We start from the raw sequence: 72,089 nt of genomic DNA on the forward strand, positions 1-72,089 counted from the left end.
TACTATTAATAAAAACTTAATTAAACCGAACAGGGCTACATTTGGAAAAATGAAAGTTATTTTGTGCATTCACTGTCGAACAACACTTTACTGAAAAGGGGTACCACTGATCATGAATCCAAGAGTTACACTAATGAACGAAAAGGAAATAATTACGGTCCCCAGCCCATTAGGGCGATTTACCTCCTAAATCTTGTACAAGATGATGAGAAAGAAAAAGACTTATTATTAAACACTGACGTGGCAACTGAAGGTTGTCACGTTTTTGACACTAATTTTAAGTGAGTATGTAATGACAAAGAAAACTGAGAAGTCACTTTTACATTAAGTTTGTCATTAAATATTGAAAAAGGCAATCGAGTAATGATTTGAAAATATCAACTGAAACTGTATGTTAGTATTGAACTTCGTTACGTGAAAAATGACTTTCAGAGACCTCAACATAACATCATCAAAAAAATTTAGAGAAATGCAAGCACTTTTTACTTTGCAGTTACTTAATTTTCAAATTGGATTTCATATTATTGTCTGAACAACTGAGCCTTTTTACTGACTCGAACAGAATTAAATACTAGAATACGCACCAAACCAAACAGCCATGTGCTCCACGCTATATGTAAAATAAATAAAACTTCCGCACTCTTAATTTGTGCATTTTCTTTAGATTTGGATTTTTCCCAGTGATAGATTCTCAAACTTCGTTTAGCATACAAGGAAAAAAGAGAACAAGGACCCTTCTTGGTAACAACGTCTGAGGCCATTTGGGACACAATCGCCCTGAATTTAACTGGTTATTATTTAAATAAAGTTCATTAATCAAATCATATTCAGTTGTGCTGCTGGGTTAGCCATTAATACTTTCTACCAATGAACAGTCTTACTTCAATGCTGTGCGTGCGACAAACTCGGAGCCGACGATGAATCTTTGTTGCTGGAACTATTGCTATTGTTGAAGACGGTAGCATCTTGGGGGCCACAGCTAACTGCAGGAACGGGCAATCGTAATTAATACAGCCTCTTCCGCCCGTCCACTGTCCTTCCTCCTGCTACTAGTCATCTGGCCGGCGCGCGTAAATGATGCCGCCGAAATGGTACTCTCTACTGCGAGAGCGTTAACACCACACTTCCGCACACTACAAGCGCTGGAACCCGTCTCCAGCTCTCTCCGCGCGCTCTACCCAAAGATTTTACAACGCACAAGCACTGCTGTTATCGTTGCTAGTCGATGTAAATAACAATTCCTTTGGCTTTTCCCAGAGCTTATATGTTTCACAGCAAAACACAGATAAACACAATTAAACGTCAACAGACTTCTACCTGAATGTATACACGCAGTGAAGCAATGTTCTTACTTATTAAAAGAAAGCATTTAAATTACAAATATTTACATACAATTAAAAAAAATTATACATCGGTAGCAGGTGTATCCTGCATTTTCGGTGTTACAAATGTTAGAAGACCATTAATTTTCACTATCACATATAATTTGGTGGATAACGTCCGAAGTTCCATGATGCTCCTTGCACAAGATGCTGTTTTATGCACAAAAGCCTCAACGCTACAAAAATGGAGCGAAATGTAGGAAGATCTGCAGAGGATCGATACTTGGCGTAGGGTTTGGCATTTGAGCCTCAGCATATACAGGTGTAAAGTACTGTGCATAAATATGCAGAAAGACTGATTATTGTGTGATTGGAAGGTTACAGAACAGTCAGTGAAAGAAGCCACATCCATTAAATACTTACTATTATGCAAACAGAGTGCTATAAGTGAAAAGTTCACATAAAACTGATTGCAACTGAGGCAGATGCCAGAATGAAATTTGTTGAAAGAGTTTTCAGGAAATGTAAACCATATACTAAGGAGGTAGCCTAAAACCCCGTCTGGGATCCTTTCAGGATATGATTGATAGAGAAAATAAAGATCCCAGGATGAGCAGCTCTTTTAGTTACAGGTTCATTTAGTCAGCGCGAAAGTGTCACGTAGATAATCAGATTACTCCAGTGATAGACTCTGCAAGACAGGCGTTCTGCATCAAGGTGTGGTTTACAACTCAAATTCCGAGAGCCTCAGTTCCTCGATGAGGCATCGAAACTGTATACGAGAAATGGAATCATCTACTTGTCCATGAATCTATCAAGCTGAGCAAATATTTAAAATTGTAATTCTACTTTTAATGTCGTGCTCGAGATTTTCAAAGCAGCAATCAATAAAAATTTTTGATACCCGTGCTGCGAAATTGTGTCTGGAGCCAAATAAGCGCAATAAAAAAGGATTTAAAATTTGGCTCAAAACTGCAGAAGATCATGGACAAATATGTATGCCATGGTTCCGTTATATTGAGTAAATATTTGAAATTACAGCTCTAGTTCAAGATTTTCACAACAGTTACAATACAAATTCTTGGTAATAGAGCCCTGAAATTTTTCTACAGCAAAACAAACAAGATGAGGATGGTTCTTACATTAGGCTCGAAATGCCGCCAGAAGAGCGTGGACAAATAAGACTAAAGGCTCAGAAATTTGGTTCGAGACTTTGCAGAACGTCACAGAAAAATGAAAATGAGCGTACGGCAGTCGGGGAAGTGCGGCCACGAAGTGCAAGTTTTATTTCGGTCAACACCACAGTGGACGACTGGCGTGCTGGTGATGAAAATCAAATGATGATGAGGACAACACAACACCCCCCTCCACGAGCGGAGAAAATCTCCAACCCGGCCGGGAACCGAACCCCGGCCCGCTATACAGGAGGCAAGCACGTTACCACCAAGCTAAGATGGCGGACACCTCGCAGATCACTACATGTAATGGAACGAATCCTCAAAAATTTTTATTGCCGCCATGATTCCCCTAAGAGAGAACACATAAGGTTCAGAATCACGAATATGCAAAGACGTCGTACAAACACGATGTGTACTTAACCTAGGCCATTGCACTCAGCATTACTGAATTATAGATCCGAAAAATGCATTTGATTTATAGACAGAGTTGTGAACGAGAAGGCTTTTAGTTTGCCTTTGAACTCAAACGGATTATTAATTTCCTGTTTTCTATGGGAGAGGGGTGAATTAAAAATTCCGTTTGACTCTTTTGCCAGGGATTTGAAAGCTTAGGGCCGTGCACATAGCTATCTGTTTCAGCTGCATAACGTCACGAGGAGTTGGAGTTAATGCTCACTACAGTTAAAGTGATCACGTTCTTACAAGAAATGCACAGCTGTAAGCCGATCTCTGGCTCCATTCGCTTCTGGCTCGGCAGAAATGAGACACAGAATTTAGGAATTTGGCTATAGACATTGTAACTTTTTGGTTCACTCCGCGCCTCTAGTGTTGCGCGTTTGCTAAGGTACGTAAAGTTTAGGTACCAGTGGATTGAAAAGTATTATTTGCTTCTCCGAAAAATACGATTACAGAAAGTCATAGTTAAATAGGAACAGGTTAAACGATTGATTACGTATCGATCAGTTTTCTTTAATCCGCGTCTTGCAACTGAAATACCTGTGTTCTTATGGTGTCATTTCTTTCTCACGTGATTGCTTTCACAGAAAAAGTTTCTTTGAAGAGTTTGCTCGAAATTCATGTAATTTATGAAGTTCAGTAGCCCATTAAGTACCAATTTTTTTTTTTCGATCTACATTTATTTCTGTGTTCCCTGATTGACATAGAGATGAGAAAAGGAAATAAAAAATAAAAAATGCAATAACTTTGAAATAAATGATTTATCTTAATCGATCCTCAAATGGGGATCATGGCACATCCACCCTCTTTTTACATTTTCTTTTATTCTTTTTCCAGATAGCAAAACAGTCAATATGGAGTCCCACATTGCACACAGAACACAGCTTCCTCACATTTTTATTGCAAATTGCACATTTTCTTTGTTTTCCCAGTGCCGTGCGTTCAATCACATGTCCGTTTTCAGAAGTTGTGAGTTAAGTTGTACACATGAAAGGGATGATTTTGGGTATGATGGACGTCTTGCCCTTTTCGGATCAGAAGCAGCAGAAGGTTTAACAAGATATGCCCTTGCCGCCATCCTCCGGGATGGAAACAATGAAATATTTTCATTCGAGAGGCAGTAGATGACGTGCGCGTTGACTAACGCTACATCTAATGCATTGGTGAACAATGGGAAGTATCATTTCTTACCTCGAATTCTCACACGATATTTCTGCACATTCCAGTGCAGGTTTTCCTCATCTTCCATATGATTGTTATATTCCGAAATCATTCTAGGCTATGGAACTTGCGTTTCTTTGTTCTCAGCTTTGCTCCATCCCCTTACTTCGCTTACTGTATACATTGCCTCATGGATTGACGAGACTTTTACGCAACTTCTATCCTTCCATATTACTGCCATTATCTCCGTATTCTTGTGAAATCTATAGTCATACGTTCCTCTTCGTTTCTTCTTCATGCTGTTCTCGGATTCTATTGAACAGTTATTCACTCGGTTCATACGGGCAGTTCCAGTTCCCGTTACTCCCATTTTTGAGAGCTCTTTCATCAAAGGGCCCTCGTGAAAAAGTTATCAAAATATATTTTGAGAAGTACAGGACTCTGCAGAAAATAAATCACATTCAACACAATTGATCCGCCAAGTCCCAGAACTGAAATATCACTTGTATCCTTCGATTTACCTTCAAAGACTGACATGTGGCAACAGAAACCTCTTTGGGAACAGCACATGGCCCACTGTTCGAAACCAGATCTCACTGGTTTCCCGAGAATAAACTGTTTTAGGAAACTTTCACTGACAATCAAGTTCAATACCTGTTCATCAAAAAATTCTTCAAAGCATTCAACAGCAGATTTTACTTTTAGTGCTTCTAACAAATTGGATTTTCGCTGTTCAATTTCTGCTGTATCAGGATAGGTTTTAGAGTAGGTTGTTCAGTTAGAAATGATAATAGCTTGCACCTTTTTCTTCGTTGGCCTACATGTTCCTCATTTTCCTTTTCTCCATTGACATGAATGTCCAAGGAACCTGGCACATCAGAGAGAACAGTATTTTCAAATATATTTTCGACGATATCTTCACAGTCAGACGCCTCATCTACACGATCTGGAGCGAACTGGACAATGTAAATGGCCTCATTCGCTTCATCATCATCACCAAAAAGCCATGAAGTTCGGGTAATTTAAAATTTCTTTAATTTCCCGCATAGAAAGTGCTTCGTAGCAGCTCATTGTGCTTGAGCAGCAAATAAAAGCAAAATAAAGTTTTACGTGGAAACTGCCTTGAGCCGCAAATGGGGATCCAAGAACAGACGCGTGTCATACAGAAATGAAATAGGTCTTTGAAATAAGGGATCGATAAACACCTTCTCAAACTATTACAGAACATGCCTGTACACAGATATTGGAAGTTACAGACATAATAATATACCTTAAGCTGTTTTGAAAATGTGCATCTCTTGTAACGCTGAAAAATGTAGCTTCTTCGCAGAAATAAAAGTGTGCAACTAATTCGTTTACCAACAGCTGATAAAACTTCAATGTAAACGCTCGACAAAGATCTGGACAACAATGGGAAATTGTGGCATTCGTTGCCAGCATTATTAGAGTTACAAAATCTCCGTTTCAAAGACAAATCCACAGATGGGTATCAAGGCACTTAGTGACTTTAATGCTTTGTAGTACAAAAAATGGTCTTTAAATACGAAGGCGCAAATCAATTCACTTTGTTATCAAATTTGTTTAAAGAACTTGCCCACAGTTGATTTAAATTTGGAAAGAACAAGTAAGCAGCCACGCTTTTGTTGTTCGAGAATGACTTCATGGCAACAGGAGCAACGACTCTCCCCTTTGGAGTTCCTGTGAGCTATGTGAACAAGCTAAACGCCGAGAAAAGCTTATAGCTGCAATCGTAAGTTGAATTCTCTGAAAAATTTATAAAAATAGCGAACTTTGACACTATGTGTTTTGACACTTTAGGATGTCATGAAAATTTTGTGAATCTGTATGAATGTTCTGTGGGTTGTTGTTGTTGTGGTCTCCAGTACAAAGATTGGTTTGATGCAAGTCTCCCTGCTACTCCATTCTGTGCAGCCCTCTTCACCTCTGAATCTGCTGCAATCTACATCCATTGAACCTGCTTACTCTGTTCCCTACCTTCCCTCAAATACTAAACTGATATTTCTTTGATGTCTGAGAAAGTATCCTTTCAACTTATTCCTTTCTTTAGTGAAGTTACATCACAAATTACTTTTTTCTCCAGTTCTGATCAGTACTTCCTCATTAGTTACGAGATCTACCCATATAATCTTCAGAATTCTTCTGTAGCACCATATTTCAATGGTTTCTATTCTTTTGTTGTTTGAACTGCTTGTCGTTCACGTTTCACTTCTGTACATGGCTGCACTCAAGACAAATACCTTCAAGAAAGACTTCCTCACCTCAGTTTATATTAACAAATTGCTCTTCTTCGGAAACAAATTTCTTGCCATTGCTCGTCTACATTTTATATCGTATCTACTTCCGCCATCATCACTTATTTTACTGCACAAAAAGAAAAGCTTTTAGTGTATCATTTCTTAATCTAATTCGACTACATTGCATTATCCTTGTTTTCAAACTCCCGTCAGTTTCGTTCATCTGCTCTTCCAAGAACTTTGCTGTCTCTTACAGAATTACTGTGTCATCAGAAACCTCAAAGATTTTATTAAGTCTCTCTAAACTTCACTTCTTTTTCCAGATTTGGGATTTGTTTCCATTATTACTTCCTCGTTAATATAAAATTACATGAGATTCGGGATGGGCTATAGCACTGTCTCTCTCGCTTCTCAACCACTTCTTCCTTTTCATGACGTCAGTAAGACAGAGTGGATACAGAGAGAAAAGTTATTGACATCAGCACTGTTTGGTGTCAGCATGCCACAGATTTGCACTGTTGCACTGTTGGTGTCAACATTCCAGGAGTTGCACCATTAGCACATTCCAATGTCAGCATTTACGGTGCTGAGGCAATTTTGTTTGTCATATTCAACGTCAGTGATCTCCACTCCCGATCCCCGCTTTGTTCTATAACGAAGTTATCACGCTGTCAGCCAATTGCAGGGGAGCCTCACTGCTTTCAGACAATTTTCTCTCCATTATAGCTCTGTGCTCTGTAGTGAGAGTATCAGGGTGTGGATATTTGTTATAACAAATTAATTTTTTGACCCATAACTTGAATACACAGAATTAACGTTCCACAATAATATTTGTTTACTAGTTACTTATGACCTGACTTTCAGCTTTTTAGGCCATCTTCAGGTAACTTAATCCTGAAGAGATAGTCTACACAACTTCAGCGAGAATTCATTGCTGTACAAAGATATATGAAATTTCATGACTATATCGATACTAAATTACACCAGTTATGTGAGCTTTGTCATATGCTGCAGTGAGAAGATCATTAGCAGCATTGTCAAAAATGCCTGCAAATATTAATACACTTTGACAATATAAATTAATGACATCATGGAACTTTCCGCAAAGTAGAGACAAATATTAACGTAAGACGCTTTGACATTACAGTGTTTGATATCGTGGTAAAATCTCTAAAAGTGTTAGACCCATAGGTGAATTGTGTGTGTGTGTGTGTGTGTGTGTGTGTGTGTGTGTGTGTGTGTGTGTGTGTGTGCGTGTGTGCGCGCGCGTGCGCTTGCACGGGTGCGTGTGTGGGCGTGCGTGTAAGGCTGGGGGTCCATTCCACCTAAAAATACTTGCCAATAGTACCATAATTAATGCCTGCCTTTACGTTTCATACCAGCGAAATGCTGGGTATTTTCTGTAATTTTCTATACCTGCAGCTGATATTTTACGCAAATACCTGCTCTAAATACACCAAATAAACCACTGCCATGACGAGCAGCGTCATCTGAATTCTTGTGCTGTGTGCATTTATATCACATATACAGGTGCTGTGAATATGTTTTAGCGATCCACTGGCGTCCGTATGTTAAAGAGTATTACCAAATTATGATTGAGTCGCACATGCAGTGTTATTTTATAGGTTTTAAGAAAAAGTACCAGTGCATCTAATACAAAGTATCAGTTTCCCCAGTAGTTTTCATTATTTCAAGAGGAAATCGAGACACTGCTGTACAGTCTGTGGTATCATGTCTTGCATCATTTGGCTAAACTGTGGCACTATTTTGCATGTGTATGTGCCTTAAGCTTCGATTTATGATTACGGTGTTGCCCTGCAGAAATGAGGAAAATTTTTATTGGGTAATGTTATTCTTGTTCCTATTTTGATATAGTACTACTGCAGTGCAGGTACACCGAAAATGACCAGCCAGAGAATCAGTACCTCCAGTGGTAATGCCAGAGCTGGCAGCAAGCAGCTTTCGCGACACGTCTGCTGCCACTTCCGAGACGCCGTCCCTTTCGCAGTTCAGAGACGCTGCTGGCCGGCGCAACGCAGCCTCCTCTCGTTCGCACACAGCTTCGACGCTACCTCCTTTCTCGGCTTCCACTTTTCCTGCAACTCACAAACGTCAGCATCGGCATCGAAACCTCTGGAACAGCGCTCTTCTTACGTAGTTAGCCGTAGTTGCCGTAGAAACGCCAATTCACGTCCCTGCTTTACCCATTGTTTGCTATGAATTACTTACTGGATTCCGTTATCACACTTCCATTCGCAGACAGGCATAGGTGGCTTAGTGTCTTGCACTGGATTTATTGTAGCAATTTAAGGTCGATTCCCATTTGACGGAAAGGAACGGAACGACAAAACATTCTACAACGCACTACAAATGGCGGCATTCAGACAGGTGCCAATGGAATGGAATAGAGCACAGCGGAACGGAACGTCAACGTCAGGGTTTCTCGGCAAGAAAGTTTTGACGTTGCCTTTGTTGGGGCACGGTGGCTTTGTATACTAGTATCGGTAGTTAACCGATGATCGCTGCCCTCACTCATGTCATAGTAGTGGGCTTTGTGCTTTTGCTTTTTCTTAGACTGTAATATTTATTATTTCTCAACAGTGTAGTTCTTTATCGGTACGTCATATCATTATTGATCCAGACGTCATATTCAAGATTTCCTTCTCCGCTAATGACGAAAAATATACGAACAGATAAAAGTTTTGGTCAAAAAACTTTATTGTGAAAACATTTTTTATAAAAACAATACAGAAGGTGCCATCTATTGACAACCTGTTTAACTACCGTGCGGGACAACTGTTGCAGTTGTCTAGATGCTTTACGCAAACGTAGTCTATCATGCAGTTTCTGTCATACATGTGAATGTAAGGAATTCTGAAGGCGCCATCTGTTTACAACCAAATTTAACTATTAACAACGTAGGATAAGAGAGGTAGTTACTTACTAAAAGATTATACATTAAGTTGCAGGCAGGCACAATTAAAAAGACACTTACAAATAAGCTTTTGTCCTCAGCCTTCTCCAGAAAAAGACTCATTTCATTCACACAAGCAAGCACGCCTTATGTACTCATGACCACTAACTCTGGCAGCTCAGGTCAGATTGCAATGGAAGGAACAATCTGGGGGGTAGGCGAGGGAAAGGGATAGCAGTGGAGGGTGGGGGGAGAGCAACGCTGTCTGACAGACCGTACAGGGACTAGAATGCCAACAGGTGCCATGTCAGGATGTTGTGGGACAGGCAGGTGGGGAAAATGGAGCGAAAATAGAGAGGGGCAGGGAAAGGGGGGGGGGGTGCATTGGCAGAGGGCAGTAAACAATGAGGGTGGGAGACGAAAATGGTGAAGAGATTATAGGACACAGAGAGTGGGAACTGTTGGTTGGAGGGTGTTACCGCAGGTTGAGGCTGGGATAGTTACCAAGTTGGAGAACATGTGTTAAGGATGACTCTTCTGTGCAGTTTAGAAAAGCCGATGTTGGATGAGAGGATCCAGTTGGCTCAGGTAGTGAAACAACCATTGATATCAAGCATGTTATGTTCAGCTGCATGTTTTACTACAAGGTGGTCGACTTCGCTCTTGGTCACAGTTTGGCTGTGGCAATTCAACCTGGTGGACAGCTGGTTGGTAGTCATACCAATATAAAAAGCTGTGCAATGATTGCAGCAGAGCTGGCAAATGATGTGGCTACTTTCACAACTGGCCTGGCTCCTGGTGGGATAGGATAAACCTGCGACAGGACTGGACTAGGAAGTGTTGGGTGGGTGGACTGGGTGGGTCTTGCACATGGGTCTTCCACAGGGATATTTTCATTGTGGCAAGGGGTTGGAATTGGGAGTGGAATAGGGATGGACTACGATGTTGTGGAGATTTGGTGGGATGTCCTTCATTTTAGGGCATTATAATAGGTAATCAAAATTCTGGCGAAGAATGTGGTTCGGTTGTTCCACTCTAAGTGATATTTAGAATAACTTTCACCTTTTCAGATTCTGCCTGTCCCTCGCTGTCATAAACGTGGTACTGCAAAAACACATCTTCATGGCATGGACATTCCAGAACCACCTCTGCTCCCTCTATAAGAACTGCTACTATGCAATCCCTGATTCATGTGTCACATCGCAGAAATTGAATCCCTTGCTCTCAGTTCCTGGAGAAGCATTCCACACACCACCTCCATAAGTTATTCAGTCAACTGAAATCCTACTGCCACCTCAGGGCATGACTATACAACCCATACCCTACTCACAGTGTTCCTACTCGTCCATCCCTCATAGCACCTGCACCCTGCCTAGCTGAAGTTGAAAATGGCTCAAATGGCTCTGGGCACTATGGGACTTAACATCTGAGGTCATCAGTCCCCTAGAACTTAGAACTACTTAAACCTAACTAACCTAAGGACACCACACACATCCATGCCCGAGGCAGATTCGAACCTGCGACCGTAGCAGCAGCGTGGTTCCGGACTGAAGCACCTAGAACCGTATGGCCACTGCGGCCGGCTCTAGCTGAAGTGCCCAACTTGCCATTTCCCCCAAACCTCTCTACTAACAGTCCACAAAAACAAGAGCTAGAACATTCCCATAACACTGTTGTTAGTCCTCCCACTCTCTCAGGTCCACAGAAGTCTCAGTCCAATCCAAAGTCCTCACCTTTAGCCATACACCCAAATTTAACCATGCTGGACGTGTCAAAGATCTAGTCTCCTTCCCCTGATCGCTGCAATGGAAACAATTCTTTGCTGCCAATTCCTCCAACCTAAACCAGCATTATTCTAACACTGAACCTGCCTTTCCCAGTTTCTACCACCATCCATCTCCTTCAACCAATTTGCTGGTCACCTTCCAGGAATTACTTACCTCCAATTTAATCTCACCATCCTTCCTCAGGTCCTTCCTCACAACATCAACCTTTTGGCAGAAGAAAGAATATCCATGTACAATCTCGAAGTTAATCCTGACCATAATTGTACCTGCAGACAAAGATTCCACCACTGTTGTTATGAATCAAAGTGACTACCTGGCAAAGGGCCTCTGCCAATTATCTGACTTGTACACCTATAAACTTTGCCAGAGTGATCCCATCCCAGAAGTTCCAGCACAACGTCCAGTCCCTGCTTAAAGCATTAGGCCCTTCCCAGAACCCATCCCCTGGATCCATTTCCCTTTCCAACCTTATGATACCCTGCACACCCACAATCTATATGCTCCCCTTAAGTCACAAACCCAAAAATCCTGTAGCTGTTTATTGTGCCCCCCACAAAAGAATTTTGACCATCATTGAAAAACACTTCCAAACAATTCTAAGTAACCTAGCCCCCCCCACATCAAAGATACCAGCCTCTTCCTTCACCAACTCTCTACGATCCCTCCTCATCACTGTTGATGCCACCTTCCTATATGCAAACATCCATCTTGGCCGTGGCCTTGCCGCTATCGAACACTATCTTTCCCAAAGTCCTTCAGACTCCAAACTCACTACCTCATTGCTCATATACCTTACTGGCTTTATCCTGACCCACAACTACTTCTCCTTTGAAGAGAAGGTATACAAACAAATCCATAGCACAACCATGGGCTCCTTCATGGCACCCTCCTTTGGGATCCCTTTTATGGGCCATCTAGAGGAGACCTTTTGGCCTCACAGGACGCCAGACTGCTAGTATGGTTCAGGTTCACTGATAATATCTTCATTATTTTGGATCAGGGCCAAGGCATTGAAAGGAGTCTATTGGGGCGCACTTGTATGTGGCACCCGCATAAGATAGTAATACTAATGTAAACTAAAACGAAACTATTATATTATAAACCAAGTATGTTTACAATGTGAATCGCTGACTGGGCACGACCACAGAGTCAAAGATACTGCTTCTGGTCTGAGATTGTAGTGTTGGAGTAAGAGAGTGCTTGGCGCACAGTAGTGGGTAGTTGTCGGTAAGCGAAAGAGAATGGAGTAGGCAGTTTTTTTGGTGTGCCCTGCGAAGCCACCAAGTGGTAGAATAATATAGGAATTACAAAGAACATGTAAGCAGATGCCTTCTCACAAGCAAGGTAAAGATGTTAAATAACAATGACTTTTGTTTTGCTAGCACGTTAGTATACATGAGCTGGCTGATAAATTTATAATTGTTGAGTAGCCCTAGAATGTACTAAACTGATTTCATCTAAAGGTTATGTAGATATTTCCCTTTTGTAATGTTTCTAAGATTTGTTAACACTGGTATATGTAACTGGATGATTTGTATTTATTCCTATTTAGAGACGTTAGATAGTACTTGCTTTATAAATCTCAGTGTTTGTGAATCAATTAGTAAAAAGGATGTTACTTTTCCGAGTAATGTAATTTCAATTGTCAAATGTTTTTGAAACGCTAAACTTAACTTGGAATTAATTTCGAAAAAAAAAAATCTATGTTAGTAATTCCCTGCAGTCAGTACTGCCTCCCTGTCCAGATCATATGTTTTTCAAAGATGTTGGATTTTTCTTAAATGTTTTAATTTATCAGCCAAAAGAAATTCATGTTCATTTCAAATTGTTATGGCCATCATTGGACACAACGGGGCCTGTAGCTAGTATGTTCCATTTTTTTCATGAGAGACCAGAATATACTGCGTTCCACCATTGCTGCTTTAGACATAAGATAATTTCATTTATTTGTTATGTGCACAGGGACCCAAGTTATCAGTTTTGAAAAGGGCCAGAGGATTCAGTATCCACGGAGCTGAATGTATTTAATTGGGAATGTATTTCTTTTTTGGTACTGGGAGTTGGATTGCCCAATCAGTTCGTATTGTTTTTCTTACAATAGCACAGAGTAAGTACACCACTTGGAGCTACAACAAGCTGCAAGACAACTCCATTGTTGTATCCATTCTTCAGTCCAGCAATCATTCAATGTAATCTGAAGACTGTTACAACATCCTATCTTCATTCCTTCACAAACTCAGTACCTTCTGTCCCATCCACTTCACCTGGTCCTCCTCAACCCAGAATTCCAGGTTCCTGGACTTTGACGTCCTCCACTCTGATGGCTCCGTCCACAACTCCTAAGCCCACCAACTACCAATAGTACCAGCATTTTGGCAGCTGTCATCCCTTTCACACCAAAAAGATCCATCCTGTACAGCCTGGCCACCTGAGGATGGTGTATCTACAGTGACGATAACTTGCTTGTCCATTATGCTGAAGGTCTCACCAAGGACTTTACAGACAGGCACTATCTCCTAGACCTAGTCCGCAAATATATATTCTGTGCCATTTCCGCTCACTCCCAATCCTCTTACCACCCCCAAGAACCAGCCACAGAGAAGTGCTCCCTTAGTCACTCAATACCATCCCAGTCTAGAAAAATTGAGCAACATCCTTCGCTAAGCTTTGTTTACCTATAATAAAGCCATGAAATGAGGGACATCCTACCAATCCTACTTGGCTACTGCAACCAAGAGTAAAGTAGACTAACCTGTGGCACAAAATGCAGCTGAACGTAACATGCTTGATCTCAATTGTCCGTTTACTATCCAAGCCATCTGGATCCTCCCTTCCACCAACAGCTCTTCTGAACTGCACAGCTGGGAGTTATTTTTGCAACACCTTCTCCACGTCAATCTATGGTAAGGTACTCTCTTCACACCCTCACCCAACAGTTCCCAATCTCTCTGTCCTATCACCTGCTCCCCATTCTCGTCTCCCACCCTCTTTGTTTGCTGCCTCTGCCAACATACTGATCCATCCATCCCTACTCCTCTCCATTTTTGGTCCGTTTTCCCCACTTCCCTGTTCCACAACATCCTGACGCTGCATCTGTTGGCATAATAGTTCCTGCAAACTCTGCCAGGCAGCGCTCGTCTCTCCCTGCCCCCCAACCTGTACACTGCTATACCATCCCCTTCCCCACCGCCTCCAGATTGCTGCTTCCATTGCATTCTGGCCTGAGCTGCCACAGTTGGCGGACATGTGTGCATGAGGTGTTCTTGCTTGTGCGAATGAATGGCATCTTCTTTTTTTCTGACGAAGGCTGTGGCCAAAAGCTTATTTTTAAGTATGTTTTTAAGTGTGCATCTCTGCAACTTTATGTGTAATCTTTACAGTAAGCAGCCATCTGTCTTTTCCTAAACTGTCGACGTACCTACCTGGAGTTTCCATTGTTTAACTTTAGAATTATGCACAACAGCGGTTGTGGCTGTTTACTTTCATTAAGCAAGCCTTGTATAGTGAACGAATAAACTGAAATACATCAACGTTCATCATTACGGAGTAATAATCTTTACTTTTATAATTTAATTTATAACTCAGTTTATTTAATCTTTAATTCGTCATTACAATACAGCCATTGTAACATTACATTACACTTCTCGTAACCTGAATACAGTAATATGCATCACCAGCAATGGCAAAACAAACATCAGTTCAGTTTAGCTCGGTTCCTGGTAGTCGTCCATGTTTCATGTTTCATTATTGATTTTGGTACTGCTCTAGAACATCGCGTAGAGAATAAAGCCAGTAGAACTTGTAGCAGGGAAATAGTGGTTACATTGGAAGCAATGCTTGTCACCTCACAAGCCTTGCGCACAATTATTTAAATACATAAAACATGCCACTCACAATGTGCCTGATATTCGAATACAATTCCCTACTAGCAATGCATTTCATCATGGAAGATACTGTACGCTTACAGCCACTAAAGTGGCTGCTGTTTTTATCACCGATGATGGCACACCACCAGGCAATTCATTTTGTCATCTGTTCTAATAGAACTGGTACACTTACTACAATATCTCACTTGAACCCACATTCTGATCCACTGTAATTTTTCCATATGGTGATTATTGAGGGACTGTAGGCAAGCCAAAACGTTCAAGTTCACGCTACTGCTTTGAGAACAGTTACAAAGCTGCTTCAGTACTATTGTATATAATGATATCGAATTTTTACAGTGAGACTAATACACTACTGGCCATTAAAATTGCTACACCACGAAGATGACGTGCTACAGACGAGAAATTTAACCAACAGGAAGAAGATGCTGTGATATGCAAATGATCAGCTTTTCAGAGCATTCACACAAGTTTGGCGCCATTGGCGACACCTACAACGTGCTGACATGAGGAAAGTTTCCAACCGATTTCTCATACACAAACAGCAGTTGACCGGCGTTGCCTGGTGAAACGTTGTTGCGATGCCTCGTGTAAGGAGGAAATGTGTATCATCACGGTTCCGACTTTTATAGAGGTCGGATTGTTGCCTATCGCGATTGCGGTTTATCGTATCGCGACATTGCTGCTCGCGTTGGTCGAGATCCAATGACTGTTAGCAGAATATGGAATCGGTGGGTTCAGGAGGTAATACGGAACGCCGTGCTGGATCCCAACGGCCTTGTATCACTAGCAGTCGAGATGACAGCCATCTTATCCGCATGGCTGTAATGGATCGTGCAGCCACGTCTCGATCCCTGAGTCACCAGATGGGGACGTTTGCAAGACAACAACCATCTGCAGGAACAGTTCGACAACTTTTCAGCAGCATGGACTATCAGCTCGGAGACCATGGCTGCGGTTACCCTTGACGCTGCATCACAGACAAGAGAGCCTGCGATGGTGTACTCAACGACGAACCTGGGTGCACGAATGGCAAAACGTCATTGTTTCGGATGAATCCAGGTTCTGTTTACAGAATCATGATTGTCGCATCCATGTTTGGCGACATCGCGGTAAACGCACATTGGAAGCGTGTATTCGTCATCGCCATACTGGAATATCACCCGGCGTGGTGGTGTGGGGTGCCACTGGTTACACGTCTCGGTCACCTCTTGTTTGCATTGACGGCAGTTTGAACAGTGGACGTTACATTTCACATGTGTTACGACCCGTGGCTCTAACCTTCATTCGATCCCTTCGAAACCCTACATTTCAGCAGGATAATGATCGACCGCATGTTGCAGGACCTGTACGGGCCTTTCGGGATGCCGAAAATGTTCGACTGCTGGCCTGGCTACCACATTCTCCAGATCTCTCACCAATTGAAAATGTCTGGTCAATGGTGGGCGAGCAACTGGCTCGTCACAATACGCCAGTCACTACTCTTGATGAACTGTGGTATCGTGTTGAAGCTGCATGGGCAGCTGTACCTGTACACGCCATCCAAGCTCTGTTTGACTCAATGTCCAGGTGTATCAAGGCCGTTATTACGGCCAGAGGTGGTTGTTCTGGGTACTGATTTCTCGGGATCTATGTACCCAAATTGCGTGAAAATGTAATCACGTGTCCGTTCTAGTATAATGTATTTGTCCAATGAATACCCGTTTATCATCTGCATTTCTTCTTGGTGCAGCAATTTTAATGGCCAGTAGTGTATTTTATACTACTATCCAAAATATAATATATTTTATCAATAAATACTGACTTATTTCTCCATTACTCTGCTACTTATCGGTGACTAATCAGGAGAGAGTGTGAATTATTCACACGGATCAATTAGTATTTCATTATTTCCTTTGTTTTCGTACCACGTTAGAAACGGTTCCTTGAGGACTTGGGTATTTCTCATAGGAGTGTTCTTCCACATAAGAGCAACATATTTGAAAGCGTAGCATGATGTACGTTTTACATCTGGACAAAGAAGCAGCCTACACTGTGGATAAATGGTTCAAATGGCTCTGAGCACTATGGGACTTAACATCTATGGTCATCAGTCCCCTAGAACTTAGAACTACTTAAACCTAACTAACCTAAGGACAGCACACAACACCCAGTCATCACGAGGCAGAGAAAATCCCTGACCCCGCCGGGAATCGAACCCGGGATGTGGATAAATAAAATGTAAATAGATGAAAGTAATTTCATTATATAACCTTCTGTTAACAGTAATAATGTCGGTTCTACTGATGGAGGAAAATACAATTGTTTTGACGTCATTTGGTACTTGGAACAAAAGTAATAGAAAAGGTATCAAGGTTTTACGAATTGATCTCTAAGCACTTTTTAACGTGTTCGAATGTATACATTATCTCTATCAAATACTTCTAGATTTTTTAACGTGTTTGGTCGACAGTTTTCCTGTTGTTTCACTTCTCAACATTTAACACACAAACTATGTTTTAGAACATGCGTTATTTGACCATTTGGTCACTGTTAGTTCCTATTCCGAATTTTTGTATCACACTTCACGTTCGCCGTTCGATATTGGAGTTGTGCTGAAGCTCCGTCTAATATGAAAACAACCATTGGACGGTGAAGTTACCTCCCGTTCCGTTGACGTCCAGTGTGAATCTTCCTTTACACTGAAGAACTTGCAACTCCACTGACCAGATGGTTTTTACGCAAGGTGGCGCACTGTCTCGAACATTCCTTTCGAACCCTTCTTGCTGTCACAAGAATTGTGACATTTCGTGGTTGCCTTTCAACAAGAAACAGAGAACAGTCGTACATTATTGAACTCTTCTAATGTTATCTTAAGAATGTCGAAGAGACGGCCATTCAGGAATCTCTCGAGATAGAACTTGAGTTGTCACTCTGCTTAACAGGTGACGTGGAATTAGTAACCATAGGGGTACTGTTCTGCTTCATCTTATGACTCTCGCTTTCAGAAAGCTGGACCCATGCTATGACGTTGATTTTGTACTGTCATCTCATAACATTTCATTTCAGGTATGTTGATTACATACAACAAAACATTGATCTGTTTTGTGATCTGTGACAGCTGCAAATTGTTATTAAGTCAGATATGGCATTGCTTTTCCCGGAAATATTCCAATATGGTACTACTTTTCCATAATGGATGTCTTTTAATGACTGCGATCCTTCACGCAGGACATTTTCCAGCTCCTTGCCTATGTGGATGAGCTTGCGTCCTAACCGCATTCAGAGCACGTTCCAGTCAGTCTGATCGTAAATGCTGCTGACAAGAAAATCGGTTTGAGTACACACGTAGAACCAGCAAACCATAGGAAGCGTAGCCTAAGATAGAAACGGAAATTACTCTCCCAACTCCCGAACTAAAAAAATAACGGAAAGAATGAATTTTCAGACGTAGGTGGAAATTGATATGGGGAATACTGATAATGTTACATGCACTCTTTGATTTTATATCGTTTAAATTTAGATGTTATCAAACCCAAGACAGTTTATTGCTGTTAAAGTTAATTACTGAAATCAACTGCATGACACATGTACTTCTGAAATGTTTGGACGAACACTTTTCTAATGCTTTTCTAACGCTGTACGAGTATTTCTCCAAATTTGTAATTTCTTGGGAACTAGGCAGGTTCGATGTACTCAACGATGTAGACAGATTCTTCTTTTTCGCTCTATTTGGATCTTCTAAGGACCACGTAAATAAATACATCTGATTTACCTTCCGATTTTTCAAGTAATATTTCGTTCGATCATAGTACTTATGTTTCCGAAGTTCTGACTACTTCGGTCCAGTTTACATTTTTTGTTTTTTTTCTGGAAATGGGAGTCTAAAACAATTTTTGGAAACTTAACTTTGCTTGGAATTACATCTTCCCTAACCTTCATTTCTTTCAGATCTTTGTCATTCCTTGGAGCCATTTGTCCCAGGAAGATTTTTTGCAGTTGACACGTTCAAATATTCTCTTGCGCATCCTGTTTTCCTGGCAATGAAACATTACTCTACGTTTCCTCAACGTTACGTTTAGTTGTTCAATTTTCTTGCTCAGATTTTCGTTACTCCTGTTCCTGTATTCATCGTTGAATTTCATTGGACTCAATATTTTTCTTAGGATTTTCTTCTCTTTCTTTTCCCCGTTTTCCATTTCTCCCGTTTTAGTCAAATCTTAGCATAACTGCGAAATAACTTTCCGGTCTTACTACTGCAACATAGTGCTATAACTTTGTTTGAGAAGAAATGGATCTGTTATTGTAAGGGATCGGTTGGTAGGACATATTCTGAGACATCAAGAGATCACCAATTTAGTATTGGAGGGAAGCGTGGCGGGTAAAAATCGTAGAGGGAGACCAAGACATGAATTCACGAAACAGATTTAGAAGGATGTAGGTTGCAGTAGGTACTGGGAGATGAAGAAGCTTTCACAGGATAGAGTAGCATGGAGAGCTGCATCAAACCAGTCTCTGGACTGAAGACCACAACAACAACATTGTACACATCGTTTGTTAACTGAAAGGCCATTTCCAGTTGCCTTGCTCTGAGTTTAGTACCTCCCCGTCACAGTTGTTGTTCTGTGTTACCTCAGAAAGTTATTTTAATTGATTGACTCGTTTAATTGTTCTGTAACTTGTATTCATGAAATTTGGCTCACATTTTGCATTTGTTATGTATTCTGTTTTTCGAAAGATATTTGAAGGCCTGTTTTCCTGCAGTTCTTTTTATAAATGATGACTTTTCTTATTGTCATTTTCAGGGTTTCGTACCTTAGTCGGTAAAAACGGGACCTTTATAGGATCATTTTGTTATCCGTCCGTTTGTCTGTTTGCATGTCTGTCTGTCGGTCCGACTATCAAAAACCATTTTTCTCAGTTACACAGGTAGAGTATCAAGCTAAAATTTGTGTCATGTACTCAGATCCCTCAGCAGAGCAGTAAATGTAATCTTCTAATGCAATGGAAAGATACGTTATTTATACTTGTAAACTCACTCATGAAAATCTAAAGCGTGCTTCCTGTTGACCTATAATCACGAAATTTGGTAGGAAACAAACTTTCACAATATAAGTAAAGGGGAAAAAACCAGAAAATTGTCAGTTAGTAATTATATTACACAAAAATATTTCTCTCGTCATTTGTTACCCAACTTCAACTTAAAAGCGAAATATTCTCGATAGATATGGAATTCCCAGGACCGATATCTTGGCCGAATCAGCGTCGATAACAGGTGAAAACCGAGTCTCTCGAGTCCCTGGGTGGATGAACTGCCTGTATACACAATTAAGTTTGTAAGGAACCCTCAGAGCTCAAGTCCTACTCGCACCTGACCAATCTTTATGCAGGATGTTTCACTTTGGAAAGACTGAGACATACAGTCATCAACGTCACATCATCTCCCGTGAAAACAAGGTCAAAAATGCTTCTGCGCGAGATTCACAGCTTACATGAACATTTAGTCTTAAATTAAAAGGAAGGTCAGCGTTGGCCGTAATATTAATGTTTTATTGATATCAGAATCGATTTTCGATCACATAGTGATCATCTTCAGTGTTGTACAATTAAACTCAGACGCTGGGATCAAGTTATCAATAGTTTCGCTTATTGATAACTTGATACCAGTATCTGAGTTTAATTTGTACAGAACTGTAGATGATCACTATGTGATCGAAAATCGATTGTGATATCAATAAAACATCAATTTTACGGCCAATGCTGACCTTCCTTTTAATTTAACATATATGGTCGTTGTACACACGGCACTCCATGGAGTCGCCAATCAATAACATTTGGTCTGACTTTAGAGAAGTCATGCACAGCTGCTAATTTATACGATGTAAACCATCTTATTTGTAAGTTTATCATGGAAGGCCCATCGTCATGAACTGCATTTTCAATTAGGAGTTCAGGACCTGACAAAGGAGTTGAAGTTCTTACTGTACTTGCCTGATGGAGAACATTCACAGAACCATTCTCAGGGTCTGCCTCATATGTCTTGAATTCAAATCACACGGAATTTGTTCCTCTAAAAGATTAACGTTTATCTCATGGGTGAAATCTCGAAACTTCCATGAACACGTAACGCCTAAAACAAATTATAATCCAAAATAAGAAACAAAAACCGGGACTAAAATGTAATAAATTTATATCCTATTACAAAATTAATTTTACAAGTGCATACAGTGGTTTCCTGTCGTTACAATAAAGACAAACGCAATAACTTCAGATGTACTTACTTTCACTGTCAGTCAGCTCCTCACTAGCATCACTATGCAGGGACCACACGTCAAGTATGTTATGCAACAAAAATTTCCAGACAAAACTCTCCTACAATCGCGCAGCAGACACTCAGAGTCGACTGTTTCTTTGAACGCTGTGAGTGACCTTTACAATGTGCTACATTCGTAGAAGTAACTCAGTGTGTCGCTTGGAGTCTGTCTTGCAACAGTATCGCTGTTTTCACACTTAGGCTCTAGTACATCACAAAATATTAATATAATGGTGGTTTGAGGGAGACGTCACTGCAGTTCAAATGATTAAGCGTAACAATAGGAGTACTCTACACTTATTTGAGGAGAGAGAATCCAGATAGAAAAATCTAGAGTCCAGGTAATTTTAGCAGCCAAGCTACAGGCCCTGTTTGACCTATCCATCTTGAACTATACTGGAGCTTAAGTGTTGTCTTACATTAGCAAGAGATATGCCAGTGCCCATCATACATATTCAACATTCACAAACCATGGACTATAGATGAAATTTGAATGCAGTTAGATGAGTATTTATTCAGAAGTTTACCTGCCAAATAAATTTCTGCTAACTAGGACAATATTTCACACTGAAGTCAACGGCGATTCCTAACTACACATCTGCAATTATCCAGAAAACAGAATATAAGGAGTTCTGACATCTTCGGTTTTATGAAGTAGTATAATCGTACTGAAACGTCCTGGCAGATTAAAACTGTGTGCCTCACCGAGGCTCGAATTCGGGACCTTTGCTTTTCTCGGACAAGTGCTCTGCCGACTGAGCTATTCAATCACGCCTCAGACGACCTATCATTACAGCATTATTACCGCCAGAACCTCGTCTCTTACCTTCCAACCCTCAAATAAGTTCTCCTCCGCAACTTGCAAGACAAGCAGTTCTGGAAGAAAGGATATTACGGATACATGACTTAACCACAGCCTGGGGGATTTTTACAGAAAGAAATTTTCACTCTGCTGCACAGTGCGCATTGATATGAAGCTTCAGGAAGTTCATCCAGCAGTGATGCTCCTGCAAGTTTCGCAAGAGAACTGCTATGAAGTTTGGAAGGTAGAAGACGAGATACTGGCGGAGTAAAGCTGCAGGGAGGGGTCGTGAGTCCTGCTTGGGTAGCTCAGTCGCTTTTTCCTTTCCATGTTTCCTCGCAGATGCAGGACTTCGTGGTTTTCCTTTCTCATGTGCTCTGCTATTGCAGCCACTGGTAACCATAAAAAAAAACAGGGACGAAGATTGTATGGTCCGTATCACGTCTCCTTGTGTTTAATGGTTGTTTGTTTGTTTCTAAAACATGAAAATACACAAGTCCGTGAAAGCTGTAAAAAAAAGTCGGTAGAGCACTTGCCCCTCCGCCCCCGCCCTCTCAACAAAAAAAAAAATTGGTTGAGCGGTTGCCTGCTAATGGCAAAGGTATCAAGTTCGAGTCTCGGGTCGGCACATAATGAAGTTTCATGGCAGCGCACTCTCCGATACAGAGTGAAAATGTCATTTCGTCGGTTTCTGGAATTTTCGAAGCTGAGCGCGCCTTGCCTCTGACGAGGGCATTTTCTTGTTATTTAACACCAGCAATATCCAAGCTTTAGTGGCCACGTGCACCACATGTGAGCAAGGAGTCGCCGATTGGCTGGCGTAGGAAGGGGTCGCGTACAGTCACGTCACGCGTAAATTGTCTGAAGTAGTTGTAGAGTAAAATTAATTCATGAGTCGCTTTATTCCCGGAGAGGCGCGCGCAATTATTTATGAAGTTTGTGGAAGAAACAGCATCACCGTTCTTGGCAAGTAACTTCTTTTGCGGAACATGTTGATATCTTAACAGATACGAAACAACCCTCTTGAGTCATAACCAGCAAAGCACCAACAGTTTCTTGTGCATGAAAGCAGGGTTGCCAGGTACCCCAAATTGGGCGTGAGTGCCCCAGTTTTACTGTTGAAAACCCGACTCCGGATAAAATCTTGTCGGGATACATGAAGATGCAGGATTATATCGAAACGGCTAACGTTTCGCCCCATACAGTCCGTCCATTATACGAATTAACGGGCAGTCTTGTAAATGTAGCTGTACTTAAAAATGCAGCTCTTAATCCTAAAAGAGGTATATTCAAAAATTGTCCTGAATAAGTAGAAGGCGATAGGCTTAGGCCGATAGTCATTTGTTTTTGCCTGCAGCCAAGTTACTTATTTAGTTGACAGTATTGTGTGAGGCAGCGATTATTGTCTGCTTTGTTACTGTGTGTTGCACTTCGCTCTACTTCGGGTTTTCCTTTCTTGTGATACGTGTACGTTATTGTTGCAGTTACGATCTTTATCAGATATATCAATATATAAGACGATTTCGGTTTCGATTGCGATCGTTGAATCGATTTTTACCCCGGAGCGTGACTTCTTTCGCGGAAGCAAGTTTGGGTTTTCCCCCTGCAGGGCTCCTCTATCGTGGAGGTGAGTGTGGGCGCCGTGTTTGTAATTTGATAACTTACATCGAGCTCAGTAGCACGTCAGAAATCGATCGAGATAGTTGGTTATTGTTACTGACGGTGAGACATTCTTACAACTTTCACCGTCAGACAGAGAAACTGATAAAGCACTATTGCCAAAAAAGCAAAAAGTGAAACTGAAAATCAGTTTTAGTGACAAATGCTGTAAGGTTTACTCATGGCTGCACCAAGGTAAAAATGTTTAACTATAACACTTCTCATAGCTCTCTCTCTCATCGAGTGGAAAGTGGCATTAGAAACACACGTTAAAAATATCGACTTTATTCAGTTTACAAATGTCATGTTCGTAAAAAATCCGAACTTTGAATTAGAAAAAAACTGGCAACCCTGCAATGAAAGTGAAATAAGCTTAACTGTTAATATAAAGGTGCATGAGTCTGAGCATTGTTAGGGACTGTGTCACGCGCTAAAACGATAATAAAATGAAGTAATATGGATTTGTACTGTTAATCTTCCAAAGTGACATTTTCCGTTTTGTAATTGAGGGACTTCAATATTTCAAAAGTGTAAGAAACACTGTTGGCATTAAGCTACATAGTCAGGAATATTTAGTAACGAAGCGTGTTCATTTTATAAACCACCCGCACTCAGGGACGATTGCTGCAAAATTAATAAAATAAATACGTTTCAGAAGCCTTACAAGCTCGTTTGCGGAGCCACGTTTGCTGGAACGTATTTGTGTCAGTTTTCGATGTTAAATACGATACGTCTCGTGTATCTATTTTCCTACGGAGATTTTATGCATCATCTGATGTACTCTGACGTTCTCTTAAAGGTATAGCGAAATCGAGCGTGGAGGCGACGCAGTTTTTAGCACACTGAATTTGTGTTCGAGGAAACAGCAGATAAGATCTGCGACTAGTTATCTATATTCTGGTTTTCCACAGTTTCCATAAACCACCTAAGGTAAATGACAGGACGGTGCCTTTGAAAAGGAGACACCGAATTTCCTTTGTTACTTTTCCCCAAATGTGAACGCGTGCTCTGTCTCTTATGGTCTCATCGTGATGGAACGTTAAATCCCTGTCTTCCTTTGTGTTGCTTTGTAATGATCGATTGAAAATTGACGTAAACGAGTTGCTAACGAACATGACCTCTCGGAGTCGCCACACAATAACCAACTGAGGCTAATCCCACACTAGGCGATTTTCTCCGCTGAAGGTCAACGATTTTTGTCGCGCCAGAAATGGAATTCCATGTTGCAAACGGAAGGTGCCACACTGGACTGTAATTGTCGCTCCGTTAAAGTTTTCACAGCCGGCCAGTGTGGCCGAGCGGTTCTAGACGCTTCAGTCTGGAACCGCGCTACCGCTACGGTCGCAGGTTCGAATACTGCCTCGGGCATGGATGTGTGTGATGTCTTTAGGTTAGTTAGGTTTAAGTAGTTCTAAGTTCTAGGGGACTGATGACCTTAGCTGTTAAGTCCCATAGTGCTCAAAGTCATTTGAAGCAAAGTTTCCGCGCTCGACTGTCGCTGTCGAATGGGCCCTGGCCTGTTTTTGGTGCAGCAATAATCGTCGGCATCCCTGCCACACTGGACTGTTATTATCGCCAGTCGCGCACCAGCCACAAGGATACTGCACTCAATTCTGCTTCGTCTGTGTGTGGCAATGTCCGAACACTCCGTAAATGTCGTTCCAAAGGATCATTTAGACAGTGAACTGATAATAACTGAGGTGGAGAAATATTCCTGTCTCTACAACATAAGATTGCAAGATTATAAGGATCGTCTGCTGAAGACAGAAGCATGGAAGAAGGTGTGTGCAGATGATGTTGGGGCTGAAAAGTGGAACTCGTTATCACTGGATGCACAAAATACAATAGGTAAGATGATATACGTACATAATTGTATACAGGAACATGCAAAGTTTCATGACAATCAGCACAACTTTCGCTTAGATAACTACTAAAAAAGTAATTTAATTTTAATTTTTCCTTCTCCCTCTAATAGCTTGACATGCATACAAACCTGTTACGCCAAAACAATTTAATTAATTGTTTTGAAACTTTACATGATTTAATTCAATATTTTAAAAAAGTTAGAAAAATAAATACTCTGAATTTGTACAAATTTTTCTTACTAATATCTTAATGTAATATTGCCTAAGGTTAAGAAAAATAACAGTTACGAGGATACAGTTGAAAAAAATCGAAAACTTAAGGTTTTATGGAGTAAGTTATTCCAAAAATTAACAGGGAAGCTACAAAGAGTTGTTTGAAAGAACGGTATTCTTGTGACCGTATTCGTAGCATTATGTATTTAAGTCATAAACCAAATAGTGTAACATGACAATGCGAAAATGAAATGTATCAACTATTAAGTACGGATTAGGACAACAGTGACATCCTCATCTGCAGACGTCTCGTTATCTTTGCCGACAATGTATGCATTTTGTCATCGCTTTGTGATCGCTTCCATCGTTTTTTCTCTGACATGTGGCCGTGCATTGTCGTGCAAAAAAAAAAAAAAAATGGCTCTGAGCACTATGGGACGTAACATCTGAGGTCATCAGTCCCCTCGAACTAGAACTACTTAAACCTAACTAACCTAAGGACATCACACACATCCATGCCCGAGGGAAGATTCGAACCTGCGACCGTAGCAGTCGTGCGGTTCCAGCCTGAAGTGCCTAGAACTGCTCGGTCACTCTGGCTGGCAACAGCAAAACATCCGGCTTTTTCCGATGTGGTCGAACACGACTCAGTCGAGCTTGAAGTCTCTTCAGTGTCATCACATATGCATCAGAATTTATGGTGGTTCCACTTGGCATGATGTCCACAAGCAAGAGTCCTTCGGAATCGAAAAACACCATAGCCAGAACTTTTCCAGCAGAAGGTGTGGTTTTGATTTTTTTTTCTTGGGTGAATTTGTATTATGCCACTTCATTGATTGCCTCTTCGTCTCTGGTGAAAAACGATGGAGCCATGTTTCATCACCTGTCACAATTCTTCCAAGAAATTCATCTCCACCATTCTCATACTGTTCCAAAAATTCGCTGCATACCATTTTTCTTGTTTCTTTGTGAGCCACTGTCAACATCCTGGTAACCCATCTGGCACAAACCCTTTTTAACGCCAACGCTTTCAGTATTCTGCAAAAACTTCCTTCCCCTACCCCAGCGTAGCGTGACAATTCGTTCACTGTGATGCATCTGTCAGCAGTCACCAATTCGTTAACTCCCTGTACATTGTCTAGAGTCTGTGCAGTACGAGGCCTGCTGCTGTATGTAAATTCTTTCATTCCAACCTAGTTTATGGTAAGTTTGCCGTGCCCGCCTTCATCACGTAACCTGCTTGCCCACCGACTAACTGTACTGCGATCGACAGCAGCATCTCCATACACCTTTTTCAACCTCTTGTGGATGTTTCCCACTGTCTCATTTTCAAAGCACAGTAATTCTATGACAGCGCGTTGCTTCTGACGAACGTCAAGTGTAGCAGCCATCTTGAAGACATGCTGTGACGGCGCCACTCGCGGGAACAGGTTGAACTAAGTTTGAAAACAAGCGGGAAGGATGTATCTACACACTGTTAAACTTTCACACATGCAGAATGAAAACTGTGTTTTTACAAAAATAGTGTGCATTTCTTTTGGAGTGACCCTCGTACTTATCACATCACACACATTTACACAGTGCAAAGTGGCATGTGGGTTTTTCCAAAAATTTTTCTTTTAATTTCAGGATCTCAGGAAATATGAATGATGCCTCTACTCTTGAGGATGATGGAGCGGAAAGGCATCATGACGACAGTGCACCGCCACCTAACACTGCTGGTAAGTCTTGCACTGCTAAAGCAAATAAAAGGAAACTTCAGGACTCGTTTGAAAGAGAGATGATAAGAGATCTGACACATAGTTCAATTTGTGCTGTACCACAAAAGGATCCTGATGACTTGGTTTTGACCTCTCTTTTGCCTTACTTAAAAGAAATGACTACCGACGATAAATTAGACTTCCAAATAAAAACATTACAATTAATAAAATCTTACAGCTGAAAGACTGTAGAGAGCAGCACTACAACTGACTCCTTCATAAATACTGCGCCGTCAGGTACGTCGACATCGACAAGCACACAAAGCCCTACTTTTCACCAGTTGCAGGACTGCCGGGTGAAGACTCGATCTTGTCATTTGAAGAATGTTAAAAGTGATTAGGCACCAGACCTGAACTTGTATGTAAACTCTTTCATTCTAACCTAGTTTATGGTAAGTTATATTGAGTATATGTTCATGTCCTTAAATTACTTACTCTATTTAATTAAAAAACGTACCTCAATGTTACTGCAAGTTTTCCTTCCGCACCACCACTGTCATGTAACTTGGTATCCCTCTTTTGTAAGTTATTTTCTATATTGGAGAGCAGTAAATCGAAAGTTGCTACGGACATGCGGTAATAACCAATGAATTTCTCCGGATAACTCCTAAGTTTCTTGTGTAACAACACAAACTTTCCTTCACTTGGACGATTCATAATAATAGCACGAATCCACCATTTCCGCTGCGATTACGTCTTCTGCGATGTCGAACGACATAATAATGCTACTGCAGCTAAATATTTCAGTTCTGAATGACAGGTCATCATTCATGGTATTTTCGTGGCTGGTTGCAACACAACTGCAGAAGTCACGGACTTTTGTCGCTAGTGCGGTACCCAGTTACGTCGGCGCGACTTCATCCGCCGTGATTATAATCACGGAAGTGTGGCACCCTAGACGACTATTTCAGCCGCGATTATTATCGAGGGGAGAAAATCGCCTAGTGTGGCATTAGCCTGAGGAGTGATAGGGTGGCAGAAAAGTGGCAGAGGCAGAGTTGTGTTTCGTTGTACACACAGAAGACACGTGATCTCTCTCCCCATCCCTGTTTTAACATCAGAATGACTGCTAGCGCACCATAGGGAGAAGCAGTCATAAGCCGGACGACTTGTGCAAAGGAAACAGGGGGAGTGTGACAGATGAGGACCTCTTTGAGGCGCCTTCGATGCCGGACATTTCCCTCGGGATTGGCCTTCCGTGTCCGCGACGCCTGCTCCCCTCTCGTCTTCTGTCCAGCGGCTGCCCCTCCATTTCCGCCACGTCTCGAGGGCGTATATGGACCCTTCTCCTGCATTTCGTCTTTCTTGCCTGTAGAGTAGCGTTTGTTCACAAGAATCGGGGTGCGTGCTTCGATCACAAAATTATAACCAAATATGTGAGGGTTCTCTGAATGTCTTCTTCGCAGCAATGGGTTGGTTGGGTTGTTTGGGGAAGAAGACCAGACAGCGAGGTCATCGGTCTCGTCGGATTAGGGAAGGACGGGGAAGGAAGTCGGCCGTGCCCTTTCAACAAAGGAAATATCCTGGCATTTGACTGGAGCGATTTAGGGAAATCACGGAAAACCAAAATCAGGATTGCCGGACGCGGGATTGAACCGTCGTCCTCCCGACTGCGAGTCCAGTGTGCTAGCCACTGAGCACCTCACTGGGTCTCGCAGCAACGGTCAGATCTGCAGGTACAGGAATAACATAGCGATGGAGGACAGTCACTCTACGAGAAATATGTCATCAGCTTCAATATAGAAGTGATGGATGTGCTAAGTGTCTCTAATAACATGCAACCGCTCAGCAGGGTTCCGAAAATTCTATTAACGATTTCGGTCTTAGAAGGCGTATATTGACAGGTTGCCTCGTTGTCTTGAGAGATGCCATAGCGTCCATTTTTTTGTAAAAGTTCGATATAGTCGGACGCACCCGATGTATACGGAGATGTCGTCAGTGAAATTCGTTGAGTGTCATTCTGATTTGGTTAAGGCAGATGCAGCAGTGAAGAGTTGACTGTTTAAAGCTATTACTTAAAGCTTGACTCACAGTGTCACAACCTTCTGTTTGTAGTAGATGACGTTATGAAATGTGTTGAGGACGAAGTAGAATGTGTATTAAAATCATACATTTACGCTGTGTGGCAGTATAATTGTCACGGTTCTGTGTCATAATCATCTATAGTAAAATATTTTTTTTTTATTTTATTACTTTCCTTTAATTCCCTCTGCACTGTAATGGTGAAGCAGATGTGGAAATAAGATGAAATTTAATGAGGAGGCAGAAGTTGAAAGACAGAGAGAGAGGAAGAGAGAGAGAGAGAGAGAGAGAGAGAGAGAAAGGTTAAGTTTATATGGAGTGGAAATCATTGAAATATTTTGTGTACACACATGAGAGATGAAATTCAATGAAGAGACAATATTTTGTAAGATGAAATTTAAATGACCAGACAGTAGATTATTTACAGAGGTGGAACATTCAGTGTGTGTGTGTGTGTGTGTGTGTGTGTGTGTGTGTGTGTGTGTGGGTGTGTTTGTGTCATTTTAAATATTATGATGGTTAAAGGTGCACGTAAATATCTTACAGAAATAATGCAACTTGACACAATTTTTACGCATCATAATAATATTACACTGATTAAATACAGATATACGTAATTATCTTTGACTTTCATATAAATATTTAACAAGTAGTCATTTTTACATACGATTTTAATATTATACCAGAGACATGCTTGTGGATGTAAATATCACAGAAATAATACTGTCTTCGACCTTGGCGCCATATTTACACCCCGTTTCAATACTACACTCTAATTGGCTGGAGAGGGGAGGGTTTTCAAAATATCCTACTACCACAATTGGGTTAGATCCGTCATCTTGAATTCTGGCTGGCTATTTCATTTTAATACTCGGATGCCACTCTGGAGGGAAGAGGTGGTGGGGGTTGGCGTCTAAAGAACAACTGAGCTAGTTGAGCCATCTTGAATTTTTTAACTTCTCCTTAGCACAGTTGGGCTTGTTCCGTCATCTTGGATTTTAATTGGTTATTTCATTTTAATACTACATCATAACGGTATTAGAATTTGCGGTTTATTGCTGGGGTAGATAACCCCAACAGCAGTTTCGACCTTTAGAAATACATACCTGGTGGAAGATGTCTCTAACTAGAAGTCTGTAAATCTATGTGTATACGAATTAGCTTATTTTAAATTGGTCTAAACTTGTAAATACTTCGACATGTCCTATATCCTTGTCAAAAGAGGTCTACGGATGAATAAAGCTACTACTGCTACTACCACTACTACTAGAGGCTACGCAGGAAATGGGATGGGAACGGAATTAGAGATAAGGTGTCTCTCAGCAGCAGGATAGCCTCTTAATGTGGATGCAGAAGAACCAAATTATGACCAACGGTGGCATAAAGGCTGAGTCAGACGATATAGGTAAAAGACTTCAAAAGCCATGGTGAAGACAACCAGATAGGGGAGCTGTACGATAGGCTGGTACCTCATCCATGTAAAACATTAAAACAATAATAAGTTTCATAGGAAGATGTCGGATGGATATGATGAAACATCTAAGGCAAGGGGAACGGCAAACCATTTAGCAGAACAGATAAATTGAAGGTTGCCACAGGTAATGTGAGAGGTCTCAACATGAAGTCGCTTGCGTTAGAAAGACTGTTATAAACCAAAGACATAAATATGGGAGTGATTAGTGAAACTAAGAAAAAATTAAAATACTCCAAAATGTGGATTCACTACATGCTGATATACAATGGAGTGGAACAACAAAACAGGACAAGTGCTGGAAGTTTCAAATTTCGCGTTTAAGAAATCAATCACAAAGGAAGATTGTATAAACAAATCATCACCTGACCATCATACAGATTTCCGTGTGGATCACATAGTAATAGAGATCCATCGTGAAGAGAAGCAACTAAAAGAGTTGAAACCAAGTAAGTCGTCAGGTCCGAATCTCTCGCCCAGCCCAAAGTCCCAAGCGACAGATAAAAAGCAATAGGTGACTCTGCACATAAAAAGGGAAAAAAAGAATGTACCCGCAAAATTACAGCTCAATATCCGCATAAGTTTTGAGCATATTCTGAGATCGAAAAAAGTTTTTTTCTTCGGCCAGGAAAGCTTCTGTCCACGAATCAGCGCGGATATAGAAAGCATTGCTCGAGCGAAACTCAACTTGCACTTTTCTTGCATGATGTTGTGCTAACCGAGGATGAAGGGCAACATACGGCTTCCCCATTCCTAGTTTCCGGAAAGTGTTTGACACGATACCACACTGCATACTTTTAATGGAGGTGGAAGTATACTGATTAGGTTCCCAACGCATGTCAGTGTGTCAAAGACTTTTAAATAGAACTCACTACTTTGTCCTGGACGGTGTGTGACCACCATAGACAAAGTATCGTCAGGAGTGCGACAGGAAAGTGTGATAAGGCCACTGTCTCTATAATCATTTCAGGGACAGAGCAAGCATCAATATGCAGACGATGCTGTGGTGTATGGGAAGGTTCTGTCGATGAGTGGCTGTAGGATGATATGAGATGACAAAGAAAATATTTAGTTGGTATGATGAGTGGCAGTCTGTTCTAAACGCAGAAAAATTTAAGTTAAAGCAGATGGGCAGGAAAAACAATCCTGTAATATTCGAATACAGCAGTAACAGTTACGTCGATAAAATATCTTGGTGTATTGCATAACGATACAAAATAGAACGAAAACATGCAGCTTGCCTGTAAATGAGACCTTGTCCATAACACTAGTGTGAGCGATTCTTCAGTACTGCTTGAGTATTATCAAAGGAATCGAGAGCCATGCTGATAGATTTGTTGCTGGTAGGTACGATCAGTATGTGGGTATTACGACGATTTTTCATGGACTAAATGCAAATCCCTAGAGGGAAGACGATGTACTTTTCATGAAACACTACAGAAAAAATTTAGAGAACCACCATTTGAAGCTGCCTACAGAACAATTCTGCTGCACAATACGGTTGCTGGCAGAGTATGTTTGTAAATGTAGATACAGATAAGGATGATAAGATTACTGGAAAGAGTGACGACGCAGGGCTTGTGGTGCCATAAGTCTTCACATGACATTCACGTGATCACCTTCATGACCCCCAGTAGACATGTGAAGGTCTAAGAGTGACAGAAACCTTATTGATATAGTACTCATGAGGTGTTCAACGACGAGAAAACAATCAGCAGAGGGAGTGCAATCTCCTGTCCACCGTAACTGCCTGATGTCTATGTGATTTTTACCTGTGGACGAAATTGAAAAATCAGGTGTAATCAAACAATTGTCACTCAATGGAACAGCTACAGAGCATCAGTATTGCTGTAAATATTTTCCGAACCAGTTTTACTTTCCCCAGCCTATATATGAAGTATTTTAAGTCGGTTGCAATATTGTGAAGAGCGTAACAAGTAAATGGGCAGCTACTGTCGATTTATTTGGTTTCTGAAGACGAAGAGCCTCGAGATGTTTGTTACTCAAACCTCCCTCTAAAATTCTTACCACTTTAATTCGTACAGCAAAGGTCAGAGTTTTTGCAGTTGATCTTAGATACTCCGGACTATGTCAGTTTGTGTTATTTGGTTTGTTTAGTGTATGGATCGATAGTCTATTTTTTGTACAAAAACTATTACTTACATGAATTACCTCAATATGTTATCCGTTTTTCATGAGAGGTTGCGAACAAATTGCAAATTACGGTATATCATCTTGTTATAGACAGCGGTGTCTGCTGCCTCAAGCATTGTGCAATCGTGTTTTACGTTTTTTCGTAAAGCGAATCTGTTTTGTGCGAGTCATATTCATTCTTTTGAGTACATTGTTTGATAATGTTTATTTCCTCTTTAACTCTCCTGAAGATAATTGTAATGTGGCCTCTCTGTGTACCACGGCTTTGAAACCAGTAAGATTGGTTGGTTGTTTTGGGGAAGGAGACCAGACAGCGAGGTCATCGGTCTCATCGGATTAGGGAAGGACGGGGAAGGAAGTCGGCCGTGCCCTTTGAAAGGAATCGTCCCGGCATTTGCCTGAAGCGATTTAGGGAAATCACGGAAAACCTAAATCAGGATGCTCGGACGCGGGATTGAACCGTCGTCCTCCCGAATGCGAGTCCAGTGTCTAACCACTGCGCCACCTCGCTCGGTACCAGTAAGGTCGTGTGAATTACATATTGTGTATTGTAGAGTGGTTGGCGGTAGGTTTCCTGTATATATCAAAGAAATGTCTGTTATTTCTGATACTAAACTTGAAACTGATGAAGTTTATAGTCTGGTTGTGTCCATGTTCTGCTGTAAATTTAATGTACTTATGTTGGGGACTGAACAAGTTGCATATGTTGTTAATGTCTTCTTCTGTTCCTTGTACAAAGCCTTACTGTAGCATCTATATACATCTTCTTAATCAGAGCATGGTCAGTAAAAAACTTCAATTTCTAAATTATTTATAAAATGTACAATTACAAAGCCCAACCCTTCACCAAGCTATACATTAGTACATAACACAATGAAGTACCTGTAGTTCAAACTATAGATTAAGATCACATATTATTTTTATTTTGACACAAGCTCATGATGAGTTGTAGCCGCTCGATGAGCATCGCATTTTAACGCTATCATCACGTAACCAGTAGTGAACCATGCTGTAACTAGTACATAAATATTTAACTGAGTCACAGATATTGTCATATGACTCGCACCTTTCTCAATAATTATTCGATTTGCTATGGAGAATGGTTTAGCTTGTTCCACAGTTAGTAATTTAAAGGATATAACGTGACACAATTACGGTGGATGAAGTTAATGGTTGCCATTTGACGAGAGCGGTGAAAACGATAAGCTATTTTTTATGCATAACCGTAATAAAACGAGTTTGTAACTCTCGTGCAGTTCCAACGGCGCTAGGGGTCCGCAAATGCATAAGCGGCAGGAACGATGGAGCGTATGATTTCGTTAGCGGGAATACTTAATTTCTTACAATTAGCTCCTCGGTTTGATGTCGAAAACGTGAATAATTTAGGAAGCTTTCAAACTATCACTGCTCTCTGGCGCGTTCGATTGCTGCATTTATTCGCGACCTTTCCACGCGAGTTATTTAATAACGTACGCGCCTCGACCAATCGGAATACATTTCCATCTGTGAAATACAGTTTACACCCACTTTCGATCATAAGTTAATTGTGCCGAAACGGTTTTCTCCCTTATGTGAGTTCTGCACTCAAGTTGCTAAAGAGAGGCACGCAATGCGTCGAGGACACGTAGACGTTTAAAAACTGAAAGCGGTTGTTTCATTATTTATCAATAAGAAAACTATGGATGCGGCTTCTATTATGTCTTAAAATTCAGCAAAACAGGGCCGCATTGGAGGGGAAACGTGGCTGGAGACCTTCCCTCCACAATTTTTGCGATTGGTACACCGTCCCAGTACCATTTTATACGGAGAACATTTTTTTACTACAGTAATTAACTTCTGTCGTTCCTCTTCCTTAAAATTTTCTCGATTCTGACTTATAACTCGTACAGCATAATAACTGTGAAATCGAATGAGCATTAGTAAACAGCCCATATAAGCAATGCAAGAAAAAAAGAACAACGAATATCGGGCATACGCAGGGCTAGTGTACATTGTTACCTTGCGTACATCGAGTAACGTGTTATACGAAAATTCAGTTCTTCCTCTAGCTGCTCTTGCATTCTTTGACGAAGCAACCAAACTTGCCTTCTGTCAGTAACGTTACCTGTGAGATAACACACTAGTAAAATAAAAGCATTTCCCTCTTCCTTAAGCTGATACTGCATTCTTCAATGATACAACAGCAACATCGAATGGACCCTCTGCTATGATATTATTATTATGCATCAAACAGTAGATATATTTATGGCATTTTCAGTCATTATCGTGCCGTTCGTTTGTCCGTTTATAGTCCGATTGTTAACAGCTTTAATCGTTGGTCGTGGCGCAGCCGGCACGGATATTGCGGTTCAATTTTCTTTTCAGTTATGGGCGTTTTAGCGAACAATTTTGTCGACTTCTACGGTTCGACACATTACTTTGCTGGTTTAAGGCCTGATATATTACATTTTAAGTTATAAATGTATAAATTGTGCTCTTAACTGAAAGGTGTCATTTTTCAGCACGAAGGGAACAGTAGCAGATTATTTCAGTGACTCTAGTGTCGGATTTTCAGCTATAGGAGATGATTCAGGTGGTTCGTAAGAAGTGGAACTGATAACGGCCAGTCTACGTCACACACAAACAGTAGCACCGGAACAGGTACTGCTGAAGACAAATGCCAATCGTGTGAAGTAATTCCATGTTAATAGGAGTCGAAAAACGCATATAATGACGTTGTTTGTTGGAACAACTGTTCATGGAGAGGCTTAAAGACAAAATTCGAGCGGTTGATGTCTAGGGAAGGCAAGCTGGAGTTCCCAGTGTGTAAAGACGTGCAAAATATAAGAGTAAGGAAATCACAAGGCGTGTACATTTCTAAAGACTGGAGTAGTACTTCGGTGGGTCCAGTTTGTGGAATGGAAACAGCTCAGTTAACATCTGAGAAGACAGATTCATAGATGCAGGAGTTCCAAAGCCCATTTACCTGAATGCAGACAAGGAAAGGAAAATACAAGGTAATGTTCTAGAAAATATTATAGACGAACAAAAGACGGACAAACATTTTTAAAAGCGCAAGGAAAGTGTTTCACACAACATAGTTCATAACAAAAAATAACAATTCGTATGTAGACTTTATACCGTCCCCAGTGAAATACTAAGAAAAGACTTAAAAAACAGTGTTTATAAAGAAGATCCATTTAAAAATTGAATAATAAGTGGACACTAGCCGCTCAGGCGAACATGTATTTTTCTGATGTAGCCGTATTAGAATAATTTCTCTGTGTAAGTTTCGAGGGCAAAGAAACATGAAGACAAAATGATCTAAAGAGACGACAAGATACGATCTTTTGTTAATTTTTTTAGTCTTCATGACCTCCATTCGAGTAATTTACAGTGCTACAATCACAGCGGCCGATGCAGCTAACGACGCCATTACGTGGGCAGTATTAACTTATAAAAATTAGCGGAAGCGAAAAACTTACCCGCTATTAACATAATATACATTTTTCTCCACAGCCGCCAGACGTTGCAGAAAATACGTAGCTTTAAGATTCTCATTTTCAGTACAACAGCCGAGAGCCAGAGCCAGGACTTCGACTACAATGCAATGGATAACGGAGGTAAGAAAAAATACTCTCGCGCATGTGTGGGCCGCAACTGTAATTAATAAATAAAGATTTTTTGCATTAAAGTGGACTGACTAGCCGAGGAAATTAATATGAAAAGTTTATGAAATATCATTATGATTAGGCCCACCACGTAAGTCGTCAACAATCACCATTACCAATCAATTTCTGTAGTGAATAATAAATTAAATTACGACGACCGACGGACGCGAGAACTTCCACAAGCTTCTGGATTTGCAAATTCAAAATAGTCTCTACACTGGCAAAACACTTCGAGTAAACTGAGTTGTGCCAACACCATAGACTGCGCCGCGGACTCTTAGTAGGAAGAAGCTCTGTTCCTCCATAACATCGAACAGTTCCAAGATCTCTGTTTTATCGATGAACCTACATCCGTGGCTTCACGATAAGTTTTAATAGTGTATTTAAGGCCAGAAATTAGGGATGGTAACGTAACTACTTTCGTCTTGGATATCACATAACTTCAAAAACAGATACAGAAACAACAGAAGCTGAATTTTAAAATGTCTCTGGAACCACAGTTTTCTGTTTCAAGTTAATTGAATGACATTTTGGTTGGAGCATACAATGATGGTGTATGACAAGAATTCAGGTGTTTTAGAACGATTTAAGAACAAATACAACAAACTAATCAAATGTCGTTGTTTGTGCCACCGAATAGAATTGGTGGTTGCTGATGCAACTGAAGAGTTACTGGTGCGAATCATACCATAATTTTTTAACAAGCTATGTGTGTTGTACAATCAATCTCCAAAGAATCAAGACGAACTCTCAGGTGTTGCCCAAGAGTTAGGTCCAGAACTTTAAAAGGTAGCTATTCTTAGCGCGCGGAGTGACCTTAACCTTTAGGGCACTGCAAGCAGTATGGAAGTCCTCCCAGCTTTGTACGCGTATTTTAATACATGTTTGAATGACATAACTAGAAAATCAAATGTAAGGGAAGAGGTCAAGACAGTGCAGAAAACACTATTAAGCCCCGAGCTCGTGTGCAACACTGCACTGGATTCTGGTGTTCTCGCAGGGATTATCCTCTCACAGTACCTCCAAACGGTCGATTTCACTCATCAAATACAGCAATCAGGACGTCAGTATGAGCCATTGAGCAACTACAGGAAACTCCAGGTGCCTGCATGAAGGAAGCACAGAAAGCTACTTCACAAGGGCGCTTCAAAGACGTTACACTGGTTCGCAGAAGAGAATCAAGCAGAATAGCCACCCAGATTAGTAGGAAACAGTTTGCTCACAGCCTTAGTAACAATGTGAGCAAAGCCTAATTTCGAATGACAATGACAAATTAAAGTCCTTCGTGAAATAAATTGTTGTTTGGGACAGTAAAAATGGCCCTATGACATTGGGAGCCCATAGCTACAAGGGGGAAAAAATCTAAGAAAAATGTGTGATAGTTTCCTTCTGTCTCTTCCAAATATGAGAGAAAACCTGAAACCAGTATCTGTTTCTGTTAATACACTCTATGTGAGCATTGCGGACTGTAAAAGAGGTTTCAGCACAACGAGCGTAGTTCTGGCAGACAATATAACCAAATTCGCTTTCTGTTTGCCATTTATCATCTTTAATGTTTAATGCAATTGAGAGACATCCACTACATCTATTAAACCCCGAGGATTACATAAAGTATGGATCAAGAGCCCGCCCAGCAAGCCGTGCGGTCTAATGCGCTGCTTCCCGAATGAAAAGGCGTGCCGGTCCCCAGCACGAATCCACCCGGCGTATTGTCGAGGGCCGGTGTGCTGGCCGGCCTGTGGACGTTTTTTAAGGCGGTTTTCTATCTGCCTCAGCGAATGCGAGTTGGTTCCCCTTATTCAGCATCAGTCATACTATGTCGGCGATTGCTGCGCAAACACTGTCTCCAAGTACGCGTACACCATCATTACTCTCGTCTGATATGAGACGTGCCCAGGGAGAGGGGGTTGGGTTGGGTTGCTCCAGTGGGGGCCGAACCGCACAATAACTCTGGGTTCGGTGTGGGCCGGTGGTTGGGTGGGTGGACTGCTGTAGCCTTTTGTGGGGTTGTGAACCACTGAGGGCTACGGCGGGACGAAGCCTCTTCGTCGTTTCTAGGTCCCTGGTTCAATATACATACACATGTATCAAAACAGACAGGCATGCCGAAGACAGTAGGCATATCGAAGACAACGAAAGCAAGAAGGCTAACGTACATGCACAGCAGTTCGTTTGTAGGTGAGTCCCCTCACTGTTTTTTTAGGAATAAAGCGGTGCAGCAAAGAACTTCATTCACATGGTAACCTGTCTCGCCCACCTAGATTTCATTTTCATTGCGGCCTAGCCTTTCCTATGTACCATTTTTGTCTTGCTATCTTTCGTAGTCATTAGAAAGTGCATCTCTCCATTGCTTGCTGAGTAGGCGTTACTTCTTTAATGGTCTTTAGCACCGAAAGTTTCATGGACACCAGGACTAGTATGTTTCCTTTTCTGCAACATCGGAAGCTTTGAATATGTCTGTTAAATAGGCATTTCAATTTTCAATTAAATCTTTGGTTTATTTCGCGTGCTAGTTTTTGCAGAAGCAATGCAAAGATGATTCTGTACCGGTATCGACAACAGTTGAAACGTCCCCTTAGAAAATTTTTATAAATTACTGTGCTGGAAAACTTCTTACGTTATTTGATTTTCAAACATCTGAGCAGAACTGAACGTACTCAGACATTTCTCTCTTTACTTATTCTAATCAACACTAAACTGACACACAATACTTTTAGCGCAACGCAGTCTGACTTCCAGTAATCCCTACCAAAGAATTGCCCTGACTAACAATATAACCTATACCTTTTATGAATCACTTACCTCACAAAAATCTTCGTTACTCGAACTACTGCAATACAGCAAGCGCCGCTACTGTCAGCTAAATAAAAGATTCAAACTACTGAAGGCACTAACTACTGATAGGCGTAGTTAGCAAATGAAAGATTTTTATAGAGAACAAACAATGTATTTACCTTAATAATATTCAAAAGTCATCATATATATATATATATATATATATATATATATATATATATATATATATATATATATCAGTTCATGATATCCAGTATTACAAATTTACTGTTTCTGATGGACACACGTCCAGATCGTCCACTCTCAAAATTCTGCCATATCTCTCCCTACATCCACCACTGCTGGCGGCTCACCTCCAAATGCGCAACGCTACGCGCTGTTCACATTCAACTGCCCAAATGCCAATATTCCAACAATGTCAACGAGTCACAGACTGCACACAGCACAGCCAGTGATTTTCATACAGAGCGCTACGTGACGTTACCAACATAAAAACCTAAACAGCCTACTTACACAGTCAATATTTCTGAAGCGTCCTCTATATGGGGTTTGTTGGAAGCATGGTCATAATTTTCCGGCTGCCTTGGTCAATCAACATCGTAGCTGGTGCAAGAGTTTGCGGTACAGTATCTAAGCATTTCAAACTATTCTCATTCCTACTTCTGTGCGACATGGATGTGTTCCTTGTTCTCGGCGAGGTTTTAAGACAGTTCATATTATTGCAGTTCTCTGTAGACATTGCCTATTAGAAAAGTGATTTCATTATGTACGCTAGGTATTTGTATTACGTGATCAAATTTTCACGGATTTAAGTAGCAAATCTGCTTTTTTGCCACGAGCGAAACCGTGTTGGGCATGCCGTTACTTTCTCAATATGGAATTGTGGGTCTGCCTTTATGGAAATAACTTTTTGTTTGTTTCCTCTAGGCGCAAACCTAATCCCATATTGCTTTACGCAGTGTCGGAGCATCAAAAGAAGAGGTCATATTAGAATGATCGTTATTATTTCATTGTCTTACGAGGTCTGAAGTTGGGACCTATGACACAGAACCAGAATTCATCATTTAATCAGAAAAGTAGTGCACTCACTTAATCACACTCCAATTTAATTTAGGTTATGAAATATTTTGCATCGTTAGTGGACTCCTTATGCATTTACTATGTGCATATACGTTAATGGACCATGTGTCTAAGAGTCGCACTGAATAACACTGTGCAAACTGCTCTCGTAACTACAGCGTGTCTCGATAACTACTGAGAGAACCAAAGGTGCGTTACGTACTCTAAAAACTTTGCTACCATTCTCGGTTGATAGTTTCTAATAATGCTTTTAAATAAATTGATAGTTAATTGACTCTTGGGATGTGGACAATCTCTGGGTTAAATTAACTCAAAAGCCATTTCATATCATTTGACCTAACAATTTAATAATAATTTAATGAAACTCTAATGTTAGTTAACGTTGCCTGAAATTACTTAACTTTAACCTAAGAATTACAAAAATTGAACTTCACATGCATAATATTCCTTAAATAAAATTCATGAATCTAATTCTTAAATCCATTTCTCTCACAGTTAAAGATAAATCATTTTAAAAAATCAAAAGCAAAAAGGTTCCTAATCTGAGTATCTGACGAACCAAGAACGCTGCATTATCAAACCGCTGCCGCAAATAGAACAAACTTAATCATAGCTGGCATTCCATTCCTCACAAAGAGTGTAATCCTTCTTCTTCTTCTTCTTCGTTTCACCCAACTTTGGGGTACGTTGAATCAATCACTTCTGTGTGTTCTGTGCCTTTCTTTTCGCCCAGTACTGCTTCATTCTTTCTGATCTTGCTTTTCTTTCCTCATCAGAGATGACAATCGTTCTTTTCTTTCTATTTTGGAGCTGGAATCCCTCTTTTCTGTCTTTGCTTATCATTTTTGCGGTCCTGTCTGTGAGCATTTTTTCTGTGATGTGTAGTTCTCTTAAGTCTTTCTCTGTTTGGATAAACCAATTTGGTTTGGATTTTTTATTCCTGAAGTAGTCAAACATTCTTTTTGTAAGTCTATTTGGGTTCATTCTGAGAATGTGCCCATAAAACTCAATTCTTCTTTTCCTCATTGTATCCGAAAGTTTTTCTGTGGTTTTGTAGAGTGTTTCATTTTTGGTATGAATTAGTTTGTCGTTATGAAATTTGGGGCCTAAAATTTTTCTCAATATTTTTCTTTCTTTGATCTCTAGCCTTTCAATTGGGCCATGGTTAGTGATAGATAATGTCTCAGCTGCATATAGTGCTTCTGGTTTAATGACAGTGTTGTAATGTTTCATTTTTGAATTCCATGAGAGGGACTTTTTATTATAAGTATTTTAGTAAGCTGAAAGGCTAGTTCAACTTTGTTTTTTCTTAATTCTATTGCTTTTTTCTCAAGGGCGTTCCAGCTAATCCATTCACCAAGATATTTGAATCCTACTAATGTAAAAATTAAATTTTTTTCTCCTCGCAGTAAATCTTCAAATAATGAATAATATAATTCCCAAAAATCTTCCATGTTTGCTGCTTACTGTTACTAAACCAAACCTCAACTATTCGCATCTATCACCAAAGCCCAACTGTCTGTCTCCTCTCCTCTCCTCGCCATCAAAAAATATAGCTGACGCGCATTTCCGCAGAGCGAAGAACAACTGTAACTCATCTCTGTGCAGCGCAGCTTCTCTGCCGAGGCTTCAACAGCGTGTCTAAGCAATTCAAACCTTACGATCGACATTCCACAATCCAAAACAAGAAAAATTCGTACGACAATTTACACACATACACCTTTCACTATTACTCGGCATCTCAGGCCAGAATTTTGTAGGATGAGGTTCGTAATAAACAAAGATTAGGCTGCAAAATTCGCTAACGAAGCAAAAACATAAGGTGGCTAAGTAGAAGTAAAGATATGATAACTGCAATAGCATGAAAAGATAACATTGTTTTAAATCGTCGTACAGAGGCGCACAAACAGTCCATGACAAATCGATTTAAATCGTTGTGCCCAGGCGTACCAACAGTCTCATAAACATCACCGTGCTCAAAGCATCAGTAAGAAAACAAATGTGATAATTTCATTCGTGGTAGCTGGTTGATTGTTTTACTCTATATGTAATATGTCAGTCCACTGTCAAGATATTTTTGGCTTTACAAAGGTGAAGATAAAACTTCACTGAAATGTCACATCTGTTTACACCATTGCCAAAACTATGTTCGCATAGTTGAATTATATTAACACGAGTGTATCTGGTACTCCACTGAGAGATACTAGTCGATATGAGTCTTGAAGTAAACATGTTTTGTCGAAGACTCTGTCCATAAACATTGTATGTTGGTTTATTTGTGACGAGGCTAAGAGCAGATTCAGAGGAATCAGTGTTGGTCCATAAATAGTCCACTGACAACTCAGAGCCAATATTTCTCACAACAGTTTTTTAATGTTGCATAGTAAGGCGGAAACGTAGCATTAATTCGCCAAATGTCTGCGAAATAATTGTGTGAATCCAGCTGAAGTGACCAACCAAATCGTTGTTATTAAAAAAAAAGGTCCACTTGTTACATGAGTGTATCACAGTGCAACAGTGTAGAAGAATATGTTTAAATATTTCCATGACTGTTCTGACTCAGCATAATACATAAGAAACGCACATTGTTACAAATGAGCGAATATATAAGCTATAACAAAAATTGAAATGTCTGTGTGCTACTATATGGGTATGCAAACAAGTATGTAAAGTAAGTTTCCTTAAGAGAATGTCTTTGGTGGTGACGTCCAAGGCCAGACCACAATATATAGCTAAAGTTGACAAACTACCATAAAGGTTACATAGTAACATGCAAACGGATTTCTTATATCAGTATTATGGATAAGAAAGCATTAGTAAAGCAGTGTATGCATACAAACCATGTCTTGAGTATGAAAGCCGTAGCATTATCGTATAAATATCTGTCAAAATACAGCTACAAAAGTAAAGCCTTCCTTCAGATTGTCTTACTTACAGTGTATAGTAATAATAAAACATAATACTATTTCCTACGAAAACTTGTAGCTCGAGCAACTATTCAGATGGAAAGTGGCTGGAGGAAGGAAATAAAGATTTGTGTACAAAATTACTGCAGCACGAGTCAAAAGAAATTAATTACATTAAAGCGTCAGTCGTCAGTTCATTACAAAACATAATGAAAGTGGAAATGTGGCCATAAATGCGTATTCCATGCATGTGTTAACGATTATTATCATCTAAAAGAACTGCTCAGCATACCTCAAATGCAAGAAAGACAAAGTTGTATCGAAAAAATGTGTTACAGATATACATAAATGCCCCAGAAAAAAAACACTATTTCACAACAACTCAAAGTGTCCACCACAGCCGGCCGCGGTGGTCGTGCGGTTCTAGGCGCTACAGTCCGGAACCGCGGGACTGCTACGGTCGCAGGTTCGAATCCTGCCTCGGGCATGGATGTTTGTTATGTCCTTAGGTTAGTTAGGTTTTAGTAGTTCTAAGTTCTAGGGGACTGATGACCTAAGATGTTAAATCCCATAGTGCGCAGAGCCATTTGAACCATTTTTGTCCACCACAAGGAAATCATCATGTAATTCCTAACAGTCCTTAACGTCATTGCATATCTCATGAAATCTTAAAACATACTCCTCAAATACATTATTCATCGACTCACGAAATCATCGACTCCATTATATCATCCAATAATCATCGTAAACTCATAATTACTTGCATCACGTACTATACGTATCTCAGAAAAGCTCATATGACGTTGTACTCATAGTTCTTGCTTCACATTATTATGTTCAATGCTCTGTGCTACTAAAATGAAAGTCCGCAGCTCGTGGTCGTGTGGTAGCGTTCTCGCTTCCCACGCTCGGGTTCCCGGGTTCGGTTCCCGGCGGAGTCAGAGATTTTCTCTGCCTCGTGATGACTGGGTGTTGTGTTATGCCCTTAGATTAGTTAGGTTTAAGTAGTTCTAAGTTCTAGGGGACTGATGACCGTAGATGTTAAGTCCCATAGTGCTCAGAGCCATTTGAACCATTTTGAACTAACAAGAAACCTGAGCCGATTAGTAACAAAAGATGTTAAATTCAACCATACATTCTCAGTGTGCTCCAGAATTGAATACTGCACATCATTTTTCAAATGTCATCCAGTTGTTGCGTAATTCAGTGTGTCGGCCAGTAAGAAAAATTCCATTACTTTACGCTGTACCCTACGTTACTGTCCAACGCTCAAGGTTTTTTGAAATTACGCATTTCTATTTAACTAAAGGTTGCTTCTTCTTTCTGGCAATGTGGTTTTGCCAGAATCTACATACTCCTGGACATTTTCATGATTAGTGATGTTGTAATTAGTGATATTATATTAACAAAACTGCAAAAACTGAAAGAAAAACGAAGAACTGCTCAGACTCTTCTACCTTATGTAAGAAGAGAAAAAATTAGATCTAAGCACGCATAGGAAGGCTCCTGACTTAACTTACATATTTACAACAACCCACTCAACAATGAGAAAATCACATGCTAGCAAATGTGTACTGACTTATAAAAAGATCCCAAAGAACTACCCTACGAAACGTTTTCTCTGGAAATATGGTGTAGACCACTTGATTTTTCTGTGCACAGTATTTCGACTTCAATCGCATTTGTGTGAGCTATTCAACGAATACGGAATGGTCCATTGTAGATTAAGAAGAATTTTTAAAATTTGTTCTTTGATTTGTGTGACACCCGATGGGAGCGAACTAAAACCTTTGACATACTTTGAATTCTTTATTGTTACATCTTCTCTTCTGTAGCCGTTATCTCTTCTCTACAGCCTGTTTTATGTTTTTAAGAGCTATTTCAATGACTTCATGATGTCCCAAACAATTTGACTTTGGAAAACATACCGTTTCTCTGATTTTGTCAGGCCGTTGTTTATTTTTAATACCAAATTTAGGGAGACTAAAGTGGAATCAAGAGATAAAAAATTTATATTGTGCTTTTGTGACAGTACAGTCTGCATAAGTTTCCTATTTCGTTGGCGATTCTTTCAGAGAGGTTGGAAGAAGCATGGCACTGGAAAATGAAAATTGGTGCAACTTTTCTATTTTTAAATATTCGTATGCAAAGAGCCGAACAAAACTGAAGCCCATTGTCAGAGAAAACTCTGCTGACATGTCCAGCTTCTCTTAATAAATCCTTGATAAATGCTGCAGAAACAGTTCTCGCAGTCTTTTTACGAAATGGTGTAAGAGAGACAAATTCTGAGGTGAGTTCTGCTGTCATAAAAATGTGCAAAAGACCTTGTCTGTTTGTTGAAACAGGTCTATACAGGTCCACGGCTGCAAAATGACGTAATTTAACTGGGATGATGGGAACAGCTGAGCAAAATGTGAAGCGGTGCATGTCTTAACTTTTTGACAGAGTTTTCATTTGAGGAGTCCAGGGTAAAAACCTGGTAAGTCACCATTGTCTTTTTTTCTGTGGACGAAATATAGTTTCAAGACTCAAAAAATTTCGTTTTTCAAGTTATATTCTTAATTTTTGTTTAAGGCGATAACATATATTGAAGAGAAACGGTACTGCTTAAATTATACATATCTGTCTAAGTTTAAGATCATAAGATGCATTTTTATCGTGAATACACCTCGTACAGAGGAAAAATATGAGAAGTTCATAAGCTACTGTATGCAGCTACAAGATTTCAAAGACTTTGCATTTATTTAAATTTTTATTGTAACAAATTATCTAATGTAGTCTTCTAATAATACACTATGAAATATTCTCTCCTGTTTCAGTGGGTGGGACTAATGCCGAACAAATTCGAACTGCACTTGCACTTCACTACGGCAAAATCTTTTCAGGTCCTGCAAATGTCTGTATTTCTCAGTAGATATTTTAAATAAATAATCAGAAAACCTAAATTCAAATACTTGTATGCCTAATACTGAAAAAATAACCTACTTTAAAAAATAAAATAACTTCAAAACATGTTGTTAATAACGAATTACCGTAACTCCATACTGAGCAGATGGGAGGTTGAAGTCGCTTTTTTTTAAGTTGGTAACTCACCTTTTCTTTCCTTGGAAGGAGTAACGAAGCTTGCTCATACGCTCCAATATAGTTACTTCGAAAACGAACCAATGCTGCATTATTTCGTGTGATTTTCAGTTCTCTTATTGGTCTGGCTTGAAAAGGGAGTTGCTTCTTTTATATTATTCAGATTCTTTATTTCTGGCTGTTCCTCAATATCAGTAACACCAATGGCGGAGGGTGTATGCGTGAGTTTTGGAAAACCTGACACCAGTCCTTCGGCATTTGACATTCCTGAGCTAGGCCAATCATACCAATATTTCTATCACATACGAGATACGAATGACGTCTAATCGGTAATGTCATCATTACAAAGTCCAATCGTTTTCCTATATGTGCTAGGTGGTAAAGGAATCTGAACACTGTGGCATTGTTGTTTTTCCATCCGCAAGTGTCACTAAATGTTCAGATGTGTGAGAATTCCTAAGGGACGAAACCGCTTAGGTCTTACACACTGCTTAAACTAACTTATGCTAAGAACAACACACACACTCATGCCCGAGAGAGGACTCCAACCTCCAGCGGGAGGGCAAGTGTCACAAAAGATCTCGTGATGTCTGACTTTTGGATCTAGAAAATTGTGTATAAAATGAAGAAGGAACGATGAAACTTCGTCTTCTCCTTTTCGGCCTATGATCTCTGCATACATTAAAAATAACTATTTCCTATTGCCAAAACATGAACATTGAAAATAAATACAGGCAACTGACATTTGTAATAAACTTCACTTGTCGTAATATTTAAGCAAGAGAAATTTTTGCTATAGTCCATCGTTACTGCAGCCTCTGATGGATTTTTTTGACAATCTTTCTTTGCTTTTTTCTTCCTGTCATAGATCACTTTTTGCTTTCTAAGATGTAATTCATGAGTTGTTTCATTTGATCGAACTTCAGAACCAAGTCTTACTTTATTTTCTGCAGACGATGTTAAAGTCAGTTCCTTCGCCAATGTTTTCTTCTTGTCTAGCGTTTCATCACGGGAACCCCAAATATCAGATCGCGGATACGCAAAACTTATTCAAATGTAAGTTAAACTTCTCCTTGAACTTACACAAGATTTGTTTTACATTCAAAGACTCTGGAAGGTAAATTTTTTCAGGCTTCGTCAAACTGTAGTGACTGTTGCGACGTTCAAATGATTTAATGTGCCCTCTCAGTATTTCACGTGTTTCATCCGTTAAAGACTGTGGGCGGGTTTTATGTCTTCCTCGGCCGTCTAGCAGAGATGGGTTTCCAGATTAAGTTTATTGAGTAAATGATCAACCTTGTCCTTCTATATTCCACGTAATGACATAAATGCTTGCATTCACACATGTATTTCTTGGAGAGTTCCATTAAGGGCATTACGAATACAGAATTTATTAGAAGCATCACGAAACTCTTTCTGCTGCTCTTCTCTTCGAGGACGCCTGCGATGTACAGGGACCACTGTGATTTAAACTACTTTTAGAGGTTAGAGGACTGTATAACGTGATTTTCAAATTCGTTCGTGTAATTAATAAGATTCCTTTTTTTTTCATCGCTGACAACACCAAACAATTGTTTTCGCACTTACATGGTTCCCTGTTACATTTGACTGCAGTCTTAAACGTTTTGAAGCATCACTAATGCGACCAAACTTCTTCCTATCCTTAGTCAGCTTTACAGATGACATTTTATATTTTTCTTCGTGAATAGATGAGTCACTGTCTTCTTTATTCATAGTACATTGACCCAACACAACTGTAGGTCGAACTTCCTTCACAATCTCCACAAAGCTAACTACAATGATCAAATTATAGACAACAATGACTGTGACAACAATGATAATATTAGCGGAAACAGACCTTCAAAGGCTAGGAATCATTACATTATAACATTTCATCATTGCATTCCCTGAATCTGTCAGGATATTCCCCTGTTTTTTATGGACTTGTAAGGCTTTTCCCCTGCACACTTTTACAAGATACTGAAATATAGATTTTTGATCAGTTGTGCAAAACCATCTAAAACTGCACTGTCGGAATATCGGAATATTAAATTATGAAAAAAACAGAAAATTTGGAATTTAGGTCGTATCAGGTTTTTCCCGTGAACTCGTTCATTTGGCCAGAACACGTCGGACTGCGTTTCTCTATGTTGAAAAAGCAACTCTGACGAAATATGTAAAGATATTTTCTCACTCCATAGTATGCATAATTAAGATGAATGTACCAAACTAACTTGTTGACCAAATCCTGTAGAATGCGAAAAAGCCACGTATCGCTGTCAGGTTTCAAATGTTTGAAGAGAATATTGTTCCCAGTCAAATACCGATGTTTAACTGTCGAGCTGTTTGTGTCTCGCCACAGCTGCTTGATGTTCTTCTGTATGAGATCTTTGTCTTGTTCTTCCACAGTGTCCTTTAAAGCATGAGAAACATAGTTTCCTGCGAATATAATGCCCATCCCCCCAAGCGATCATGAGAAAGTTTGGCGTTAGTAAGAAATTAGCACACGGTGGTCTGTGTATACTTCTGTATGTCTTCCAAATAAAAACTATCGAAATTTTGTGAAACCCCAAACGACAACTGATGCCTCAAGTTTTGTGACTGAATAATTTCGTTCAAAATTGGAAAGAACACGGGTGGCAAATGCAACGCTCTTAGTAACAATAACACCATTTTCCCCTATTTCTTGAAACATATGAACGCCAAGGGCCCTCTTGGAGCTGTCAGTCGTTATGCAAACATCGCATGAGAGGTCCGAGTGAGAAAGATGTATTTAGTAAAGCTTGTTTCAGTTAACCAAATTTCTTTTGTACTTGTTCGTCCCAAAACCTGTTTGAATTTTTGCCATTTAACTGACATAATCTTGGAATGTCCAGAGCTTTGTAGTGAACGAAACGGTGTTTAGTTGTAGGAATTGCAATGTCGCGAATGGCCTGAAGCTTGCCTGGATCAGGCTCAATACCAGAAGCTAAAATGATATGACCTAAAAATTTAACAGATGCTACCTCAAATTCAGATTTGCTTAAACTGATCGTAATTCCGTGATTTGAAAATGCTTCCAATAGAGTTCAAGACGCTCTTCTGCTGGTACAAGGTTTCCTCAGCAGCAAAAACGTCGTCTACGTAAGTAGTGATTCTGGCCTTTCAAAGTGTTGGGAGAGTGTAGTTGAAACCTCTGGTGAAAGATGTAGATCAAATATTAAGATCGAAGGGTAGATTGCAAAATTGTTAACAAATTCCAAAGGACAAAAAGGCTGTGTGCGAGGGATGTTCGGAAAGTAATTCCAGATCTGTCGCTGTATGGAAACCGCTGTGAATATCAAAAATGTTTGGTTTACAACTGTTACCTACAGCTTCCAGCTGTCGTAGCGTTTCGCAACTTTCCAATACTCTCGTCACAGAAGGCAATACTTTACGGTAGTTTACAGCTCACTGACTGTGCCAAAATGTTGTCTTCAATGCTTGCTGTTCATGTGAGCAGAAATGAAACTCAGGGATAGCCAGTTACGGGCTGTTTTGTGCGTGATCACACATTTCAAATCGAAAATGCTGCAGGACCATCTCCATTGCCCCTGCAGAGCGCGGCCAAGAATTGTGTTGAAGCAGGAGCTGCATGACAGTTATGTTATGTGGGCTGCATGACATCGGGCAAAATCTCTCAACAGACCCTCTTACTTGGCGGGAGACGCTGTTTTCCTTAGTCTGCAATCTAAATCAAGTCTTAGAGAATCATCCCGTTTTGGAACAACGCGTAATGGACTGTCATAAAGGCTAGCTGCTGTTTCTGTTATGCCTTGTTAGACCATAGATTCAGTTTCTTGTTTTACTTTGTCTCTTTTATTGAATGGAATCTTGTAATGTCCAGAAACAAAAGTACTGTGGAATTTCACTTGAAATTCGTAAACAATTTCGAGCATAGTTCGCGGAACGTTGTCAAAAACATGAGAATGAACCTGTAGAACTACCTCTAATTGTTTCCTATCACTGTCTGATGCAGCTTCACACCTGTCTGTCTGCGCTTCTGTTGTCTGAGAAGTGTCAAAATTTGATTCTTCATTTTCTTGCGCTATAGGAAATTTTGCATCAGTGAAGAACGACGTGTACCAACCCACGTTTTTGGTTGACATGAAAAACTGCAGCCCGTTAATCTCCTGTACCTCCATTGAAAAACTCTTCTTAAAATGCAATGTAACCTGCGTGTCATTGTTTTGTAGTGAAATATATGAATTTTCAAAATTCAGTACTGCTTTTTGTTTGCTTAAGAAATTCATGCCAGTCATAATATCTGTTATTAGTAGCGGAACGATCTAGAAAGTTGCAAGGAAAGTGTGACCTTGTACAATAAACAGTAAAAGTGTTTGCGATTTTACATTGACGCCTTTCCCTGAAACTGCTCCTATAACTTTCGTTCTATGTAATGGTAAAGCAGGGCAAGTTTTTTCTGAATTACATTTGTTGAATGCTGTATCACTATTTACTGAACCTAGAGAGCCTGAATCGAAAACTACCTTTAAAATATGTTTGCCTATTTGTTTGATGGTGACTGGATGATCAATTTGTTTTTGAGGTTCCTCTTTTTCATGTAACAACGTGTTCCTGATGTCTTCCAAAAATAATAATAGTAATAATATTTTCAGTAATGTTGGTGGGATTGGTAGTACATACTATTGTTTCTGTGTATGAATCTTCTATACTCTTCTCCTCTAGTCATTGCTTTCCGTTAGTATCGCCTCGCTGCGAAAGAGGTTGTGAAACTTGAGCTGTTTGTACAGAACGTCTCGGTTCTGCAATATTAGAATTAAATTGTCGTGAGTGAAAACAACTGTCTGGTCCTTCAAAAAAAATTGGTGTTGTCTGTAATTTCCATTTCTCCTATGCCCATATCTGTCACTTTGTCGGAAATGAGGTTTCGTTGTCTGTTGTAACTGTATGGTTGCTGCCTGTGCGTATGCAAATTGTTACTCCTTTGTAAGTAATTGTTTGCAAAACTGCTATATTGCTGTGGAGGATTGTTCATGGCGCCCCTTGAATTACGAAAATGCTGGTTGTTATGATAAAAACTCGGATTTTGTTGCTGGTAGTACTGTGGTGGTATATTGAAAATGTTATGTCCTGACAGTGTTTTTGGTACTGTTGGTTATTCCCATATTTTCAGTCTCTATTGTCATTGAGTGATCCGAATTGTCACCTATTCCGACTGTTATTGTAATTGCGGTTGTTGTTATAAAAGTTTATGTTTTTGTGCTTTTAGTCGGATTCTTGCATCTCAAGAACTTACGTCACGGAGTGTACTGATGTTTTCTTTCTCATGTCCTGTCAGCAAAGAAACAGGTAAAGATCTTGGAAGTTTAGAAATACGAAGCTGAATTAAAAAAGATTTGCTGTACGTTTCTGTCAAACTTTGGCCCTGTTGTACAGGTTGGGGCAAACAAAAGTGGCCCGGAGAACAGAGTTCCAGTGCACAAAGAAACACAGTAGAGGAAAGGAAGTACAGTATTAACCCGACTATAGCAGATGTTGAGAGTGACCACCAATCACCTCTTGGCACTTTCGGGTCCTGGTCAGCAAGCTGCTGAAGGCAGATCGAAACTGGACTGCTGGAATTGCTGAAATCTCACTCCAAAATGTTCTGCTGCAGGGTTTGAAGACTATGAGGGTTGTAGCGATACGCTATAGACTTGAGGGCTCCCCACACAAACTGACAGATCAGTGACCGGGTGACCAGCTGGGGCAGCGACCAGATTGCAGGCCCAGGTGGGGTATACGTCCGCATAATCGACGTGATATGTCGATCTCTCGCGACGGGGATCTAGTTGATATGATAGGACTCCGAAGCATTTTCTGGAGAACTGCAGCCACATCTTCTGGTGTACGGGCGCGTTTCTGAATGTTTTTTTAAATTGTTCAACCCAGAACCCGTCTGACGCCATTTTCAGATTAAACGTTGCATGGCACTATTTGCTGACACTTGGACACCATGAAACTTCTCAGCAAACAACTGGAGACACTGTTTCCACGATTTTATAACTTTCCAACCGATAACTTTATGACCGACAAAAAACGTTTGTAGTCAAATTCGTCGTGCATTGTTAAGTCACTAAAGTTCCATCGGTTGAATTACGTGTTTGAATGTTTTCATTTTCAAAGTCTCCTTCACGTCAAAGTCAGCCAAAATGTTGCTCTTGCACGAATTTTTTTTCTCGTCCGTGATACCTCTCACAATCTCTTCTCTTGTTCTTCTCTCAAATAATTTTCAATATCAGCTAGATGTGTGCGTAACCTACTTATTTCTTGCCTGTATTGTTTGTTTGCTATCATCTGTCTTTCTTTCAAACGCTCTAAGGTTTGTAAGTCTTTGGTCTCTTTAAACTACATTGGTTCTGCTGAGTGATCGTCTGTATTTACTTCGATATGCTCAACGCCGTTTGAAATTTCATCGATCTGTGGTTTCAGTGGTTCGAACTGATCGTCTGCTATGATTTCAATTTTATTTGTTTCTGTATCTAAACTCTACATCTGTTCCGAATGCTTTTGTGATTTACTCTGCAATTTTGCGACTGCGGCACCTTTTTTTTCGACAATTTAAGCTTTCTCTTTTCGGTATGTACTAGTTCGTTTAAATTTTGTGTCAATCTCAGCCGCTCTCTGGGAAAACTGACGTCGTAATTTTGCCTGTTTTTCTGCAATTCCTTCTATTCTTGTATAGGTTTTGTTTAGGTTTAGTTTTCATCTCTGGTGTTGCATTCTTTACGATTGAATCATTGCTTCCTTGTTTTTGTTTCAACTATTTCTTGATAGTAGTTTCAAGGAGACTTCGAAAGGTCTCTGTTGGATTCCTTTCATATTAATTTCTTAAATCTGTTGTCATTTACGGCATACATTCCACTTCTAAATTTACTGTGGTGTTTCTGACTCTATCTGGGAGGAGACTGAGCAGTGGAACGTGTTACTTTTACACATAATCAAGAACGATATATCACACTACTACACTTTAAACACAGTTTATATGTAATTCATGTCACACAGTCTCATACGGAAACTACATCCGTTTTCTTTTATATACCGTATATCCCCCTTCCCTTCTGTGTGAAAGGATGAATGAGCAAATGTATTTCTAGTTGCATGCTCGATGGTAGCAGACAAGCCGGTCTGCTAGAGGACAGTAGGAGCAACGTCGGAACAGGTAGCTACGCTTTCTAAAAGCAAAGAGGTTTCTATTCTTGGTATGGTCCTGTCCGTCCCTTGTCATGTTGGTATAGGAAAGCTGCCTCTCTGGTCACTTCCGTTTGTATCTGTAGGTTCGTATGAGCAGTTGACAGCGGCCTCGTGCGCATGCGCAGAGCTGAATTCGCGTGTGAGCAGTGCCTTCTTCCCGCTTCTAGCTACTTGAAGCGTGGCTGTTTGGTGTATGAGCAGTAGCAGCAAGTAGCCAGCAGCTATCCGGAAAAATTTTTCTGGCGCGCCCAAGCTGCCAGATTCGCGCATGCGCAGAGCAAGCTGAGTTATAGTGGGGGGGGGGGGGGGGGGGGAGGGGGAGGGTGTCCTTCCCCACGTGACCCGTGTATATGTTTTGTGTCTTCGTTTACAGCTCCCACGTCAAATGAAATCAAAACAGATTTCTGTGGCCGGGAGCCATCAAGTGAATTAATATACATTCTCATAACCATGAAAGACCAAAATAAGTTAGTATATTATTTTCATATTATTAGCAATCAACCGTTAATGTCTTGATGAAGCTATTTCTGTCTGTTTTATAGAGAAATTTGCTCCTATTAATTTTTTTCCGCTGAGGCAGTTAGTTTATTTGAAATGAAGTGTTTCATTCCGCACTATTGGCTACTTTCAACCTCGTTCAATTTAAAGTGCAAATTTTCATTTTCTGGGACGAATGACGTTATACCATAATAAAGAACCAAACATGAGAATACAGTACTGGACCTCCAAGAAAACTGGTATCACGAAAACCACATGAAAAGCTGAATATCAGGTACTTCAGAGTGCATGTGGACATAGAAATGTGCAATTAGAGTGGAATGAAGCATTTTAGTATGGTTTATGAAATTCCGATGCTGCTGGAGTAGTCTCCGATGGCCTGTTCCTTTTATGACACTTATGCTATATACGTATTTTAATGCTATATAAGTACGAACATACGTAAACATTGACTTGAACCTGACTAAGTAGGCAAATTTGGTCAATAGTTTTGAACTAAATATTTTGTTTCAAATATAATGACAGCTGTAACAGAATTTTACAAATCTGCCTTCTGTGAAAGTGTTTTTCGATCACAAGGCACTTGTCTAGTACTTCCTTTAGGCCTGAAGTTATCTCTTAATTTGTGTTTACGTCTTAAATTTGTAGAATGTCATTCTATGCTAAATTTTAGACTGGCAGCATAACGTGTTTAATAGTTTTAACCCCCCACATGGCTTCATATTTATTCCTAGAGTAGAATATAAACTGTCAGTTGTACAGTTTCTTTGCCTCACAGACAACCATGTTAATTTTTTCACATTTTGAAATAGTCATGAAATTTATTGTCCTTTATTCCAGTGTAAGCTACACAAGAAAGTGTCTCTTTTTTTTTGCACGGAATTTGTATTCCATCCTACTAACTTTTTGCAGTGCTGTGTAGATGTAAACCTGTTGGAAATGCTACATAACAATATTGCGGAGAACGAATTAAAAAAAAAAGTGTCAAAGTCACCCCTTAGCAAAATTTTATGGTACTTCGAGCTGTGGAGTCTAATTTTGAAATATTTTGCCAAGAACTGCATCCTTTATCTGTGTGGGATATGATAAAACAATTGCTCTAAGTACAACTCAGTATGTCCTCTCAACAACATGCTGTAGGGCTGCACATGGTCACGTGATGCCCCACCACGCACTAAATTCCACCTGAAATACGACGAAAAGCGTATGAGCAGAGCAAGCACCAAGCACGGGCTGCCTATGTCATCGTAGCTGCGCATGCGCAGTACAGCCTGTTGTCTGGGCGGTTTCTGGTAACTGCTCAAATAAACCTTGTGAAGTACCCTCGGTTGGGGCCCATGCCAGTCTGTTCGCGGCGAGTGTCTGAAGTGGTAAGATCTGTGGCTAAGTGCGCCTCTGCTAAGTCCGTAGGACAATGGATTTCTTAAGTTCAGCCTAACTGGAAATTTAATCACCTTTGTTTCAGGTTTATATCTAAAAATCTTACGTTATCTTAAATTGCAACACAGTGTAATTCGAGTGTGAAGTTCAGAATATCTTCCAGTAGTTGCTTAGTCACTACTTTGTGAGCAATGTGGAACCACGTGTTGATGATCCGTAGCTCTAACTAAGATCATCAATCGTAAATGGGAATGTGCATGAGATTATAACATCTCGTCTTGACAATATTTTTCAATATAGCAACTTCTCTTTATGTTCAACCCACGTGGAGTGTACTTTGTGAGACCAGTACCACGTGCTTATATAATTGTTTGACCCATCAGGTTAATAGTATGACGATAGTAACTAGTTCAAGGTTTTTCTTTTCGATATAATTTATTTTAATTCTCAACATTATTGTGGAGTTACACTCTTTGTGTAAACCAAGTTGACCACGTGAAGCTTGTGGTGTAATCATCAAAGTAGCCCTCAGCTATTCTTTTCGAGAAGATTTCACAGGCAATTAGTATGAATTTAGTATACCAGTGTGTGGTAATTTCATGACGGACAGGATTGCGCTACCACCGTATATATAGCAAATCAGTTAGCAAGTTATAAAGTTGATGCATTAAGTTGATCTGAAAGCGGTGCTGATATTCAAGATAATAAAAGCGGGTTATAAGCTGTGAGCTATCTGGGAAAGTTATCCTTGCATTACTGAGCAACTGTTTCACCAGGTATCCAGTCTAGTTTACCAAATTGCCAACCAGACTAACATTAATTATAATCTTTTAATAGTCATCTTACGACAACCGGTGATATATATATATATATATATATATATATATATATATATATATATGTAATTTATTTTAATTCTCAACATTATTGTGGAGTTACACTCTTTGTGTAAACCAAGTTGACCACGTGAAGCATGTGGTGTGATATATATATCACCGGTTGTCGTAAGATGGCTATTAAAAGATTATAATTAATGTTAGTCTGGTTGGCAATTTGGTAAACTAGACTGGATACCTGGTGAAACAGTTGCTCAGTAATGCAAGGATAACTTTCCCAGATAGCTCACAGCTTATAACCCGCTTTTATTATCTTGAATATCAGCACCGATTTCAGATCAACTTAATGCATCAACTTTATAACTTGCTAACTGATTTGCTAGTGTTATGTTACCTTCTTGTAATAAGTGATGAAGCATAAGTGTATATTCATTTTTTTGGGGGATTTCGTGCTAAGTTTTTCGTGATGAACTGCTTCTTTGTCTGTGTTTTCAATCACATCTGCGTTTTTCGAAAAATTTTGCGTCGTCTGTTCGCTGATATTGTCAGATTGCGCGGAATCTAAAACTTTTAATCTCGAGTCTCGCGTTTCGTCATCAAAAGAAATATTTAAGCGCGGAAAAATATTGCCATCTGAATTCTGCATGTTGTCCATATTCCTCGTAACTTGACTGTTTGGGAGGAAGATATCTACCTCAGGCTTTCTTGTCTCTGCAGCGTTAATCAGAGACTCATCAGAAATTAAGGTATTATTGTCACTTGAATTTTGCATATTGGCTGTCTGAGAATGACTGCTATGCGACTTGTTATTTACTGTGCTGTGCTGCGTGCTAATTGTAATAGCAAAGAAAAATATTCAAAATAAATAAAGAAATTTTCACAAATTGTTCCAACGAGCTGTAAGAAAACACAAATGATTAGTAAATAGCGCATCAGAAAAACAAAACTGGAAGCAAATAGTGATCGAGAGTAGTGTAGTTTATCTGACTATTGCAGAAAAAAGTCTCAGAAAATTCACCGACTCCCGAAACGAGAAGGAATGTTAACAAGTGAAAGTCATCTGTTTCAATTTATTGCAGTGAAAGTGGGCATGTGCTGTTGATTGTGGTTTTAATGTTAAATATATGTTACATGCTAAACTGTGGGTTTCCTGTTTTGAATGGTGGTCATACCAGACGATAAGGCTCATAACGTGCGTCATTGTAAATGTAGGTGACAAAATTCAAGTGTGAGAATGGATAGTGAGAGAATTCTTAGAAACGCAGCCTGAAATTTACCGTTATCCCAAAATCTGACTATGAGGTTTGACAAAAAAACTGATAACTTTGTAGCTAAAGTTGGTCTCTGTGAAACGTAATTAAAGAAAGAATCGGTTTTCTGCTCTATTTGGCTAACCTGAGTCGCACCGAATAAAACGTTGAAACTGGTCTTGTAACAGTGCGTCTCGATAACAGATCTGCAAAACGCGGCTACTGAGATGTGCAAAGGTGCAGTGCGTTCTCTAGAAGAGTTGCTATCGTTCTTGGTTCATAATGTTTCATAATGCTTTTAAATAATCTGAAAATTAATTGACTCTTGGATTGCGGACAACGACTCTGGGTTAAATTAACTCACAAGGGGAGGCCGCCAATTGTGAAATTCAGATTCGATTCATACTGCGCATAATAACAGCTCATGGCCAGAGGTGTAATGTGGCAAAGCACCAAGATGCACTTCTCAGCCGTTGTCGAGAAAATAGACAGTTAAAAGATAAAAGAAACCGTTGCGGTGAAATACTCCCTACGATTAAAGATTTCGCGCAGCATCGTGGCGCAGCGGTAAGCGCTCGGGTTTGTAAACCGAAGGTCGACGGATCGAATCTCGCGGCAAGCAAATTTTTTTATTATTTTTTTGTGATTAAAATGTTTACACACACACACACACACACTCCCGCCAATCAGCTGCAATAATTATGCATATAATAAGTTGTTGAAAGTCGTTTGTCGTGGAAAAATAATACTTGAAATAAAACGCAATATCACAAATAATATTCAAGTGGATACAATTTATTGAAAAGTTCGGTATACACTCGCACATAATTAACAATTAGTGACCAGAAGTAGCTGGAGTATCGCACGAACCAGAGTGATAGTTATCATAGAAACATGGAAAGCAGAAAACAGCACGACATCGAGCACATCTGATAAAACGATGCATTTTTACAAGAACAATTGTTTTTTTAAATCATCTGTTGGGAAACACACCTGATTGACATTCTGAAAAATTGTTCCATCGTTCGTCAGGTTTGATGCATACCACGCGTATCGTATCATATCGGCAAAAATCGGAGAAGACAATTGGTGGTGGACGATGGATTGGATTTTTATACAATCGTCTCTGGAGTTGATGTCACGGTTTCGCTCGATTAAAAAAGCACAATTTTGAAGGCGCTTGATCAAATTTTTTACCTGCTGGTAAAAATACACGTCAGACGGTTGGACGAGAGGAGTGCACTTTGGAGGAATGACTTTTATAGTGCACGTTGGTAACTTCTTATTGTCCTGGAACATCTCATCATATAATGTCGGGTTCGTTTGCCCACCCCAAGAGTCGATCAGAAGGAGAAATTCTTTCTTTTGTACGTATGGTTGCAAAGCATTACGCAAGAAGTCCATGAGCAAACCCGTTGTTAGTTTACCGGATTTGGAAGATGTAATAACAACGTTGGTATACTTCTTAGCGTACTCGTCGACTGTCTTCTGTACTCTGGGTCCAAAGGTACCTGTGGACTCTTGGAGGCATACGAAAACAAGTGGCAAGACTCGTCCAGACATCGTGATTGAATATTGTGCCGTATACGAATGCGTCACCTTGTTCATGTCGTGTCGGGTTACCAGGACAGCCTTTGTGTGTGTGTGTGTGTGTGTGTGTGTGTGTGTGTGTGTATACATTTGTATTACAAAAAACAAATAATAAAAAAAAAGGTTTGATGGCGCGAGATTCGATCCGGCGACCTTCGGATTACGAACCCGAGCGCTTACCGCTGCGCCACGACGTTGTAGAAAATTATTAATCGTGGAGAGTATTTCACCGCAACGGTTTCTTTTAACTGTCTATTTTCTAGACAACGACTGAGAAGTGCATCTTGGTGCTTTGCCACATTACACCTCTGGCCATGAGCTGTTATTATGCGCAGTATGAATCGAATCTGAATTTCACAATTGGCGGCCTCCCCTTGTCAGTAGCAGTATTTCACAAATATAATTTCTCCTTAAACGAAATTCCAAAATGTAATTCTTAAAACCATTTCTCTCGCAGTGATTGATAAAGAAAAATAATCCTGATTTTGATATCTGACGAACCAAGAATGCTGCAGTATCAAACCGCTGCCATAAGTAAAACAAATTTAATCATTAAGTTTATCTGTAATCCATTCTTCACACACAGTATAATAGTAGTAACGTAAAAATCAAGTCTTCTTCCCTTCACAGGTAAATCTAGCGCACATTTCGCAGAGTAAAGATTACCTCTAACTCATCTCTCTGCTACGCGAGCAAATCGAAGCAATTCAAACCTTACGAGTGCGAGTCCAGATATCCAAAACAAGAAAAATTCCTACGAAAATTTACAACATACCTTTCAATACTGTGTTCTTCCAAAGTGACGGACTATAGAATGGTAGTTCCATGTACTGCTGAGTCTATAAGTGACAATTTAAGATTGCAGATGTCCTACTCAGCGTGCTTATCGGGAGAAGTGAGCTGGAAAATTGGTAAAATTTGAAAAAAAAAAAAAAAAAAATGTGTTCGTGACTATGTTCCAATTTTTGGCATATTCGTTTATTAATTTTTTTATCATATGCCCACCAGTTCTGAAAATTAGAAAATTATAGAAAGTATTACCATTTACAGTTACCAAACTGCCCGCATCTCGTGGTCGTGCGGTAGCGTTCTCGCTTCCCACGCCCGGGTTCCCGGGTTCGATTCCCGGCGGGGTCAGGGATTTTCTCTGCCTCGTGATGGCTGGGTGTTGTGTGTTGTCCATAGGTTAGTTAGGTTTGAGTAGTTCTAAGTTCTAGGGGACTGATGACCATAGATGTTAAGTCCCATAGTGCTCAGAGCCATTTGAACCATTTTTAGTTACCAAACTAATTTCCTAATTCGTAAACTGTAACAATAATTGTATTTGTAATACATTTGTCCAGAGCAACAGAACGAGTACTAGCAATAGATAAAACGCTTCGATGTTGTATACCCGAAGAATCTTCACAAAATTTCCACTGAGCGAAAGAAGTGAAGGTCAGATTTTAATCAAGGATGTGATCGGGGGCATAGCATGGGATAAAAATCTATTCGAGCTCCAGGCAAATTAAACTGCGATGACGTAAACGCCACATGACGTCATCTGAGCGTCGTTCTTGGGTTTTTCCGGTTTTCACATCGGTGGAGAAAAAATGCGTCGAGAAAGGCACCCCTGATTGTCAACGGTCATTGTAGCGTCCGATGCGTTACGCACGTGTGGGGTGTTGAATCCTGACAGGTGCTGAAAGTGACGCTGATGCACTGCGACATGCGTTTCAAAACCACTGAGCGGTGACGCGTTGAGCTGGCAGGGAGAGCCAGTCTCATCAGGTTAATATTTGGGGGCTTCCAGTTCAAAGGGCTGTCGATGGATTCCGCTCTTTAAACTCCTGTATTAGTTACGGCCCTCGCGAAGTTGCACCGCTGCATTGTATGTCGTCACTCATCACAGCACTCTGGATTCTTTACTTTCCTGAATTTACATAGTTACACACACACACAAAATATGGACACTGATTACTGCACATACACTGCCCCCCCCCCCCCCCAAAAAAAAAAAAAAAGAGAAACAGCATCACCCTCATATAATGTGTTCAATGACACCACAGTATAATTAATGCGTATTGAGGGGTTAGAGTGTTAGTGAATAATTTTCTACGGACATCGGCGGTGAGATAGTGCTCAAGACATCTGTCTGTGCTCCCTCTGTTTTGACTCCGCAGGCAGTAACTGTATTGTGTTTAGCAGAGTACAGTATCTGCAACATTCTTTCTAGGGTACGACCATCCCCCACCAACGAGTTCAAACTCCTGTCGAACAATTTCAGCCATTTGAACAGGGTCGCATTGAAAGTCTGGGGGGGGGGGGGGGGGTGGAGCTGAATGGACGTATCGACTAATTGCTGCACACCCTGATTTCAACAGTCGTCTGTGGAACATTCTCACAGCTGTAAACCAGGATATGGGAAAACGCGTAGGACAGACGTACGTCAAGATCGACGCGATATAAGAGCAACGGTCGCCGACGTAACATCATCCAGGGACGAAATCCGGGCACATGTTATAGCTGTTAAAAAAGGGTAAATTTCCCCAAATTTTAGGGTGTACGTATTTATGAAAACTTGTACTGGAAGAAGCATACTACTGAGCTTCTCAAACAACTTAGTTCAGTTGCTTTTGTTCTTGTACTACTCTTGCAGACAAATATATCAACCTCCTAACATACTTCGTATATTTCCATTCAATAATGTCTTACGGAACAATTTTCTGGGGTAACTCATCACCTAGAAACAAAGTATTGATTGCACAAAAGCAAGAAGCAAGAATAATATGTGGTGTTCTCCCAAGGACGTCACGTCTTCAAGGAGTCAACGCTTTAACCGTCACAGTACATATTTCCGCTAATGAAATTCGTTGTAAATAATCCATCACAATTTGAAAAGAACGGTGATGTCCATACATACAACACTAATCGCGACTTGAACTTTTTAATAATCTAAAAATAACAAAGCTGTATCGTTATAGATCGCACGGATGATGCCTTAGAACAAGAAAAAGGCGAAACGCGTCCGGCATAAATAAATTAAGTGGCAGCAGGAAAAGTCGGTTTTATTTACAAAACAAGTATTTCTGTGCTTGCTGTGGAGAATGGGGATGCAAACAAACTTGTTAATTATAATATGTTTAGACAAGTAATGAATAGTTCTCAGTATTCTTTGGGAACCAGATATTTGAAGATACATAGTTTTCTATAGTTTTCTTTAAGGTGGCTCCATTTGCTCTCAGTTCGTAGTTCGACATATTGTGGCGTTTTCGTTATGTACGTCTTCACCGTATTTATACAATTTCATTTCTGTGTTCTGCTGTTTTCAAAAACTCTCGTTGCGTTGTTTCTACGTTCTTTTGTGTTTACAGCTAGCATCGTTCGTTTTCTGTCTGAAGTACTTCACATTTTTACTCATTTGGCAGCGACAGTGCTTTTATAGCTATGAACTCTCTATTTGTCTTTTTTTTTATTATTTGAAAACAATAAAGGCAAAATTATGATTGTACTGTGTGTTGATCTTGCACAGGTGATATGTGTATGCTGTAGTTGTGTTTTTTTCTGTTCATCCGAAGCCCGCTCCGCTGAATGTTATTACCTTTGACAGCAATGAAAAGATACTCCCCACGGTATGAGCTAACTAACCATGTGATACCATACTGAACGACTGTTACTCGATCGTTATTTAAAGGGGTAACAGAATACATGTGGCACGCTTTTGATCATGGCCCATGGACGCGTACATCAAGTCGATTTTGCATTTACAAATGGTCTTGAAATTTACATTTTCCAGTAAATTGCGAAAATTTAAAAAATCTATTTTCTGTACGTTTGTTGCTGCAATCACTCTCCCCGTTGAAAGTAATTATTTTCTCAAGACATTCATTGATGCCTCCACAGAAATGTTATTGTCCACTTGATGTATAACTAATTCGCTCTTTTGGGGGCAGAACAGTGTAAGTGTATTTTCCATTGTTTAAATGGCCCTAAGCACTATGGGACTTAACATCTGAGGTCATCAGTCCTCTAGACTTAGAAATACTTAAACCTAACTAACCTAAGGACACCACACACATCCATGCCCGAGGCAGGATTCGAACCTGCGACCGTAGCAGCAGCGCAGTTCCCGGACTGAAGCGCCTAGAACCGCTCGGCCACATTGGCCGGCTCCATTGTTTAATAAGAGACGAAAAACTGAAATTAGACCTGACCCTATTTTAGAAGCAAATGTTTCATTTTTTCTTCACTGTGGCATGATTTTATTATTCACATCTTCTTCGCACTAATGGAAGATGCACTGTTAGAAACGTATTGCGGTGTATCGCGGAGAACTTTCAATTGTGATTCGTATCTTTCGGATTAAATCTGTGTCAACTTATGCTCTTTTGCCCTAACAGGTTTATTTTTACACCTATGGAGAAAGGCAGTGTATGGATGCGTCAGACTCATGACTATTGCTTTGGTACACCGCAGAGCACGAACAGGGTTTTTAGCAGTTCTTTAATACATCCAGCCAATCACGTGGCTGGTTCCCCATCTTTGCGTAGCAAAGATGACAAAATGAGGCAGACCAGAATAGACAACTCATATGCAGATGGTGTACACAAATTTCTATATTTATCTTAGAATGATTGTGGAAGTGCCGACCTCCAGTAGGGACAGCTAATCTCCGGATTTTAATGAGTTAACACAGTGAAAAACTGAAGCCAGTTTATGTCCTAAGGATGTGGGGATGGCTGAGGCTGAGAAAGCCGATTTGGACAAGGAGTAGGGGAGACATCGTGTGGGGCCTTTTTTTAAAGAAACATCCCATTACTCACGTGAAAAGTATAGAAAAGCAACGGAAATATGGATGTCGGACGGGGATTTGAGCCATACCCCTTTGGACTAAGAGCCCAGTGTCCTACCCACATCTCTCCGAAAGTGAAAACTCACGTTCTGTCTCTCATAATTCTCTTGAAAAATGCAACGAAATATTTCCAACCTGCTTTGTGGTGTCAAAAGTGTGCTTCTCGACCGCCGGACGTGCGAGTGGCGACTTCTTGCCAGATGGTACCACAGCTGTTTTAATGCGAGCACATAATGCTATGTACATATCAAAAGAAGGGAAATGAATACCAAATGTGCACGGAGCACTTCACGCTGTGGGCGAGAGCAGGCGTCGCTGCCTTTTTATTCCCATTTCCAGCTGCTTTTCCTTTTTTTTTTCTTTTTTTTTAAAAAAAAGGGCGTATGTCCCTTTGCTCCAGCTTAAGCTGCATTACGCTTGCAGATTTTGGCAGCACTGATCAGTGCTAGCGCGCCACCAGAGGGGCATGGCAGCCCTGATTAGAGGGCGGCTCGCATTCACACGCGCAAACGAGGGTTAATGCCGGGGAAAGGAAATCTTTGTGTTAACACGGGAGTGCCCGGGGAAAAAGGGGCTCCGCGCAGGAGTTGTGTGGGGTGAGGGTGGCGGGGAGAGGAGGACATGGGAGATAGCAGGAGCGCATTCAATGCGCTCGGGGCTTGAAAGGGAACCCCTACAATGCGGCTGACGAATACAAATGAAACGTCGGGCAGGTCCCGCTACGACAGTTACGCGTCTCTGTTGGTAAACGCTACGTGCAGCGTATTTCAGGGAAGAAAGGGCGGATCCCCGCAGGCAGCGTGGTTGAAAGTCCAACTCCGAGCTAGGGATATTTGCAGTTTGCACCCAATAGGTCACAGCTGCGGCAATTGAATGCTAACGACGCTAACAACTTTGTCGGCTCTCTCGGAGCATCGGTGGAACTCCACCAAGTGATCTAGAGAGACTATTCTTCACTTAAGTTACAGTGGTAAGAATGGCTTGGACCCAGTTTTCCGGGAGCTACAAGCGAAGATTGTTTAGGAGTTTCAATTCTCTCAGGGGTGTTGCTGATACATGTGCTGCTAACTTGTACTCGATTATTATAGAATAGGCCAATAACTGGAAACTTGAAGGGGGGGGGGGGTGCTTACTGTCGTAACCGATAATTTGTATGTCGAAAAGGTAATGGAGGAGGTAAATCATTATCTCGATATAGAGTTGTACTGAACAGAAAACAATCGGCATGGTACCGATAGCTAGTGATAGAGCAATACAGTAATCGCCAAAAGTGAACAAGAATTGTGATATATGAACAGGTGGGCTTTAAACTTCAAATCCACAAAGGGAGCATGCAGCAAACGTCAACTTGGCATGAAGTATACTAAATGCTTCGATATGGATATGATTAGCGGTTTGCTGCAAAATTCTTGAACATGTTCTGAGTTCGAATATAGTAAGTTTTCTTGAGACAGAAAACCTTCTGTCCGTAAATGAGGACGGTTTTAAAAAGCAACGTTCATGCTAAACTCAGTGTTATGCTGCAATCATGGATGCAGGGGCAACAGCTAGATTCCACATTCCTAGATCTTAGAAAATGGTTCAAATGGCTCTAAGCACTATGGGACTTAACATCTGAGGTCATCAGTCCCCTAGACTTAGAACTACTAAAACCTAGCTAACATAAAGACATCACACACATCCATGCCCGGGGCAGTATTCGAACCTGCGACCGTAGCAGCAGCGCGTTTCCGGACTGAGGCGCCTAGAACCGCTCGGCCACATCGGTCGGCCCTAGATCTTCGAAAATCGTTTGAGACGGTGCTCCACAGCAGACTGTCAACGAAGGTACGAGCCTACGGAATACTCCCAGGTATGTGAGTGCCTGGAACATCCTAGTACGTTGTTCTCGACGGCGAGTGTTCTTCAGAGACAAGGGTATCGTCAGGAGAACCCCAAGTAAGTGTGACAGGATCGCCATTATTCTCTATATACATGATTGATCTGATGGACAGGGTGAGCAGCAATCTGCTGTTGTTTGCTGATGATGTGTCATCAATCAGTGACTGTAGATGGATAAAAGATGACTTAGAAAAAAATTTCTATTTCTTGCAATGAATGGCAGCTTGCTCGAAACATAGAAAAATGTAAATTATTGCAGATGAGTAGCAAAAGCAATCCCATTATATCTGAATATAGCATTAGCAGTGTGCTGCTTGACTCAGTCACATGGATTAAATATCTAGGCTGCAGGTTTCAAAGCGACATGAAATGGAACGAGCATGTAAGGGTTGTATGTAGCAGGGAAGGCAAATGTTCGACTTCCGTTTGTTGGGAGGAGTTTAGGAAAGTGTGGTTCATTTGTAAAGTAGACCACGTGTAGAACACTGGTGGGACCCATTCTTCAGTATTGCTTTAGTGTTTCCGTTCCCCATCAGGTCGGGTTAAAGGAAGATACCGAAGCAATTCAGAGGCAGGCTGCTAGATTTCTTACCGGTAGGTCTGAACAACACGCAAGTATGATGGAGATACTTCAGGAACTCGAATGGGAATCCATGGAGGGAAGGTGAGGTTCTTTTCTAGGAACACTACTGAGGGAATTTAGAGAACCGGAATTTGAAGCTGAGAGCGGAACGATTCTACTGCCGCTAACGCACATTTCGCGTAAAGACCACCAAAAGGGAAATTAGGTCTCGTATGGAAGCATAAAGATAGTCGTTTTTCTGTAGCTCTATTTCCGAGTGGAACAGGAAAGGAAGTGACTAGAAGTAGTACAAGGTACCCTCCGCCAGGCACCATATGGTGGATTCAGGAGTACGTATGTAGGTGCCAATGTAGACTAGAATTTTAGCGCGATCGCACGTGGTGGGTAGGTGTAAAGCAATCTACATTCTGTACGTAAGGGCAGATTACGCAGCGACTTTCTTATTCAGAAATTGCATTTGAATGTTGTTTCAGCGTTACGTCTTATGTAAGAAAGGAAACGTCTACCAGTTGCAGTATCGCGGCCTATCGTGACTGCAGCTTATCGTTCCACGATACTACTGCTCGAGTTGGTCCTGGTCTCAAGAATGCTAAGTGAATATGGAATCTATTAGTTCAGGAGAACCATACTCAACACCATGCTAGATCAAAGTGACCCCACGCAACTAGCGCCTGAGAGGACAGGCACCTTGTTTGGTCTGTATTGCTGAATGGTACAGTTGCGTCACATGTCAAGAAACGGATTTGTTTACAGCAAGACGAGCATCCACACGATGATTGCGAAGATTTGCGGAGCACGCGAACTGTCAGTACAGCAGCTGCTGCTGCAGATTCCCTTGAGACGACAACAGAGAGGTGCGCCGACAGCGGTGCAATAACTATACCACCAGATTCAAAAAACTGGCACCACGTCTAAGAAGGCGAGTGCCGGATCTGTGTACAGCGTCAAGACGGACGTGTCGGTGTATGTTGGGACCGCGGATAGCGAACGTTGCCAGGCTGCATCCGTTGTCGTCATACAGCTGCTGTACGCGGCCTGATGGTGTGAGGTGCCGTTGGGTGCACAACACAATCACGTCTGGTTTGCGTAGCAGGTAATCTCACCAAGATGACGCAAGACTGCATGTTGCCCCTGCTGCTCTGTCCAAACTGAATACAGAGAGTGGTAGACGATTCTCATGGTCAACATGTTCTTCATGTCTGTCGCCCACTCAAAACGTTTGGTCATCGGTTACTGGGAGACTGACACGCCACCAATCACCTTCCACTACGAGTTATGAACTCTGGCATAGACATGAAGCAATGTCACCCAAACCGTCAACCAAGCTCTTTTCCATTCAATGACTAGCGAATTCACAAGGACGACGGTTCAGACCCACTTCCGACCATCTAGATTTAGGTTTCCACGTTTTACATAAATCTCTCCAGCATTTTTCCTTTGAAAGGCCACGGCCAATTTCCTTCCCCATCTTTGAATCATTCCGAATTTGGGTATGCCTCTAACGACTTTACTGCCAATGGGACGTTAAACCCTATCTGTCTTCGATGACTAGCCGGGTTGAAGCAATTGTTGCTGCTAAATCAGGCAGCTCTGTCTGATAAATTTTGCACCCCCTGTTACCCCAGAACACCTACAAATTTAGTCATGAGTTCTTTCTACTATGTTACATGCGCACAAAAATAACATTACGTTGTTTGGTGTACTGATGTTGCATTTTTAAAAGACTTATTTAACGAAATTAAACGAATGTTTCCTGAGACTACAACACGGTCAAAAGCAAAGAAAAAGTATTTTAATTGTTTGCTCAACAGATGGGCATGGAGAGTGCCTAAACGTTAAGCGTAGACAAGAGGCTCTTGAAGAGGTGATGAGTTTTGCCATCTTAGAAGCAGAATACATTAAGAAATAATATAAACATGTAAAATGGAAGAAAGACGTAGTAAAAACGACGTCAGAATGCAAAATGGGTTTCTCAAAAGAAATTCAGCGGTTCACATCTAAAAATACAATCTTATCACTGGAAATTATGTACGAAAATATACACACTTCTGCTCCAGTGCGACACATGTGTATCGGCAGAAAGAAATGAAAAGATTAGAAGCCTTTGAAGTGGTGTGTTACAGGGGACTGTTGAATATGGTTTGTTCGATTAAGGAATCGAGACATACTGCAGTGAGTCAGCTAGGAAAAGAAACCCTAAGAAAGAACAAAAAGATAGGAAGAGAGAGACTGGTGCGGCACATATTACGACATGAATCGTTGCTGAGCACTACAGTTGATGAAATGGTGGAAGGAAGGAAACGCCAGCCTAGTGAGATCATCGATGAATGGGGTAGAGCAGATATAACGAAAGAGGATAACTGGTAAGTGACAGAAATGAAGAACAACATCAAACCATCCTTAAGCTTGATGACCAAAATGAAGATTAGGGTTCACATGACTTTCAGTAATGTTTCACCTTAGAGAGTTCTACAAAGGAGAAATATAACCGATGTTATTAAAATGGTAATACTGCTTTTTATTTGCTTTAGACCGACTTGAGTTTATGTACAAAACGAACTTTTGAGGAAAGCTTAAATATTTCACAACTGCAATGATAGTACCACGACTGTGTAAATACGCTTGCGGATGCTATTTCCCGTAATCAACTGCTAAATAATACCAAAAATCTAATCATAATGTCCGAAAATACGTCATGTAAAAAATGAATGGCGTAAGGCACAAACAAACTAACCATGCACGATTATAAGAAGGGTAGAAATTGTGTTGACAAGATCTTTATTGTAATCTAACGTTTAAACTCCATATTTTCCCAATACACTAGGAGTACTTCGTTATATGTATTGTTTACCTAGAACACATGGCCCAAAAGCATGATGGAACAAGACAGTGATGAAACTAGCCAAGGACAATGATCGACAAGGATGAGATAAAAGGACGGTACCTAGAAAATACAATCTTTGACAGTGAAATAAAATCATTTATTAGAATAAGGGCGTGCACGCACACACACACACACACACACACACACACTCACGCACACACACACACACACACACACACACACACACACACACACACACACACACACACACACGCCCACACAGATTGCTTAGCGTAATACACAAGTATAACTGCAAAGATCTCCAACAATGAACAAGAATTCGAGCTTCGCACCAAAATAGAACTGGGTTAATTCTCAAAACATGCGATATACTGATTAAAAAACACATATGCTACTTTTGGCACGACTACTGATTTAATTTAGAGGTTAAGTAGCGTTTGTGACCGTTCATTGTTCGATCTTTGTATCACACAATGCAAGCACAATGAAACCTGAAATTAATTATGTCCACTTATAAATTTCCTGCATTATTTATTACAATTCACTAAGCTCACTTATTGGCACTAATGAAATTAATAACAAGTTAATCAAAGAGGATTGTTCGATCTTTGTGATATGCCTTAAATTTATCATAATAGATAACAAATTATTCTATAACACTGTAAAACGCACATGAGCATTACTGGTAATCCAATTTACACTGTCAAGTGCACTTTTCAACGAGAATTATCAAAGTAGACAATGTTATCCACATATCTAAATTCGTCAAAACTCGCCTCTGATATCGAAGACAACTAAAAATTATAATGACCCCATGTTTGGCTATTAAGTTCATCTTGCAGCTCAAAACATTTATCTCTGCTGTCATGCAGATGTGACTTCATGGCACTTCTGCGAAATAGCATACAGATATGTACTAATACACATTTCCACAAATATGAGGTGAGGGTTGTTATACCTTCAAAGACACCCAAATATTATAGCGGCCCATGCCAGGGTATTAACTTTATCTTGCTATAAAAATCGTTTTCATTTTCTGGTGATAGTGTCAAACATTAAGCTACTGGATCTTAAAGCAATATCGTAACACGTGTAGCTAACAGAGTGTATGTGCAGTGGGTATCAGCTGATGGGTTGCCCTCCTGATGATGTGTTAATGGCCAGCAAAAGACATAGTAAATGGGGCATGGATTATGATGCTGTGAATAGGATACTGAACTGTGCATGTCACATCATGAATTTAACTAAGCATTTTGCTTGTTGGGACAAATCTTGACTTGCTGCCACCGATAAGTCTCATCTTAATGACTCATCGCCACTGAATGGCGGAACAAGTCGCAACTGAATGGCAGAACAAGTCGCAACGTAATAGAACATATCTCAACTGGCTTCGTCAATATCATGATTAGACTTGCTGATGGGGGTGTGTGTGCACATTGATACAGTATCCAAGCAAGTCATATTTTGTCAGTCTGAGGAAAATTAACTTGTAAGGTGATGGCAGTCACCTTGTCAAATGGTCATCACTGGGAGCTAACAACAGTTGCCATGTCAACTGACCCTCATTACCCTAACATTTCCCACCATGCGTTCCGATGGTTCAAATTTTACCGAGTCGAAGCAATTGCATGTCTGGGGAAAGACAGCCACCAAGTCAACTGACGAACATTTCCACATCCAGTAATATCTGAGAAGGTGGTCACCATATCACCAAACCATCATTCCTCACAACTGCATTCAGGTATTGGCATCCCATTTTTTAATTGTATGTGTGAGCTACATTCTGATCCGTTCCTTTACATTCTGGTACTATCTCACTCAGCAGCACCCAGTTGAATGTCAATCACCCGCATATTTGCTGTAATATGGTAATTTGACTTATCAGGTGTAAGTAATCGAAACTTTTCAGAACTATTCGGAACTTAATGAATGATTTAAGAGAGGAATTGCTCAGATGTGTAAGTGTCCTCATCCGTGGCCTGTTTCATTACGATCCGTTCCATTCCATTCCAATCCGTTTTTGGATTAAAGGAGGGCGATACGTTACACTGTTACAGCGGGTAGCTGGCAGCCTGAGTAGCTGGCGCCCACTGTACGTACTCACTGCCAGCTACTGGCGTTATGCTACAGTTTTAAGATTTTATAGCTGACACGCGCTGTCAAGTTATGGCACATACATTGTCAGCTCCTGGTTCTGCAATACTGTTTCAGTACTGGATGCCTGTTTGCTTTAGTCAGCTATCGCTGCCTTGTCTGTCTAGCTTTATCAGCAGGAGTATGAACGTTTTGTACTGAAATGAAAAAATTGATACCCTATCACGAGGGTTACCGTAATGTTTGGTATTATCTGTAGAAGATGGTAAACATTTTGTACTGCAAGATAAACTTAATGCCCTAGCAAGGTGTCGCTCTAATGCTTGGAAGATTCTGAGTGCATAGCAATCTTTGTATTACCTATACGAATGTGTG

The sequence above is a fragment of the Schistocerca americana genome, chromosome 5 (genome assembly GCF_021461395.2).
Source record: "Schistocerca americana isolate TAMUIC-IGC-003095 chromosome 5, iqSchAmer2.1, whole genome shotgun sequence".
NCBI classification, from domain to species: Eukaryota; Metazoa; Arthropoda; class Insecta; order Orthoptera; family Acrididae; genus Schistocerca; species Schistocerca americana.